Consider the following 53,922-nt stretch of genomic DNA (forward strand, 5'->3'; position numbering starts at 1 on the left):
GGTGAGGTAAAGGCAGGGCTGTAGAGTTTCTGGTGATTCCTAGAGCTGTGTGACATGACACCATGTATACCACTGGCAATTTATTTTCTCCCACCAGTGCTTGGAGCAGCGAAGGGAAGAAACGTTTGCCATCAATAGGTCTCCCTGTGATAGGAGACCTGGCGACCCTTGGTGACCAAGTCCCTGCCCAAAGATCCGGCCTCTTCTATTATCTTGCAGAATTTCCTCTACCTGCACAATCCAATGTAGCAGCTTCATTGTTCCCAACAAGGTCTGTTGTCCAGATCTCCTTATCTAAGATCCATTGAACAGCTGCCCCATGTGGAACAGTGTTGGATATATAGTTACAGGAAATGCAGAGTTTGCGCAAATAAAGAAGAAGAGTCAGTTGCTTTAAGGTTAATTACGTTTACTAACTATAAAAGGGAAGGGTAACTGGGGTTTAAAACAACAAATTACTTTCTAACTACCTAGCCACTTAAGCTAGCAACTTCTAGGTATCACATGGTATACTATAGGACTATGATCAGAGCATGATCAGGACTAGGACTAACAAACAAAAAGGCAGATTCACCTATATCACCTTTGTTGGACATGCAGTCCATCATTCAAGCCATGCTGGATATCACTGACCAATTGATTGGTCACTCACCTCCGTTAACTAATTGGCATGCATAACATTAACTCCTTCATTAGTGGATTGTGTGATTGGCACTTGCCAAATACCAACAAACAGCCTCCAGCAAGAGGACAGAAGGAAGATGATACTAAACAATGCAATTATTCCAGAAAACTGATTATTCCAGAAAACTAAATTTTAAAAAGACCAACTGAACCATTTGACTAAATCAACAGAAAGCACAAGATGACTTTAATAGGTTATGAGTGGAACAATCAGATTGTCTTGTTTCCTGACGGTTGTTTGTTCTGATAATTATCAGCAGGTTGGCATCAATTCAGCATGAACTGCTAACTGTAGATCAAGGAACAGCTACAGTGATGGGTTCAAGAATCGGCAGTCCTAACTGTCATCCTTCTACTTGTGGGTTGGAGCCGGACAAACTGAACCCGAGGGACTGTGGAATGCTCTAAGGAAGCTGGAGACTTTCCTTGCAGGTTTTTTTTTCATTGCTGCATGATAAAATGCACTTGTCACTTCTGTCTCCCAGTGTGATAAATGATTTAATTTGTACCCAATTACAGCTCCATAGTGAATTCAGCTCTTGGAGTGTTAAAGCGTCATTAGCTGAACACAGCTGCAGAAGCCCCAGTTAGGATCTACAAAGCAAGACCTCTGAGAAATATTGCAATGAAATATTATAAGTCAGACATCAGATCATTTGCCAGCAGAACAGACAGAGAGCTTATCTGGGTTAATGATTTTATTTAAAATAAAGCATAATTCTTTATATCAGGAAGGAACCTGACAAATATAAACAGGTGCAAATTACTCCTATATATCCAGAAAAATGCATACAGTAAAAATAAGATATCCTAATATTTCTTAAACTTACCATAGCTAGATAATCATTACAATTCCCTAAGATTATGGCAGATCAGGTTTTAAACTGATAGGCAGGATGTTGTGTAAAATGGGAAGCCCAGCTCACAAGATATGCATATCCAATGTAAAGTCTCCTTTTGCTAGAAGCCCCTATCAGAAAGGCAATTAGACTCTTATATGACATTTTTATACAGACAGTGACAATTAGGAACAGAGATAAATCTATTTAACTTTAACACATGTCTAACAATTGGTCTCTAAATGGATGATGCAAATTAGTAGTACCAGGAAAACTAGGATACCTCTTGACAACTCTCATTAAATTCTCAAAACAAAGTTATGATAAAAATACTAATGTTCATAGCAAGAGAACAATAAGTCTATTGTTTCTTCAGCTACAGTAATGAACTGGCTGAGACACAGCCCTGAACTTGGGGTACTTTGCCCAACCAGTCGCTCAATCTTACACAGGTCATAACACTCCATAAGAATCCACAGGTTAACGTATCTACATAAGATTAAAATCATGACTGAGATCAGGCTAGGAATGGGATTGCCATGTTGTTCTTCCAGTATTTGCTCTTTAGCCTTTAGCAGAATCTGACACACTGATTATTAGAAGACTAAGCTTTTCCTAGCATGGTGGGAACAGTAATGGGAGAAGGATACATGACAGGTACAGGAGTGAGGCTAGCAGAAAGAGTTGGTATCCGTGCGCACAGCAAGAGCAATTGGCTGCTGAGAATTACCCACTAGATGCCCTGCTCTGGAACTATCAAAAGGATGGATATACAAGTATATGCTTGAATTGAAGAAACTCTGCTTACATGGAATCTCTCTCCACTCAAGTACATAATTCAGCATCTGCAGCACAGAACAATTCCCAGGACTTCTACAGAGAGTTTTGGAAACCAGCAAGAGTTCACCAAATATCTCCAAGCTATTATCCTGTTTAACAATCCTCTCTTAATTCTAAAGAAAGAACCAGTATATCATATATCAATAAATGCAAATAAAACACTTCTTCAGCCTACTGCAGCAATTTGCAGACTTTGCTTATTTTCTCTGAGACCTACTTGGAAGCATTCTCCCTAGTATTTACCAGTGTCTCCAGCCCACTCTCTTCAACAAGCTCTCCTGTATTAATATGTGGGAGGCAGAACACTGGCCTCAATTTATGGGCACAAACACAAGGAAAGTGGTTGTGTTTTAATAGTAATAGCTTGTTTAATTGTTGATATTTAGAGGTTTGACCCATTAGGGAGACCATAGTGTGCTGCTGGACAGAATAGACTCGTTGATACTGAAAGGAAAAGACTGAATGGCCCAGTTGAGAGAATGAATAGAATTGTGTGTGTGCATGTCGCAGCCAACCCAGGGTGACCCCATAGGGTTTTCAAGGCAAGTGATTAAGCAGAGGCAATTTTCCACCAAAGTACCCTAAAATCCCACAGACCATTCTAGAATCCAGTAGGATTCATTAGTCCTGATAGCTTCTAGGAGCTTCATGTTTCAAACTCCCAGCACAACCTCAACAGGCTAATCATTTTGAATTCCAGAATGTCCCAGTGATTCTGGAATCCGATAGAATCTGAGTCCTTGTGAACCCTCTCCTATGGAATGTTACGACTACATTCATCCTTGTCTTGAATAGATATAGATGAGAGCATTGTACAGGGCAAACCTCTCTCCTCATAACCAAGAGTCCGTGCAAAAAATTAGGTCCAAAGTGTGACCTTTTTCATGTGTTGGGCCTGCCATGATTTGAAAGAGGCCCATAGCAGCCAAAGAGACCGGGGTAATATTGACTTTTTGCCATATAATGAACATCTGGCCTCCCATGGGTACAAGTAAGGGGGAGGGGTGTGGGCTGAAGCCAACTGTAAGTTATAATGGTTCTTATTAATCGGATATTGGTTTTGTTAATTGTTTTAATGGCTAATGTTGGACACCACCCTGAGCCCTTTGATTAAACAAACAAACAAACAAACAAACAAACAAACAAACAAACAAACAAACAAACAAACAAACAAACCCCGTAGGCCAGCCCTGGCAATGAATCCTTGGGTGTGAATGTTGAAATCCCACAGAACATTCAGTCTAGTTGTCTCCAGTAGCATCCATTAGCACAGCCATTTCAGACAGGGTGCTCACAATGGAATAAGGCAGTCAGTCGACCAGAAGAATGCCTAGTTTATCCTTAGACCCCAGTATGAAGTGTCAATGACACTGATAGCTTTCACCAGGAGACTGTCAAAGGGGACTCACAGAGGATGACAGTCACCTCCCAACCCTCCAATGAGGGATTGATGAAGGACTGCATAATCAGGCAGAGTTAACTGGGACTGACATGCCAGGTCACCTTCTGTTAACCAAGTAAGTTTCAGTTATGCAAGCCAGGTCAATGTTCTCTTCCTTAACATCACTGATTTGGAACTGCCCAATATTAAAAAGTTGAATAACAGGGGCCCTTGCCTTGAAATGCTACATAGATTAGATAAGCAGCAAGTATTCCATTTTAGAGAATTCTCATCCCCATATCTACAAGCTTCCATCTACACCCAAATATCACCTTCACCAAACATCCTGCACCAGGTAAAAAATTCAAATTGCCATTAGAACCACGAAGAAGCCACACATTTTTTCAGCATGCTACTTTCCACAGAGAAGCCATAAAGCAATTCCAGGCTAACTGCTTGATGCATTACAGTTAGTGCTGTTCAACAGGTGCCCTTTAGTGTTTATTTTTATTTAGTTATTGTTCATTTATTTATTTGATTATTTCATTGGCTTTGACATTGCTGTATAGTTTTGAACATTCCGAAAATGTGCAAGCAACCATTAAAATACAAAAACCCCAGGAAGCCTGTTGATCTACAGCGACTTGAAAACCCTCGAAAGCCATCTTTGATCGTCCCGCAGGAAATCTCCGCTTCTTTTTACCACAATTGTTCTGCAGAAACCCAAACCCAACGGTAGGGGGCGATACTGCCTGGCAAAGAGGCACCCTTTCGGCCAACTCCGTCCTCGTTCGTCAATTTCCGTAGAAATCGCGAATGCGGAAGGAGGGCGTTGCGCGGCAATCTGGTTCGCCTTTGACGCTTTCCGATAAAGAGGGTGTTCCCTGTCTTATTGCACCCCCTCCAACCATTTCCGCGATTTTTGGTGCCGGGGACTTCACCCTGTCTCTCCTCCCTCCCCCCGTTCCTCAATTTCCGTCAGCGCTCGCTCTTTCGCCCGAGCCCTGATTCGGAAGAACTCGGCAGGGTTCCGACCTTCCCCCAGAGCCGCTCGGTACTTTTCGGAACCGCTCGGAAGAGGCTCGGCTCGTTCCGCCGGCCCTTGTTGTGCTGGGCCTGCGAGGTCCCCTACAGCGGCCAGGCGCAGGCCCGGCTGGGCCTCGCCGTCTCTCCCCGCCTTCCCCGCCCCGTTCACCATGGCGGCCTTCGGCATCCTCAGCTACGAGCACCGGCCTCTCAAGCGGCCGCGCCTGGGTCCTCCTGACGTCTACCCGCAGGACCCCAAACAGAAGGAGGTGGGGCTGGGGGCCCGCGAGGGGGAGGGGAGGAAGAGCATGGTGCCCCCTGCTGCTGGGAGGAGGAAGGGCGCCCCCGCGGGTCAAAGGGTCGGCGCCCTTGTGGGTCTTGGCCATGGTGCTGGAGAGGTGGAGGAGGGGGCCGGCTTTCGCTGGCACGCCCCTAGCCCCCCAAGTTTCTTCTCCCCCACTCCATGGCACAACATCAGTGCCCTTCGTGGGTCAGCCCATATGGCTAGAGGGTTCTCTGGACCAGTTATGGTCAGCGATGTAGCAGTCAGCTCCTCAGCTATCCATACGAAGCTCCAGAATAGGTATCAGATTATGTATGGCCTTCCCTTGTCCTTCTCACTGAAACGTCAGATATATTGTCCCTGGACATGGAGGTTCCATTCCCAGGTCCCTTAGCAAGTAGTAAATGAAGAACTTGTGTTGTCATCAATAATTGAGTAATAGATTGTTTCTTATTCAGCAGTCTGGCAGATCTGCTGTGAGAGTCTTCCCCAACATATGCTGCCTTGAGTATTGTAATGGAAGAGAGGTGTAATATTAATATCGTGATTGTTTATGTTTTCATGTGCCTGAGTCCTTTATGTCAGATGCACAAACCTACATTCGATTAGAATTGGTAGACCCATCTTCTATAGATTAATCTTTTTTTTTTAAAGCCACATACAAAAATATAAGAATGAACTTATTTGGTTGTGTCCCTGTTAGTGGTTGACAACGTGCTCCAGCCTCCTTGGGATGGTCCCAAACAGGGTGCAGTGGAGACCGCCATCCTCTTCTGGTTTTTAGTAGCTTCTGATCTTGGGAATTTCTTCCCTTTTCTCCTGCAGGATGAGTTGACAGCTCTGAATGTGAAGCAGGGTTTCAACAACCAGCCGGCTGTCTCTGGGGATGAGCATGGTAGTGCCAAAAATGTCAACTTCAATCCTGCCAAGGTGAGGGCATTGACCGTTCTGCTGGTGCAGCTACCTCAAACTCACAAATGATTATTGTGTTGATAATTCTGAGTTCAGGGTTGTGTATCCTTTGCCCCCTGTATACATAGAAAACCAAATAACTTTGCAATGTTTAATCTTTATATGCTATTGCTATAGACATATTACTTAGAACATCCCTGTTCTCCTGGAGATATATTTGAATGGTATATCTGTTAAATGAAAACTCTCCAGTAGGTTACCATGACAAACACTTACCTTCTACTTTTTGTTCTCTTACACATACTGGTCTGGGGAGCCAGATTTCTCAGGGCCAAAGAGTGAGATATTTGCTGAAGAAACAAGGTGACGGCTAGCTGTCAGGGCTGAGGTGGGTGGGTGGCTGGCTGTCAGGGTTGAGGTGGGTGGGTAGATATATGGGTGCTAGCAGCTATTGATGACAATTTTTGGACAGTCTTTGAACAGATTCTTCCAGCTATGATGGCGCTCAGCTTTGCCTGATTGTGTAGCCTGTGTGTTTCTTGGTAAGGCAGAAGATCTTTCATATATGAGGAAAGCCTAGGAATAGTTTTCTACAGTGGGAGAGGGCACTGATTCTGGTATTGTCTGAATGAGTTTTGGCACTTAAATTGAAGGCAGTCTGCATGTGGTGACTGAGCTGAGGACATTGTGAAACAGGAGGTTTTGGTTTGGGTGATGGTACATAAGGGTATTTATGTACACCGCCCAGAGCCCTTCGGGGATGGGGCGGTATAAAAGTTTAAACAATAAACAATAAATAAATATTTCAGCAACTCTATCAATCTCTGCTTGTTAAGACAGTGTTCAAAGTTTTATAGTCTCTTCTTTGTCTCCAGATCAGTTCAAACTTCAGTAGTATTATTGCTGAGAAACTGCGCTGCAACACACTGCCTGACACAGGCCGTCGGAAACCCCAGGTGAACCAAAAGGATAGCTTCTGGCTGGTCACTGCACGCTCGCAGAGTGCTATCAACAATTGGTTCAATGATCTGGCTGGGACCAAGCCACTCACTCACCTTGCTAAAAAGGTAAGAGGCACATGAAGCAAAGAGAAAGGAGGGTGGAAGCTCTGATGTAGCAAGAGCTGAACTGAGGTCTGGAAGTAAAATGTTGCCCTTGAACTGTTCAGTCTGTTTTCAGCCATTCCTGTTTTTTGAAGTTTGGGAAACAAGTAGCTCAAAGTAGCTCCCCTCTGGTCTCCTGTCCACTTGGCTGTGGGTGCCCACATAGCTTTCAAGTTTAGCTCAATAGCCTTCTTTTTCACGCCTTCCTGCTCCGATATATCTATGACCACGAGAACTGAGGCTTTCTGAGTGCGTTTGTGTGGGTGTGCCTAAAGCAATCAACTGCCCACAGCAATTAGGCAAGCAGCTTTGCTATGTTAGGTTTTATAAAAGTTATAAGACCTTTGTTTTTAAGCAAGGTTTGAATCTCTAAAGGGAGTTCTTTGATGTTTGTATTCTTGAATTCCTGTGTGTGTGTTTTTTTAAAAAGTATTTGTTTACTTTTCTGTTTAGGATTTTAACCTTTTGATTTGTACTAGAATGGGGTTTTCATTGCAGTGTGAGCTGCCTTGTCTACAAGAAAAGTGGGGTACAAATCCATAAACCAGTAACATGCCCAAAGGAAAAGGAATGAACGGTTGGTTCCGCTGCCTCCTTCCTTTCCTCTGTCTGTGGACTTCCAAGGTTGGAAGGAATTAAGAACCACAGGCTGAGCTGGATAAGAAGCATCAGGCTAGGTGGGAGAAGGGTGAACAAGGACTCTTTGGAGCAGATTGGAAAAGCATCAACAACTTTGTAGAGCTGGTATGGTTAGGGGTGGGTATAGAAAAGATGAGGAGCTCAGAAAGTTTTGGGAAGGGCCTAGCGAGGGTGGTGGAAGCTGTGACTGTAAGCGGAAGAGCCACTAACTCTACAGAAGATGTGAGCTGAGTACTCTTTGGATTGCATCTGCCCACAAGCTGGCTCCAAGGGAAGCAAGTGGCTTGGGACAATCCCTGCCTCATGTTTCAACTCCCGCCTTTTTTCTCCATTCTGTGGCAGGTGCCCATCTTCAGCAAGAAGGAGGAGGTCTTTGGTTACCTGGCAAAGTATACTGTGCCTGTGATGAGAGCAGCCTGGCTGATCAAGATGACCTGCGCCTACTATGCGGCCATCACTGAAACCAAGGTGAAGAAACGGCACGTCATCGACCCATTCAGTGGTAAGAGCTTCTGCTCCCTCTTTGCAGCCTGCACAGAGTTTTACAGACAGGGCTGATTTGGCTTTCTTGAAGCTTTCTGCTTACAGTTGCTGCATCTCATCTGGCACTTGTTGGCATTTCCTCCCCCTTTTGCCAGGATGAGGCCAGCTTGTGCCTCTAGCGTTGCAGCTTGGTCCCTGAGTCCGCCGCTTGGCCTGGCATCCAGCACCTCACTTTCTTTACTCTTCCCACCATGCCTCAAGGGTCAGTGTGCTTGGCTCCCCACTTCTTCAGGTCCCACCCTTTCTCCTTCCCCCTTCCCCTCCTCTTCTTCTAATAGGCCTTTTTCCTTCCAGAGTGGACCCAGATCATCACCAAGTATCTGTGGGAGCAGCTGCAGAAGATTGCCGAGTTCTATCGGCAGTTGTTGGGGCAAGCCACTGGGTCTCCCTCTGGTCCTATGCCCCAGGAGGTAGAGCATGCTCTGAAGCAGTGGGACTACAATGAAAAGCTAGCTATGTTCATGTTCCAGGTGAGATGGGGAGGGAAGGGAAAGGAAGTCTGTTTTCTTTTAGTACGGATGAATTTAGTCTTCTCTCAAGTGGGAGATGAGGCAAAGAGGCGCCAGCACAAATTGCCTGCCTCCCCTCTGCTCATCCTCCCTTCTCCCCATCTGCTTCCAGGATGGGATGCTGGACCGGCATGAGTTCCTGACTTGGGTACTTGAATGCTTTGAGAAGATTCGACCAGGGGAGGATGAACTTTTAAAGCTTCTCTTGCCCCTGTTGCTGCAGGTGAGCCTGACCCTTCTGCTGTTGTGAGGACCTTCACTTGCTTTTATGTGGGTTTTTTTCAAGAAGGGAAGGTTTTTGCTCCATGGATGCTGTGGACAGCTCTGCCTGTGGTGCGTTGGTTTGGGCCAATAAAACGTCCTCACCTTGCACTGAACTAGTTTCTTTTCTCTCTTTCCAACAGTATTCTGGGGAATTTGTGCAGTCTGCTTACTTGTCCAGGCGCTTGGCCTACTTCTGCACCCGGCGTCTTGCCTTGCTGCTGGATGGCCCTGGGGGGCACCCTCCCCACCATCTCTCCACACAAGCGGGCAGTGCACTCCCTTCCACACCTACACCTCAACCTGCTGCGGGGAATCCACCCCCCAGCCCCTTCAGTGACTTGCTTCTGTGTCCCCAGCACCGCCCGGTGGTGTTTGGGCTCAGCTGCATCCTCCAGGCAAGTTTGGGTGAGGTGATGAACTGGGTTACGTGCAGGCACTTTGCAGATAGCCTTTAAGGAAAAGAAAGCTAGCCTGTATGCTGTCCTGGGAAGTTTAGACACAGGCAAAATGGGCTGTTATTAAGTAACTGCCACCTGAAGTTGGCTTTAGGGATGTTCCACAAGGATGTGTACTTTGTCTGGTATGATAATTTTAGCAGAGTGGAACTAGGACAAAGGCCACTTCCTACAGTGTGAGCTAGAATGGTGGATATGTCAGTTATGTTAACTGGCTCACTTTCCTTCCTATAGCAGTTGGGAAAGACTGGGAAATGGGTGTGAAATATGCATGTGGACTGGAAGGAGGGAGGGGGAAGGAAACTTAATGACCTTCTGGAAGTCAGACTTACGAGTGCTTGGTGCTTCTGTTTTGTCTGCAGAGTATTGTCCTGTGTTGTCCAAGTGCTCTGGTCTGGCATTACTCCCTCACTGACAGCAGGATCAAAACTGGTTCTCCACTCGACCACCTGCCTATTGCCCCTTCCAATCTGCCCATGCCTGGGGCCAATTCAGCTTTCATGCAGCAGGTAAACAGCAGGGATCAGAGTAGATCTGCAAGAGATTCCTGCCAACCTCACCCCCATTGCATTTCATCCCTTCTTGAGCATACTTGCCAAGACAGCACTCTTAAGGTACAGCCTCTCACACCATTTCTGTCATATTGTTTTTTTGCCAGGTTCGAGCCAAGCTCCGGGAGATTGAGCAACAGATAAAGGAGCGGGGCCAGGCAGTGGAGGTGCGCTGGTCCTTTGACAAATGCCAAGAAACCACTGCAGGTAGTACACAATAATGTTGCCTACACATCTTTACAAGGTTGTGTTCCTGTTGTCCCTGTGGCTGTGCATACAGCCTTGTCTCTCATTCTCCTTATCTCTGTTGTTGCAACAAGTACTTTATGCTTTTCAGGCAGCCTGGTTGTTTTCTCTTCTTTAAGGCAAATGCTCTACTCTTTATCACTGAATCCCATATTGTTTTCTTGTTCATTTCCAGGATTCACAATTGGCCGGGTGCTGCACACCTTGGAAGTCCTAGACAGTCATAGTTTTGAGAGATCAGACTTCAGCAACTCTTTGGATTCCTTGTACAACAGAATATTTGGCTTGGGACTGAACAAAGACAGCCATGAGGTAGGCAGGCATTGTCTATGGTTGATAGAAGAAAACAACTCAAGTTTTTTTCTTTTGGTGAGCAATAAAGTGGGCACCACAGAGATAGGAACTGACGATTTAATACAAGATGACCGTGCGTATGTGTGAGAAGAGGGGTTTGTCCCTTGTACTCTTGCCAGAGTTTTAGCGCTGGCCTCATCGTGTTACAGGGTGTCCATTCTGTGACTGAAGAAGAGCTCCAGCTCCAGAACATACATGTTGATTAAATGGTCTGGCTGAGCTCTTGCAGATTATTCGGGTTGGGGAGGGAGATATCATACCCAAGGAGAATAATGGAAGGGACACTTAGGGAACTTGGTCGCCACTCAACCTGTTTCCTGACAGATCACTCCTGATGACGATGCCGTGGTGGCCCTGTTGTGTGAGTGGGCTGTCAGTCACAAACGGTCTGGGCGCCACAGGGCCATGGTCGTGGCCAAGCTGCTGGAGAAGCGGCAGTCGGAGATCGAGGCAGAGGCAAGTGCTGCTCCGTGGATGTGGGATGCTTTCTGGAAGAGGGTGTATGGCAAGCTTGTGGTAGGGAGCCTGTTCAAGAATCCTAGTTTGCTGGCCAGTTCCCCAGAGCATCCTCCATTCTCTCTTTGGGGATTCTCCTGCCCTGCCTTCCAGGCTCAGAGTCCTTGTGAAGAAGGTGGTAAAAGGTGGATGGAGGAGCAGCTGTAAAGCACTAGGCAAGAGGGGCACTGCTGCTTCTGCTGGTCTTCTAAGACATTATGTGTTGTGGAGCAAAGGTTCTCTTTGTGACCATAGCAGGTTCTGTGTCTGTTCCAGGAGGGGCAGAGAGTGGGCGAAGGAGTTAACCCTCTTCCTTTCTCCTTCCTCTTCTCAGAGATGTGGTGACTCAGAAGTGGTGGATGAGAAGGGCTCCATCTCGTCAGGCTCCCTGTCAGCAGTCAGCGCTCCTGTCTTTCAAGATGTCCTAATGCAGTTCTTGGACACCCAGGCTCCCGTATTAAGTAGGGGTTCTGCTGCTCTACCTGTCAGGGTCTGGGCTATGTTGAGCCAAGAGAAAATGTGCCAGCCCCAGTTGCCTTTGGTTCTCTTGAGAGTAGCACTTGAGGCCACTGGGCAACGCGAGCTGTGCTCAGGAATGGACTGAGCTGGGCCCCTGTCTTGCTCACCTTTTTTCTCTTTGCCCTTCCTTGGCCAGGCGACCCCAGCAATGAGAACGAGAAGGTGGAATTCTTCAACCTGGTCTTGCTGTTCTGCGAACTCATCAGGCACGACGTCTTCTCGCACAACATGTACATGTGCACATTAATCTCCCGTGGGGACCTGGCCCTGGATGTTCACGGCCCCCGGCCCCCTTCGCCGTTCGATGACACCACTGAGGAACATGACAGGAAGGAGGGAGAAGGCAACAGCAGCATCAAACTAGAGGTGAGATGTCAAGAAAGGCAGGGTGCCAGACACTTGGGAACTCACATGTTGCTTGTGGTACTCATAGTGGTTGAATGGCTGTGTCATTTGTTGTCTCTCTTAGGATATGGGCCTGTCGGAGTGCCAGATGGACATTGACCAGAGCTCCAGTGTGATTTTTGATGATGTGGAGAAGACAGATTTCTCGGTACAACCTTGTTAGAGTCCCCTTGGTGGGACAATTCAAACTCCATATTTGTAATGCTTCAGAATACCTTGCAGTTTTTCTTGCAGTGTGTGCAGGAGTATTTAAGAGGGAGCCTCTGCTTTTGGTTTTCTGTCATCCCTAAAACGCTTTTATTTACACATCTGAGGAGATTGCTGAAGCCAAGAATGAAGGATGGAACTTGGCATTGGGCTTGGTGATTTGGAAAACTGAATCATGGAAAAACCAAAAAAGACACGTTGGCTTTTTTCAGGTTTTTCTTTTTCCGATAAAAAAGCCATGTGAATTGGAAAAGTCGAATACGCCCTCCCCTGCTGTCATTTCCTAAGCCCACATGAACTTGGAACCAACAGAGGGGGGAGGGAGATAAAGATCTCCATGCTGTGCTGAGTAAGCTCAGCATGGCATGGAGTATTTGTCCCTGCCAAATATGTCCCCAAGCCTTCCAGGGTTTGGAAAGCAGGGCCAGAGCAAGGGACAGTCAGATCCTTTATGTGACACTGAGCAAACTCACTGCCGCATGGAGAATATGTCTTCCTCCAATGCCGGTAGGGATATCTCTCTTCCCCCTGCCCCCCACAACGATTTTCCAAGCCCCCTAAGGCTTGGGAAATGAGTGAAGAAATGGGTTTTGGCAAGTGGGTGGAGAAATGGGGCTTGGGCAATGAGTGGGGGGAAAACTGAAAATTTTCAGGTGAGGTTTTTAAAACCTGTGTATTTTCAGTGTTAGCCAAATAAAGCCAATGGATATTGGCTTTATTCAGCTTTACCAAAAGAATTCTGGGTTAAAAAACAGAACCCAAAATTTACTGATAATTTTTATCATTGCTCAGGCCTATTTGGCAGGGCCAGTATGTGTCTTCTGGTGGTAGACAGAGAAGAAATGGTCAGGTATTCTTGATGGGTAGAAAAAGTCATTGAGATCTTGGCTGGCTTGCTCGTTCTCCTTAGGTGTCCCTGGGTTCTCAGCGGGCAGTGAAGGGAAGGCCTGTATTACTTGGGCACATTGACCTGGTTGATGATGTGTTAGACTCCTTCCTGAGCTGACTTGTTGGCAAAGCTCCTTCCCTGTCCCTTAACCAAGTGTTCTTGCTTGTCTCTTCCTAGATGTTTTCTCCTCCCATGCATTGCGAATCCAAGGCCAGCCCTTCCCCTGAGAAACTGGATTCCGAGAAGGAGAGCAAACCTCTTGCCCTTCTGAAAGACAGGATTGCAGATGGAATGCTGGCCTCACTCTACGAACAGCCACGCCACATCCAGTACTCCACACACTTCCCCATCCCTCAGGTAGGAGAGAATAGGCTTCTGGGCATGATAGTTCAAAGGAGTGAAACTGGTTGGCTTCCCTTCTCTGACTAGTGGATTTTGGGCTCAGCCTTCTCTGTGTTGGTCATTTCAGGCTTCTTCTAAAGGCTTGGTAAACCAATGTGGTTAAAAAAGAAGTCTGTTTGATTTCTTAATGTAATAGGAGCTCCTCTTCGCTCCTTGCATGGAGATGAGATTCTGACACTTTCCCACAGTCACCCCTTTCCTGTGGAGATGTTTGGCGTACAGATAACTTGCACTGACCATCTGGCTCCGTGACAGGGCTTGTGCCACTGGATTCCAGGAGAAATAGTGTGTCAAGAGAAATAAAATTTAAGACTGTTCTGTGTCCAAGTACTTATCTACAGAAGAAACTGCCTTCTGAATTTCTGCTATTCTGGTCTTACGTATCCCCAGGGGGGTGGGAGGAGGTTGTACTGCTGCATCTCTGCTCTGGGCATGGCAGTCCGTTTGATTTAGTGCCGTGATGGCGAACCTATGGCACTCCAGATGTTCATGGACTACAATTCCCATCAGCCTCTGCCAGCATGGCCAATTGGTAAAGTGTGTATTGTGTACCCAATTGGCCATGCTGGCAGGGGCTGATGGGAATTGTAGTCCATGAACATCTGGAGTGCCATAGGTTTGCCAGCACTGATCTAGTGGCTAGAGGATTGGAGTAGAGTCTGGAAAACCTGGTTTCAATTCTCCACTCTGCCACCAATTTCGCTGAAGGCCTTTGGACCAGTTGTCCTCTCACAGCCTAGCCTGTCCTCACACACTTTGTGAGGATAGCATGAGGAAAGCAGAACCATGCGTGCCATCCCAACCTCCTTGGAGGAAAGGCAGGGGGGAAAAGTGATTGCCTGTCTTAACTGCTCCTGGTGCAAAAGCACAGTAGAATCGCTTGCCATCAGAGGAAACTGCCTGTTGCACCTCTGAGTCACAGCATCGGGTTGCTTCCTTCTAGTGAAGAAGCAAATCCAGATCAGTGACATGCAGAAACATAGAAGTCGGGTATAAGTAATGATTTTTGGAAGTGACAGTAAATTGTCTAGTTCTCATTCAGGAATAAAAAGACTCACTATTGTCAGGTTTGGCAAACACTGCTCTGTTCCAGTGCATCACCAAGTGTAGCATTGCTAATAATTTTAAAAGAGTATGCTCACCCAAGTTAGGTCCTGCTGAATGCTTTACATACCCTGTCCTTGATGCTCTTTGAGCTCCTGAGGTAGGTGAAGGCACTTTGTTTCAGATACTGGGAAATCTCCCAGTGTGGCCGTGGCTGATCCTTGCCTCTCTTCATTTTTTCATTCACAGGAGGAATCAAGTAGTCATGAGTGTAATCAGCGGCTGGTGGTCCTCTATGGTGTTGGGAAGCAGCGTGACGAGGCTCGGCATGCCATCAAGAAGATTACCAAAGACATCCTGAAAGTGTTGAACAGGAAGAGCACAGCAGAGACAGGTCTGGGGAATGCCTGGCCAAATCCCAAATCCTGTACATAGACCCTTGAGATGATCTATGCTGGGAAGAGTTGGGAGGAGAGGGTGGTTTTTTTTTCTTTTGGGATAGGCCAAATATTAATGGCCTGTTGGACTTTGTATGGCTTGGTAGGGGGAGAGGAAGGTCAAAAGAGGAAGAGGAATAAGCCGGAAGCCTTCCCAACTGCAGAAGACATCTTTGCTAAATTCCAACACCTTTCTCACTTTGACCAGCACCTTGTCACCTCTCAGGTACATGACCTGTTCGCAACACATTGCCCGCTGCTGTGTGTGTCTTTGTTTATGTGTTCTGGCAGTTTACTGCCAGGTAGTTGTGAATCACGGTTGAATCGATGAATCCTTCCATGCAGGTATCTCGCAATGTCTTGGAGCAGATCACCAGCTTTGCCTTAGGGATGTCATACCACCTGCCTCTGGTGCAGCATGTCCAGTTCATCTTTGATCTGATGGAGTATTCACTCAACATCAGTGGGCTTATTGACTTTGCTATCCAGGTATTCATCTTGGGACTGGGCAGTGATATTAAAAAAGTCCTTCGTGCACCTAACTTGTGAGAAGATATAGTAAAAAGTCTCACTACTTCTGCCTTTGTGGTACTTGCTCTAACACAGACTTTGTGGTTAGATTTATTGTGGTGGACGGCTGCTTTTGTAAAACTAAAGGGTCACTTTATGTGGTCCCGTAGAGCTCATGTGTCAGGAAAGCCAAAAACAGAAGCAAAATATTCCACTAAATCGGATAGTATGCATTTATTTATTATTATTTATTTTTGAATTCATAGGCTGCCCTTCCCCATGGCGAACTCAGGGCAACATACAACAAACTATAAATTAAAAACACAGTTTAATCCTGGTGTGCCACCCCATGGCACTTAAACTAAATCTAACTGAGGGGCGGAAGAAAGGGGGAAGGAAGGAAGAAAAGGGGGAAGGAAAAGTGAAAAGGACAGGGAAAGGGGTAGGGGATGAGAACAGGAAGGCTAGCAAAAGAATCATAACAATATATTAATTAAATGTTTATATCACTCCTTTTTTGAAGACTCAATGTGTCTTATATATGCAAGCAAGCCCACGTTGTAGTAAAACAATAAGATCTTTTACAGTCAGTGCAGCAACATACACAGAAAGCCTAAAGTACGTAACAGCCTTCTATGAGCTATCTGCCAGTTCCCTCAACTTCTACCGAAGACTCTTTGGAACTCCACTCCTATGAAAAACAGGATGTGGTGATGTGCTCCACACCTGTTCAAGCAGATCGTTCTGTGGTGTCAATTGTGTAATCAAAAATGCCCTTGTCCAGGCTGAAGAGGAGTCAGTCAGGTGGTCAGATGGTAGAAACATGTATTCAAATAAAATTCATAAGCTGCTTGCACTTTCCAATGCTCTTGCAAGAAAACTATCACAAATTTCTCTCAAGATGGGTTTATGGGTCCCATTTGAGAGATGGTTGGCTTCCAGTAAGTTCAAAGCTAAGACAGGGATCAGATTTTGTGGCGGGAAAAGGCTCAGGTTTAGTGATTGAGAGCCACATTGCCTTTGCTCCGTAGCACTATCGTGGCAGATCCCCACCCTGCTGTCCCTTTTTATAGACAAGTTTCAGCTAGGAGGAGTGAACCAGCTGGTTCCATCACTTATAAGCCCCCCTTCCCATTTCTTCTGAATCTTCTCTGGTATTGGTCATAGTTACTGAATGAGCTGAGTGTGGTGGAGGCTGAGTTGCTGCTGAAATCCTCTGACCTGGTGGGAAGTTACACCACGAGTCTGTGCCTCTGCATTGTGGCTGTGTTGCGGCACTATCATTCCTGCCTTATTCTCAACCAGGACCAGATGGCCCAAGTCTTTGAAGGGTAAGCCATCTTTGCTGTTACCATTGCAGGGCCAATCATTCTTAGCCATGTCTGCCATTCTGGAGGCTACTGTTGTGAGCCAGCTTTGGACGAAGGGAGTCCTAATATGTCCTTGGGATTTCTCTGGGCTACAAAGCTTCTTTTGTCTGCATAGACTGAGGCTTTGCCTTTTTGAACTTGGAGTAGGGCTCTCCACCAGGGTTTAGACTGGGAGTGGAGTGGGCAGGTTGATTCTGCATTTACCCTCATTGCAATGTCTCTTTTCCCCATATAGGCTATGTGGGGTGGTTAAGCATGGCATGAACCGCTCGGATGGGTCTTCTGCAGAGCGCTGCATACTAGCTTACCTTTATGACCTGTACACGTCCTGCAGTCACCTCAAGAGTAAATTTGGAGAGCTCTTCAGGTGAGTACAGTTCTGGCTGTGGGGCTGAATCTTAAGGCAGTCTTACTCAAAAAGATGTTCTCAACTTAGAACTGTTAAGCTGAGTAGGTGATCTTTCCACTGCTTGGTAGTCAGAAAAGATACCTAATATTTTAAGTATTTCACTGACGGTACAAATTCTGTATGATGTAATTACATATCCAAGTATGTCTTCTTTGGAACACCATTGGTAATTGTTATTAATCTTTCCTTCCTTGCTTATTATCTGTTTTAGCTATATTCTTTATAATATGTGACCGTTAATAATAGTAATAATATCCATAAATATTGCTAATAGTGTTAAGAAACAGAAGGAACCCAAATACTGTAGGACTTTTAATCTTAAGCATTCTATACAGCAGCATAGCAAGGGGGGAAAATGCCGGTGCACTGGTGCGTCTTCCACCTCTGCCCTGCCTTAGAGCGCTCCCGCCCCGCCCCCAGAACGCCCCCCCCCCACAGGGATGTGTGCCCAGTGCATTTGCGCGCACACACACAACCGCCCCCTTGGAGCTGGCGCCTCTGATTCTATACATTCCCTTTCACTTGTGCACAAGTGTAGCTGATTAGAGGGCCATTCTAATCAGTAAGTAGCTGTCTTTGTGAAACAAGAGGCCTGATGGTTGACCATTATCTCTGGTCTTGCCCTGCTGGGGTCTTGGTATGACTATTTAGTTCAATCCAGTATTATTACAACCTCCTCTGATGGCCACCTTTCACAAAGAGCCTTGTGTTGCTGTTTTTAATGGGAGTTGACTACAGCTCTTGTATATTCTTTCAGAGCTCAAACTTCAACAATTCTTTCAGAGTTCAAACCTATAGTATCAATCAGCTTTTACCCGGACCCTGCAGAATCTATGAAGATTACCTTTTTTTTTGCAAGGTTCTAGGGACTAAGTATGGTTGAAGGATTTCACAACTAGAATCCATTGGGTTTTCCTGGCTGTGTGGCTGTGGTCTAGCAGTTTTAGCTCCTAATGTTTTGCTCGCTTCTGTAACTGGCATCTTTAGTGGCATGTCTCGGACAGAAACGCTTCTTACCGTGGCAAGCCTGTGAAGAATGCCAGCCATAGACGCGTGTGAAAGGAGCTAAAGCCACCAGGCTACAGCAACACACCTGGAAAACCCACAACAGCCATTTCTCATGACAAAGTTGCCAAGCACCCATTTTTAGTGCTGGCTTCCCAAAGGGAGTGTCTGGGAGCGAGCCACGGGGGCCAGCCATTGCTAGGTTACATCACTCAGACTGGAATGTGCCCAGAGGTTGCTATTGGGTATAGGGAGCCTGACAGTGACCATGTTTGCAGAAACCTCTTAACCATTGTCCTTCCATGCCAGTGACTTCTGCTCCAAGGTGAAGAATACAATCTACTGCAATGTGGAGCCATCCGACTCAAACATGCTGTGGGAGCCTTTGTTCATGATTGACACCATCGAGAACCCGTCGGCGCACAACTTCACGTACACCAACCTAGGCAAGAGCCTCACAGACAACCCAGCCAACCGCTACAGCTTCGTGTGCAATGCACTCATGCATGTATGTGTTGGGCACCATGACCCTGATCGGTGAGTGCCAGGATGAGCTGGGGTTAGTGGAGACCACTCAGGGGGCATGCTGTGGTCTGTAGGGTGCAACTGGCCCCAAGCCAGCGTCCAGGTGTGCCCACTATGCTTCTTTTTGTGTTCAGGGTCAATGACATTGCAATCCTGTGTGCCGAGCTGACGGGCTATTGCAAGTCACTCAGTGCCGAGTGGCTGGGTGTGCTGAAAGCTTTGTGCTGCTCCTCCAATAACGGGACCTGTGGCTTCAACGATCTCCTCTGCAATGTGGACGTAAGGGTCACCTGAGCCTCGTATTTTCTGAGGGATACGTGGAAGGGGAAAAGTGTGGAATACCATGCAGATGACAAAGTGACAAAGTTTGGAGAGGCGGCACTGGAAGCTAGGGGTTAGCTTGACCAGATGGGCAGCGTGCACCGCTAAAGTACAGGAACCCGGAGCAATATATTTGTTTGGAAAAGGTCCCATCTGAGGAATGGTTAATTGTGTTGAAACATTCCTTGCCTCAGCCAGAAATGCCAGTTTTTTCAGCCTTGTCTTCCAAGCATTTGGGCCTAAATCCTAGAGAAGTAGAATACAAAGCAAGGCTTTTGTGGGACCCAAGACGCAGTTTACTGGGGGACTCCCATTCCTTGCAGTCTCCCTGCTTACTAGGACTGGGAGTCTCCCAGTAAGCTGCATCTTGGGTCCCACAAAAGCCTTGCTTTGTATTCTACTTCCCTCCTCCTAGTAATTAATCTTAATGTCCAGAAAAGGCAGATGGTGATGAATGCAGATACTGGAGATTATCCTCAGAGGTCCCCCATCCCTAAAAAGATTTTAAAGGACTATAGATTATAAAAGGGGGAAACAAATTGAATCAGATGAGTCTCTTAAGAAAGTCCCTTTTCTAACCTGCTTTTCAGTGAGTAGTGGTTTGAAACAGGTGGGGGAGGCCCCTATCCTCATCTGTGTAGGGCCTGTCCCAATTGGCGTAAGGATCTGATGGCTTGGTGGGACCCAAAGGATGGTTGTTGTTTTGGGAATGTTTCCCTGCCAGAAGCTGTGCAGGATCCATGGACCACTGTTGGAAAATGCCACTTTCAGGTAAGTCACACTGTCTTTCTTTTAGCAGCTGTGCCTTTCTTCTTTCCCTCCTTTTGGCAGGTGAGTGATCTGTCTTTCCATGACTCCCTTGCCACATTTGTGGCCATCCTGATTGCTCGCCAGTGTCTTCTTCTCGAGGACCTGATCCGCTGTGCTGCCATCCCCTCGCTGCTCAATGCTGGTGAGTTCCAGCCTTGAGATGCTGGATCCTTGTAGGAGAAAACAGGGCAGAGGGTGTCATTCTGGTTCTGCATTCTGTCCTGTGGCAAGGGCCTGGCCCAGCCTGAAGCTGCAACATAACTCAGATCAGTTGCTGCCAGTGACTGTGCTTTTGCCTTTCTGCCTGCAGCCTGCAGCGAGCAGGACTCTGAGCCTGGAGCCCGTCTGACTTGCCGGATCCTGCTGCATCTTTTCAAGACGCCACAGCTGAACCCATGCCAGCAGGATAGCAGTAAGTGGCCCCTCTCTGCCAGCATGCTCCTCCGGGTCTGTCCTTGTACTGCTGGACCTGCTGATGTTTACTAAGGCTCTGTTGATTTGTAGATGTTCTATTACCAAGCTGACTTCTTCTCCCCCTGTCAGGGCAAAGAGTTCCTTATCAGCTCCATTCATCCTCTTTCCCAATCTTGGCATTTTTTATCTTCACACCCCACCAGTTAACACTTCTGTTCTAGCTCCTGTTATGGACAGAGTTCCAGCTGCTGGCACCCCTTTTATTCCATGATCAATTTCCCCAAACCGGTTGCAGCCTCTGGTTTTGCCAGTCTCTTCCCCTAGTGGAGGCACTGATGTGCTTTCTTTCCATATTTGTCATGTGGTGTTCCTTGACAACCACTCCATGTGCATTTAGCTGAATGGAATTCACAGCTGTATGATGTGGAGATGGCTGTTGAATTCAATGGCCTTTAGTTAACTCACATGCACAGAGATGTGCCACTGGCTCTGAGGCATGAAAGCTAAACCAAACCTATGTGGATGCCAGATGCAGAGAGGGAGAGAGCAAGGGATGGCCATTGCCTTCCTGTTCTGTGTGAGGCTTTTCCAGGGGCAGCTGGCTAGCCTCTGTTGGAGATCTGATGCCGGACTTGATGCAGGAGAGCTTTCTTGACCTCTCAGCTCTTGGCACCTTTGGGATGCTGAACACCACAACTGGGTCTGACCAACCTGTAGGCTGTTCCCTTGCTTCCCTTGCATTGCATTGCTACTGCATTGCTTACATTGTTTACCTTGCATTACTACTGGACACCTTTGTTGCTCGGGTCAGACCTTGTTGTAGTGCACAGTCCACAACTCCTGACTTCTTTTCTTCCTGATCTCCCTACAGGTAAGCCTTCGGTGGGCATTCGCTCTTCCTGTGATCGGCACTTGCTGGCCGCTTCCCAGAACCGGATCGTGGATGGTGCTGTGTTTGCTGTCTTGAAAGCTGTCTTCGTGCTGGGTATGTGCCTGGACAGGCTGACAAGTATGGGGAAGCCCTTGATAGTAATGGAAGTAGATGATTCTTAGCTATCTTTTCCTGCCTAGTCTAGTACAGGTGAATGTTGCTTTTAGATGTGGGTTTTTTTCCTGAGTGACCCTGAGTTCTGGTTGTAGGTGATGCTGAACTAAAGGGCTCAGGTTTTTCCCACCCGGGAGGGGTGGATGACCTCATGGAAGATGACAAGAAGCCCGCAAGCCGGATGGTTTCCATAGAGACAGCCAGCCTAGATGTTTACGCCAAGTATGTCTTAAGGAGCATCTGCCAGCAGGTGAGTGTGCTTGTCTTTGGGCCTCTCTCTTCCCATGCACTGGTACAGATGATAAGTCACAGCTGCATCTATGTTGGGCATCTCTGAAAATACGTATTATGTCTCTGGAAGTGAGTGGAGCAAGGGACTATTCTTAAGAACATAAGAACAAGCCAGCTGGATCAGACCAAAGTCCATCTAGTCCAGCTCTCTGCTACTCGCAGTGGCCCACCAGGTGCCTTTGGGAGCTCACATGTAGGATGTGAACGCAATGGCCTTCTGCGGCTGTTGCTCCCGATCACCTGGTCTGTTAAGGCATTTGCAATCTCAGATCAAAGAGGATCAAGATTGGTAGCCATAAACCGACTTCTCCTCCATAAATCTGTCCAAGCCCCTTTTAAAGCTATCCAGGTTAGTGGCCATCACCACCTCCTGTGGCAGCATATTCCAAACACCAATCACACGTTGCGTGAAGAAGTGTTTCCTTTTATTAGTCCTAATTCTTTCCCCCAGCATTTTCAATGAATGCCCCCTGGTTCTAGTATTGTGAGAAAGAGAGAAAAATTTCTCTCTGTCAACATTTTCTACCCCATGCATAATTTTATAGACTTCAATCATATCCCCCCTCAGCCACCTCCTCTCCAAACTAAAGAGTCCCAAACGCTGCAGCCTCTCCTCATAAGGAAGGTGCTCCAGTCCCTCAATCATCCTTGTTGCCCTTCTCTGCACTTTTTCTATCTCCTCAATATCCTTTTTGTTGAGATGCGTGACCAGAACTGGACACAGTACTCCAAGTGCGGTCGCATCTTCACTGCTTTATATAAGGGCATGACAATCTTTGCAGTTTTATTATCAATTCCTTTTCTAATGATCCCCAGCATAGAGTTTGCCTTTTTCACAGCTGCCATGCATTGAGTTGACATTCCCATGGAACTATCAACTAAGACGCCTAAATCCCTTTCCTGGTCTGTGACTGATAGCACTGACCCCTGTAGCGTGTATGTGAAGTTTGGATTTTTTGCCCCTATGTGCATCACTTTACATTTTGCTACATTGAACTGCATTTGCCATTTCTGAGCCCACTCACCTAATTTATCAAGGTCCGCTTGGAGCTCTTCGCAATCCTTTGTGGTTCTCACCACCCTACATAATTTGGTATCATCTGCAAACTTGGCCACCACGCTACCCAACCCTACTTCCAGGTCATTTATGAATAGGTTAAACAGCACTGGTCCCAAAACGGATCCTGGGGGACACCACTCCCGACATCTCTCCATTGTGAGCACTTTCCATTTACACCCACTCTTTGTTTCCTGTTTCTCAGCCAGTTTTTTAATCCATAGGAGGACTTCCCCTCTTATTCCTTCATTGCTGAGTTTTCTCAACAGTCTCTGGTGAGGAACTTTGTCAAAAGCCTTTTGGAAATCCAAGTAGACAATGTCCACCGGTTCACCCCTGTCCACATGCCTGCTTACACCCTCAAAGAACTCTAGTAAGTTTGTAAGACAGGATTTGCCTCTGCAAAAGCCATGCTGACTCTTTCTCAGCAGGTCTTGCTTTTCTACATGTTTTATAATTTTATCTTTAATGATAGATTCTACTAATTTACCAGGAACAGATGTCAAACTGACTGGCCTGTAATTTCCTCGGTCCCCTAGAGCCTTTCTTAAAGATTGGTGTGACATTGGCCATCTTCCAGTCTTCAGGGATGGAGCCTGATTTCAGGGATAAGTTGCATATTAAAGTGAGAAGATCAGCAATTTCATGCTTGAGCTCTTTAAGAACTCTTGGGTGAATGCAATCTGGGCCAGGGGATTTGGTAACATTTAGTTTATCAATGGCTGCCAGAACTTCTTCCTTGTCTACCACTATCTTCGCTAGTTCCTCGGATTCGCCTCCTAAGAAGCTTGGTTCAGGTGCAGGAATGTTCCTCACCTCCTCTTGGGTGAAGACAGATGCAAAGAATTCATTCAGCTTCTCTGCAATCTCCCTGCCATGTTTTAGCACACCCTTTGTTCCTTTGTCATCTAACGGGCCTACCGCTTCCCTAGCTGGCTTCCTGCTTTTGATGTACTTGAAGAACTGTTTGTTGCTGGTCTTGATGTTCATAGCCATGCGTTCCTCATAATCCTTTTTTGCCTCCCTTACAGCTAACTTGCTTCTCTTTTGCCACCATTTGTGTTCCCTCTCATATTCTTCATCAGCCAAACTGGACTTCCATTTTCTAAAAGACATTTTCTTTTTTCTGATAATTTCCTCAACCTCTCTTGTTAACCATGGTGGCTTTCTTTTGGACTGGGTGCTGCCTTTTCTAAGCTGTGGAACACATTCCAGCTGCGCTTTTATTACTGTGTTTTTAAATAACCTCCAAGCATCCTGGACAGTTTTGACTCTTTTGACTCTCTTCTCTCCCGCCTGCTTTTTGTTTTCATTGTTTTTGGAGTATAAACTCTTGCTCTAGGGCAGGGGTCCCCAAACTACGGCCCGGGGGCCAAATGTGGCCCCCTGAAGGCATTTATCTGGCCCGCCAGGCATGGCAGCGATGGCTCCATTCATGTGCAGAGGGGGCTCGAGGGAGAGGAGGAACCAGCCCCAATGGCTGTTGATTTCAATTACATGATGGCACCCCCAAATCTCCATGAATTTTCTGACCCAGAGTTGGAAACCTTACATGTGGCAACGCCTGCTCCGCCCTTCCCTCTCGGCTACTCCATGTGTTGCTCTCAGGCTTTCTGTTCCGCCTCACTCCCATTGGCATCAGCCAGGCTGGCAAATCGCTCGCTGGCTGTTAGGGAGGAAAGAACCCAGGAAGATACCTGATCCTGGGTTAGATGGAATGCTTCATTGGGAAAGTTCTGCTTTTTTTTTTTTTTACAGAGGAAGGTATTCCACAGCCTCCCCAACAATATTTGGAGCCCACCCTGTACTTGACATACTTTGGTCACTGTTCTAAAAATAGACCATGACAGAAAGGCTGAAAGGTGAAATCAAACATTTTACAATCATTTGTGCATAGGAATTTGTTCATAGTTTTTTTAGTCCGGCCCTCCAACAGTCTGAGGGACAGTGAACTGGCCCCCTGTTTAAAAAGTTTGGGGACCCCTGCTCTAGGGAATATGTCAACTTTATGGCTGTAGAGAGAGAGGCCAGTGGGAACTTAGGTCCTTTCTATCGTTAACCCAGCCAATGCAGTGGCTAGGCTAGGTGGAGCATGCTGCCAAGCTTCTGGCCACATGGGTTCTGGTAACCTGCTTTGATGCACCGATGTATGTTAGAAGAAGTTTGGATTTGTATCCTGCTTTTCTCAATTGTAAGGACTGTCAAGATGACTTACAAACTCTTTCCCTTCCTCTCCCCACAACAGACAGGCTTGTGAGGTAGGTGGGGCTGAGTAAGTTCTGAGAGAACTTTGACTAGCCCAAGGCCACCCAGCAGGAATGTAGGAGTGAGGAAACTATTCCAGTTCCCCAGATAAGAGTTTGCCACTCCTGGTTCTTCAGAGTAGAGTTCACCACTCTTAACCACCATACCACACTGGCTCTCTCTAGGGCAGGTTGATGCTTAAGCTACTGATGTAGTCCAAAGCTAGAGTGAGGCCTGACGTCTTTAAACAGACCTTCAAAGTACATTATCTTCCTACCCACAAGTGAGTCCCCAGAGAGTTCTGCTGTCCTCTTAACTTGTCTTGTTCCATGTGAAGCAGCAGCCAGTGGAGACTGCAGCAGAAAAGGTTGAGCAGGTTATAGGCTTTTCAGAGTGAACATCACAGACCCAGAGTCTTCCAGGCTGAACTAGGTACCATCATACCTGTATGCCGCCTTTGCCTGCAGGAGTGGGTAGGCGAGAGGTGCCTGAAATCTCTTTGTGAAGACAGCAATGACCTGCAGGATCCTGTTCTGAGCAGTACCCAGGCCCAAAGACTGATGCAGCTGATCTGTTACCCACACCGGTTGCTTGACAATGAGGAGGGCGAGAATCCCCAGCGGCAAAGGATCAAGCGCATTTTACAGGTTCTGGGTCACTGAAGCTTCCTTTTCAAATGTTGACTTGTGGGGAAGTTTGTTCTTGGGATAGGGGTTGTTTTTATGGGTGGATGTGTGTATTTTATATTGTGTGGTCACTCTGCTCTGGATTGACACTGAGTAAAGAATTTAACTTCTTGAGAGACTCTGTTATCACTGAAAGTTTCTGGTCCTCGGGGTTTTGAAGTTAGGTTTGAAAGTACTGGGAAATAAGTTACAGAAATGTCAAAAGCTGGAAAAGGCCCTGAACGGGAAATTGAGTGTGTGATGGTGGTGAGGGAAGTACAGCATTCCAGCACAGCTATCTTCCCCCAACAGAGGCAGAATAAATATGCAAAGTAATTAAACATATACATCTTTGCTTACTATGCAAGCTACAGAATTTAGCTTCAATTCAGCACAAAAACTTGAAAATTTACATTAAATCATAATAACCTTTTTGTATGAAAGGCATATGTTCTGCACTCTACCTGTTGTGGCGATTGATGGAGAAGATCAAAAGATAGATGGAAGAATGGGCCATGGGAGAGGGCTAGTTTGGTTTTGGTGAAACCTCGAGGGGCACCAGGAAATTTAGGTTCCCAGTCTGGTGGGCGGAAGAGAGACATAGATAGACGTGGTGCCTGCAGCAAGCAGGTGGGTGATGGCAGATTGTCTGTGCACATTGCAGAACCTGGACCAGTGGACCATGCGGCAGTCGCTTCTCGAGCTTCAGCTGATGATCAAGCAGACATCAAATAATGTAAGCAAAAATGCAGTGTTTGGGGCAGGACAAATCTGGGCTAAGATTTTTTTTATTTTTGGTAGGGCTACCTCTACGGTATGCCTGGAGACTGCTTTCCCCCAAAAGGGCAGGGGAAGGGCACTGACCCATGAAACAAACTGTTGGGCAGGGGGCAGGTGCTAAGTTTGGGCAAGTGAATCTGAATGTCCAAATCTGTGCTCCGCCCTTTTGTAGCAGGAAATGAACTCTCTGCTGGAAAATATTGCCAAGGCAACCATCGAGGTGTTCCAGCAGTCGGCAGAGACCAGCTCTGCCAGCAACGGCATTGTCAGCATTGCCAGCTCTACCAGTGTGGTGCCGCCCAGCACCAAGGCCAAGCCCATTCTCAGGTTGGCGCATGCAAAAGTGTGGCGTGGGGGTTGGAGAAGGGGGGTGTTTGCAGGGTCTTCAGGACAGCTTGACTCTTCTCTGTTATCTGCCGGCTCCCAGCTCCCTGGAGAGATCGGGCGTGTGGCTGGTGGCCCCTCTTATCGCCAAGCTCCCCACCTCCGTGCAAGGCTATGTGCTGAAAGCTGCAGGAGATGAGCTGGAGAAAGGGCAGCATCTGGGCTCTTCGTCTCGCAAAGAGCGAGACCGCCAGAAGCAGAAAAGGTGAGGATCAGGAAGAAGGCTGCGGGCAGAGAAAGGAGGGAGCGGGGGAGGCATCTGTTCTCAGTCGATGCCCAGTGCTGCTCCTAAACCTTCCCTTCCCACTTGCAGCATGTCCCTGCTGAGCCAGCAGCCTTTCCTGTCCCTGGTGCTGACATGCCTGAAAGGGCAGGATGAGCAGCGGGAAGGCCTCCTCACCTCTTTGTACAGCCAAGTCCAACAGGTAGGCGCACTGGTCATGTCGAAATTTAAGCAAATCTCTTTCCCTCTCCTTTAGGGAGGCTGGTCAGCTTGAAGGGGATGGTGGTAGGATGCTGGGAATATGACCTAGGGATCCTCCAAATGCTCAGTTGTGTATCGTGTGGCTGGTCCTATGGAGTGTTTACCTGGTTGTGTGGGAGAGAACGTCAGATGCATTCTCCCACGTTGTTAGGTCATCAGTCTTTGGGCATTATTTAAGCAGAATACAGGGCATGGATCCATGAAAATCTGTATTTTGCTTCCTGAATCCAACTGTAGGAATGTACAAAGGACACAGCATTAAAGTGACCCACTCTGGGCACAAGATCTGTATTTTGTGAGAGTACAGGGCTGAGTGTCCGTAAGGCATGAGCTCAGGCATGGAGTAGTCAGCATGCACGCCTCTGTATCTTCACTGTTGTCTAGATTGTGACCAACTGGCGAGAAGACCAGTACCAGGACGATTGCAAGGCCAAGCAGCTGATGCATGAAGCCCTGAAATTGCGACTTAATCTGGTGAGTAGTTGGCAAGCTGGAAGAGACGGGTTGTCAGTATCTCCTGCTTTGGAGTGCTGCCTCAAAGGGTACTGAGTTGACAAGGCCTTATGTTGGAGGACAGTTTCAGAAGGTAACTGTGTTGATCGCCTGTAGAATAGTAAAATTCCAGTCCCATAGCACATTGGAGATCAACAGGATTGTCGGGATATAAGCTTTCAAGAGTCTCTCTCTGTCCAGATTCCCTGCAGAGTTTGCACTCATTAAGCTGGCTCCAGCTGTTGCCTGTCCTTTCAGTGGTCTCTCCTCCCCTTTTACCAGGTGGGAGGCATGTTTGACACAGTGCAGCGCAGCACCCAGCAGACCACCGAGTGGGCTGTACTTCTCCTGGACATCATCAGCAGTGGCACTGTTGACATGCAGTCCAACAAGTAAGTGCTTGGGGAGAGGAGCCAACCCCCCTTTGGTCTCCCCACAAACAGTTACTCACACTTCTTAACAACAGTAAAGGAATGATCCTGCTTGGTGTGGTAACTCCCCAGGCATGCTAGGTATGGGAAATGTCTCATCCTGTAGGTTCATTTGGTTGCTATATAGCTGGCTCCCAGCTTTGTAAGCCCCTTTGAGCCTCCTTTCAGGAGAGAAAGGGGGGTATACATCTTCTTTCTCACCATCTCCACTGTCATATGTGAGAAAGAAGATGTATACCCCCCTTTCTCTCCTGAAAGGAGGCTCAAAGGGGCTTACAAACTCCTTTCCCTTCCTCTCCCCACAACAGACACCTTGTGAGGTAGGTGGGGCTGAGAGTTCCAAAGAATTGTGACAAGTCCCGGGTCACCCAGTAGGAATGCAGGAGTAGGGAAACAAAACCAGTTCACCAGATAAGACTACACTGCTTGTGTGGAGGAGTGGGGAAGCAAACCCGGTTCTCCAGATTAGAGTCTACCTGCTCTTAATCACTACACCATGCTGGCTCCTGTCCCTGTCAGGCCGGAGGGCTTGAGAAGAGTTGTGTGGAAAGAAGAGCTGTGTCGAAAGGACACATGAGCTGCTTGTTTCATTTACCTGGTGCTGAAGACGGAAGGGTTGAGGACTTGGTCCTTGGAGGGACTGCTGCACCCTTTGGGCATGTGCATTGGGGACACGATATGAATGGAGCGCAAGGAGAGGGCAGCTGGAAAACTGATCAGGGCTGAGGCACAGAGCCCTTTCGAGACTGACCTCCCACTCCCCCCTTCGCTTTTTTTCTTGCTCTAATCCTGCAGTGAGCTCTTCACCACAGTCTTGGACATGCTGAGTGTGCTCATCAATGGCACGCTGGCCGCAGACATGTCCAGCATCTCACAGGGTAGTATGGAGGAGAACAAGCGTGCCTACATGAACCTAGTTAAGAAGCTTCGGGTAAGGCAAACACCCCACCCCCGGGAAGGTGTTATAATCTGTTTTCATTGGCCACATTGAGATGCTTTGTGGACAGGCTAATTTTTTGTACCCTTATTCTTCTTCTGAAAGTCAGAGGAAGAGAAACTCATCCCCCCTTTTTGCTCAGAAGAGTGAAAGTGGGAATCCTTCCTTTTAGTTGGCTGTGGATTAAACGATTCTTTGGTCCCCTTTGTGTGCTGGCATATACAGGGAGGAGTGCTGGTTTTTAATATGAGGGGAAGCACCTTTCTCCCCCACGTCACCCCCCCCCAAAAACCCCCCTCTTTTCCTTTACAGAAGGAGCTGGGTGACCGTCAGTCTGACAGTCTAGAGAAGGTTCGCCAGCTGCTTCCCCTGCCCAAGCAAACTCGGGATGTGATCACCTGTGAGCCTCAGGGCTCCCTCATTGACACCAAAGGCAACAAGATCGCTGGCTTTGACTCCATTTTCAAGAAGGAGGCAAGTAGTCCCTTGCAGCCCCATACCCGAACTACTGCGTATGTTGTCCCATTTTTAGCTGCAGGAAGAATATTCTAGGGGTCTGGCTGGGTAGGGGTAGATGTCCTAGAAGTGAAAGTCCTTAGGACACTGAAGAAGGGTTAGTGATGATGCAGGGCGGTTTCCTGGGCCCAGGAAGCAAAGGATGGTGGTGAGGAGCAGGAAGGGTCAGGCTCTTGTTGTCTTTTCTGGATGTTGCTGACCTTTCTGTCTGCTTCCTTTTGCCATTCCCAGGGTTTGCAGGTATCCACCAAGCAGAAGATTTCTCCCTGGGACTTGTTTGAAGGCCTGAAGCATTCTGCCCCACTGTCTTGGGGCTGGTTTGGAACAGTGCGGGTGGATCGCAAGGTGTCCCGCTTTGAGGAGCAACAGAGGCTGCTTCTGTATCACACACACTTGAAGCCTAAACCCCGCAGCTATTACCTGGAGCCCCTCCCCCTGCCCCCTGAGGAGGAAGAGCCCCCCACGCCTGTGGCCCTGGAGCCCGAAAAGAAGGCGGTCGAGCCAGTCAAGGTGGAGAAAGCCAGCAACAACTCCTCCAGCTCCTCTGCAGAACCCAAGAAAAAGCCGAGCAAGAACAAGAAACGGGCCCAAACCGCCAGCAAGAATGAGGTGAGCTGGGCTGTCGTCATTCCCAGACCCCAACATTGCTGGCACCAGCAAGGCTCCTGTTGCTTGAACTGTTTCCTTCAGCAGCCATTTAAAAATGACCATGTTGTAGGCGCACACCTGCCTCCAACCCCTGCTTCTGCTTTGGCAGCTACTGTACTCAAAAACCCACTCCTGTTTTTGTAGCCCAAGCACCAAGATGCTTGAGCAGTGGGCCCAGGCACACACTCCTGGGTTCTTTGCAGGTGACTTGTGAGCACAGACGTCCTGCAAAACACACGTCCTTCTGCATATCAGAGGTAGCAATTTGAACACATCACACTGAGACCAGAGTGATGAGACTCAAAGGCCCCCGGTTACCCAGGGATTCAGTCCTTCTCTTTGAACTCATTTAAACTCAGTTTCAGTCTTTGGATTTTTAAAAATTAAGTCATCATTTTGGATTTGCTGCTCTAAACCAGCTTGCTCTCAGTCTTGAGGCATGCCCCTTTCTCGCTTGCCTACATGCTCGCTCGCTTGCCTGCCCTGTCTTCCGACCCATCTATCTGGCCCCTTTGGGCCCTTCTGCTGTTTATGCTGCTTCCTCACAGAGTCTTGTCCTTGCAGGACTATATGATGAGCACAAGTCGAGGAGTCTCTTACGCTGGCGGCATGCCCACGGAGCTTCTGCACCATCAGACTGGGAACTCCATGTCTCGGCTGGCCTTTGGGCAGTCGCCGGTGGGCCTCTACGCCCAGAACCAGCCTCTGCCAGCAGGTAAGTCAGAACTCCTGAGACCCTCTTTGATCCAGAGCCTGTCTCATCAGTGCTGCAGTTACAGTCATGCTTGGGCTCGTCCTTGGAAGCCGCACCAGGCTGTGTGCTTGATAAGGCAAGCAGGGGCTGAGGCTGTTCCACATCTGCTTTTAAGCAAGACAGAATCTGATGTGGAGCTCCAGATGGCGAGGGCTGTTTTGCATGTTGCATTTAAGATCTGTTGTGAACACTTACATTGTAACATCTGCATTCTGAACACCTGTGCAGTCTTGGTTGTTTTGCACACATGATATGCTACAATTCCTTGCTACATGGAGCATTCTGGGGAAATAAACATAAAACTTCCAAGTTTTAGTACTTTTAAAAAAAAAGAAAACCAAGTTTTGGGTCCTTGGAGATTTTTTTAGGTTGTGGTCATTTATTAGGTTCATGGACCATATGGGGCATGTGTTGGTTTTTGTGTTTTGCAGAGTTCAGCCTTTCACTTCCCTGGTTTCTTTTTTGATGTCCGCAGTCCCTTCATAGCTTGCCTGTTATTTCTACAGAATGTTTGATTCTTTCCAATGTTTATCTCTTATGACAGCTTGAGGTCATGATGGGGTAGTTTGCTCAAAAGGGGCAATCAATGAGTTTTGTCATCGTTTAAGAATTTGAACCTTGATTTCCTGTATCCAGTCCATTATTTCAGCCTCTTCTTCACTCTGCGTCCCTTCCTCTGCCTTCATCAGACTATTCCAGATGTTGCAAAAGTGCCCATTTTTTCAACAAGAATAAGTCATACAAATAAAGAAGTTGGGAAAATGGCAGTCTGATAGTGTGAGGAGCTGTCTGTCGAATGGAGCTCTTAAAAGCTTGTACAATGGAACCTCCGTTTTTGTTGGTAATCCATCTAAAAAGAATCGATGAAAACCGAAACCGATGAAAACCGAGGCAAACTTTTCCATAGGAATCTATGTAAATGCAATTAATCCATTCTAGGCACTCCAAAAAACATACCAAAAACATATTTTTTGGTGAATAAACATAGTATTTAATACTGAAAACAGTAACAAACGATAACACTAGGACCAGCTTCAGAGCCAGTGGACCAATGTCGCACCAGAAAGCTGTCCAAAGAGGTCTGTTTCTGATGTCTCTTTAAGATTTGTCTGAAATGGGGCAAGACATTGGCATTAAACAAGTTGCAGACATGGCCTGCAACAGCTTTGTCCGGGTGATTTTTCTCCACAAAACCCTGCACCTTACTGCAAATCGATGAAAACCGAGACAAATCGATGAAAACCGAGACAAATTTTTCACTGAAAAAATCGATGAAAACCGAAACAGATGAAAAACGAAGGCAATGAAAACAGAGGTTCCACTGTATGCCCCAAATCTTGTTGGTTTCTAAGGTGCTGTTGGGCTTGAATGTAACTCTTCTGCTTGTCTGATGTGCTTTGTGAGCTGAATTTGTGTTTGTGATACAAAAGTGGGTGCTTGGAGACAATAATAAGTTGGATGAAGTAAACTGTACCTCAATCAACCGGGGGTGTATTTAGACAGGGGAAAAGCCAGCTGAGCAATTCTATTTCCTGCTACTCCAGACAGAGTTGCAGCTTCTAGATCTGCATCTGCATGGGATACCCAAGTCTCATCTGTAATCTTAGGACCTTTTAATCAGTCTTATTTGGCTTGCCAGCTGTGGCCTTACTTTGAAAAGTTAGACTTAGCAATGGTTGTTCCTGTTCTGGTTTCATCCTGGCTAGAGGCTGCTGCTAGTTTGGGAACTTCAGATGCTTCCAGCGGATCCTGATTACACACATCCCATTTTACCAGTGCTTAAGGAACTTCACTAGTCTGCCACTTCACGTCTGCAGGCTTGATTCAGAGCACTGGTTCTCAGTGTTAAAATCCTGAAAGGTCTGGAACCAGGCTATCTAAAGCAACACTAGCTCTGATATGAACTTGCTTGAGTGTTAAGGTTTTCTTCTGAAGATTAGCTGCATGTGGCTGGCACCCTCTGAACAACCAGCGGGTAGCCACAAAAGTCAGGACCTCTTCTGTGGTGGCACCATGCCTGTGAAATGTCCTTTTCTTGGCACCAAACCTGTTGACTTTCTGGCACCAAGTAAAAACTTGAATATTCTCCTAAGTATTTGTGATTTCTCAAGATTATCATTAACTGAGTTACTTGATTTCTTGCTGGCCTTTGCTGTTATACTGCTTGATTTTATTCTGACATGCTTTTCATACACTTCTGTTCACCTCTGCTCTTTTGGTTTATTCTATGCTGGGTTGTTTTTTTGCTATTTCTTCATTTTTAACAAGATTTATCACATTCTCTGTTTTTACTGAAAACTTCCTTGTGCAAAATTGTCTTTGGAGAGAGTGTTATATAAGTTCTTGACTTGATGCTGCCATGCTTCCTGGCAGGCACATGCTCAGTCCTTGTCAGACTGTTTTGTTTTTATTCCTTTTTGATCAGTTTATGAGTTTGTATTTGTTTGCATACCATAAGTGTCTCGAAGGTAACTGGAGACTCCTTCCTTGTCTAGCGGCGGCCCTGTTGTGTGTCTTTTGTCATCCCCATAGAAGCCAGCCAGTTTGCGATTGGACACAGTGATTAGATAAACACATGAATCTGGATTTCTGGCTCCCAGCCTTGCCCGTAGGCTAATAGTACATGGGAGACATTCTTGATGTTCTCTTCCTCCTCTCGCAGGTGGTCCTCGGCTGGATACCTCTTACCGGCCTGTTCGCATGCCACTGGGCAAACTGGTTCCAAGCCGCCCACCCTACACTGGGGTCTTGCCATCAGGCATGGGTGGTATGATGGGAATTGATCCTCCGTACAAGCCAGGTGTCTACAGACAGCCGTCGCCTCAAGGGCAGCTCCTTCGTCAACAGCTGCAGGCCAAACTGGTAAGGGTTCCATTCTCTGTTCCCTGGTCACGTGCAGAAGAAGGAAGGGAACACTGTAGCTTCCTGTTCCTCTGATCTTGGGCTTGCTCTGCCATTAAGGCCAAGGGAGCTCATCATGTGGATCAGAGAGGTCCATGTGGATCAGAGAGTCCATCCTGGAGGGGAAATTCCTGCATCCTGAGAGGAATGCTTATAGCACAGAGATTCCTTCTCAGATGCAGCATGAGGTTGTTGATAAGGGACATTGGTCCTACTGCTTCCTCATGGTGGCAGGGATTGGAGACCAAAATGTTCCTGTTGTCTCTTATCAAGGCTTCTGGGAGATTTGGGGGATGGTTAAAGAGTTTTGGGGACAGAATAAGAGGTTCTGGGGGACCACTGTCACTTAGCTATACCTCTCTGCTGTTTTTCTGGCAGAGCCAGGGGATGCTGGGGCAGCCGCCCATACGCCAGATGGCTCCAGCCACAGCCTATGGAGCTGTGCAGCCGTCACAGGTAAGCTGAGGCAGGGGAGGGGCAAGCCCCAGAGCCTGTGAAGTTCGTTCCATACCACCTCCCCACCTGAAATGTTTACCCAGAGCCTTTGGCCTCTTCAGATCAGATTTCAGACATATTTCTCTGGGGAAACTGACCTGGGGTTGCCCAAATATTGAAAAAAGGAGCAGGCACCTTTTAGGATTCTTATCAGCCAACTCCATTCTTGCTTTACGTTTGGGTGGGTCATACAAACTTCATGCTGCCACAATGGTGCGTTCCTTGCTTACTTGACGAAGCCTTTCTCGGCATGTGACATGTTTGTCCTAGTTTCTAGTCCATAGTCTGTTTAATTGTCATAGCTCAAAGAAGCCTAAGAGGAGCTGGCTGCCTTTGAAGAACTCTCAGAATGCTTAGAAAACAGCAGTTCGCAGAGTTCTTTGGGGGAAGCCATGACAATTAAACTAATACAGGGAGGGGGTGACTCATTGATGATGTTTGGGGCTTTGGAGCAGAAAGTATGCTGAGAGAGGAGTCTGATTGACTTGATTCTGCCAGTATTAATGCTTGGCCTCCTTGGCTCTAATATCCCTTGTTTGCCTCCAGTCCCCACCCTCAGAAGTTGCTGGTCTTGCAGAAGGGATACAAGTCACAGTCTATCCTGCCCTTGTTCACATCCTTGCTGTGTGAACGTTCTGGACAAGGGCTTGTTCAAAGGCTTGGAATAAGTCACGAGTCTTTTTATTTTTTTCATACAGCTTTCCAATAGAATATAACCCCTCCTTCCCACTAGATAGCACAGACCTATTAAGGGTTTAAATTTGAATGTGGAGCCTCCGACATTTCTGTCTTTTTATGTATACAAACATATCACTGACTAGGAGTCCAGAGTATGAGTAGCATATCTACAGCCATAGCAGCAAAAATTCTTACAGCCAAGCACAGGGGAGTTGATGAGATTCTGTGCAGAGGAGAGAAGGGACAGAAAATTGCAAATAACTCGACTGGCTATTCACATGCAAAAGAAGAGAGAACCAATTTCCATTCCATTCTGTATTCCCTGTTCATTACTTTTTGGAATAACAAAGCCCTCTAGCTGCTGCTTGTGTTCAGAATAAGATGATCAAGATGATCACAAACAAGTCTTCCACATTACATATGCCTCTTTGTATACACACACACACAAACACACACACTTTATTATTGCCTTGAGTACCTTGTTGGAGAGTGGTGCATATGCCTGTAAATAAATACATTTGGTTGGCAGCTTAGATTGTGTGTTGTGGATGCAAAGATGCATGATTTGACACAGGATGTTACTTTCTTTCCTGCAGGGCTATACTCCTTATGTTTCCCACATTGGCCTCCAGCAGCACCCCTCCCAGTCCAGCACCATGGTCCCCCCAGCCTATTCAAGCCAGACCTATCAGAACACACATCCAACCTCAAATCCTGCCTTCATTGACCCCGCCAGGCCAATGCAGAGACCCAGTGGATATGTGCATCAGCAAGCCCCTGGGTACGGACACACCCTCAGCACAGCACAAAGGTACTGTCAGTGGTTGGAGGAAGATGCCTGGTTGAGATTGAGCCAAGGGAGGGAGGGGTGTACTCCAAGGCCCAGGTGCACATTCTGCCCTCTTGTCTCTGTGTGCAGGTTTCCTCACCAGTCACTGCAGCAAGCTCCCATGATGAGTGGGATAAACCACATGAGCTCACAGGGTGTCCCCTCAGGGATTCGGCCCAGCCAGCTCCTGCCAGATCAGCAGCAGCAACAGCAGCAATATCTGAGGCAGCAGCAGCAGCAGCAGATGCTGAGGGTGAGTTGGGCAGAGACAGCGGAGGCACAGCTTCTGTTTCTGAGCTTCCTGTGTTGGTGGGCCTTTTTCTTAACCTTGTTATGTATGTATTTATTTATTTATAAATCTGTCTCTCAGAAGTGGCTTACAAAATAAAAATCCTAAGAACAAAACATACTATCTGAAATCCAATATTAAAAACCCAGCCTGTCTAAAACCGTAAAAACAGACCACCGGCAGCTTCAAAGAACAGTTTCCAGACTCAGAAATAGTATTAAAAACTCAAGTTCTTAACTGGAAATCTTGGTGAACAGAAGTGTTTTGGCTGGGCACTTAAAAAGTAGCAACTTCTGTGCCACATTTTCACCATAGAAACTCCAGGAATCTGACTTGGGAACAAAGGTTAAAACAGTAGTGGTGGAAGCAGTTCTCCTTGTTTTGAGGGGTCAGAGGTTAGGGATTTTAAATGCCAAGTGTTCCTCCAGTTTCTTAGTCTTGCCAGAGAATTTTTATTTATTTATTTATTTATTTATTTGGCAGTGGAAAAAAAAATGATCCTAGGATTCACTTTTTGGGTGTTCTGAAGATGCAAATGGATCCTGAAGATGAAAGCCCCATGCTTAGGATCCATGGGGTAAATTTGCCCACTCAAGCTTTTGGTAACCCTTTTTAGGATGAAAGCTGCCATTTAATTTGTGGACCTTTAAATGTCCAAGCAAGCATTTTTATAGCCTGTCTTTTGGGAGTTGGTTCCCTGTTACTTTAACATATTTATTTGCCACTTTTCTCTCTGAAGGAACCCAAATCTACTTACCACAAAAACAAACAATTCAGTCAAAATTTAAAGATAAAAATGCAGTCAAAGAACCATTCAAATAAAATCAACAGATCCTCCTAGATGTTGGGCGGGTCCTTGATTGAGTGGGCCAGCTTGTGCATACCATGGTAAGAACCCAGAGTCCTCTGGTTCTTGCCCTTCTGTGCATGTCAAGGGGCTATACTTAAATTTGTATCTGGAGACATGAGGACTGAAAAAGAAAGCATAGCTTAGATTTTACAGCAGGCAGCCATGTCTCCCCCAGTTTTTTTTACTTTCCTGGAATTCAAATGCAAAATTCTTTATGTAGAATCGTTCATCTAGGTCCATGCAACACTGCATTTGGATCTGGCTTCTGTGCTTAGTTGCTACAATAATGTTCTTCCCATCCCTACACAGTTATCTTTTCCTGGTTATTGAACAGACTTTAATGTGTAGCTGAGCTTTCTCTCTCTTTCTCGTGAGGTTTTGTGTCTTGATTCCTTTTTATTTATTGACTTCTTCCATGCCTGGAAAAAAGAAATAGATGTAATGGTTAAAAATAGAAGTGGGTCAACAGGATATCTGACCATTATTCGTGCTGTGCGGACTCTGTCTACAGATTCTGGTTCTCTTCAGAGAGAGAACATTAACCTGTGTGTTTTTCTCACCTTTTCTTTTGAATAAACCGTTGGCTGGCTGTCCTATTTGTATGAGGTCTTGGGAAGTAATGGGAGCTAGTTTTGGCAGAAGAAATACGCACACGTGAACTGAACATAGGCTGAGAGGCTGCTGCCTGAAATGTAATCTGGGTCTTGATGCAGTCTGGCCACAGTGGAGCTGAGCTATTAACCCCTAATCCACCTACCTGCCTCCTGCCCTACTTAATCTTCTTCTTTCTATGAAGACTGGCATGGGAGGAGGAAAGGGGCTGAAGTGGAAGGAAGCATCGTTTTCTCTTGGCTTCAAGTAGCAATGATCTAGCCTTGCTAGATCTAATCAAAATCCAGTCCCTCTAAGCCGGTGTCCTGTTTCTGGTGATAGATGTGCGGATGCCTATGGAAGCTTTCAAGCCAGGCCTGAAAGCAGTGGCCCCGGCCCTAGTTTTTTTCATCCCTGCCATTTGGTACTTAGAGATACAACACCTTTGTAGATGTAGGTTCCATTCAGCCACCTGAGCTAATAACAAGCAGCCATTATCACATATAGTTGGCTAAGGCACAACATAGAAATCTGGGATGGTCCCGGGGATTGCTACCTCTCCTGCAATTCCTCACAGGTAGGATTTCCTGGATCCTATCAATCAGTGTGAAGCTTGGCCTTTGCAGCCTTGCTGATTCTGTCCTCTTGCCTTGTTTGAAGCAGCAGCAACAGCAGCAGCAGCAGCAGCAGCAGCAACCACAACAGCAGCCATCACAGCCTCCACCACAGCAACCCCAGCAGCAGCCACAGGTGCCTGCCGTCCCTCAGCCACAAGCACAGGGCCAGCCTCCTGGGCTGGGGATGCAGGCACTCGCTCCTCAGCAGCCTATGGTAGGTTTGGGCGCTTGTTTCCTCCTGATCAAGCTGACACCCTCCCTTCCTTGCTGCCCAAGATTTCCCCTAATGGCTCTTCTCCCTTTTCTGCACAGTTCCAGCGGCAGGGCCTCCAGCAGACACAACAGCAGCAGCAGACAGCTGCCTTGGTCCGGCAGCTCCAGCAGCAGCTTTCCAGTAAGGACCAAGTCCCTTCTCCCTCAACACCCTGGGTGCAAAGCCCTTTTGCGCATTCATGGTGAACAGGGCAGCGGGAAGGAGCTGGACCTCTGATGGGTTTCTTTGCAGACACAGGAACTGAGCTGCCAGAGGGAGGGAAAGGGGACAATGAAAGCCGGAGCTGCTTTCAAAGATTCAAAGCACTGTCCCCAGTGGGGCCTCTCAACCCCCCCCCCCCCCGGTTCATGGGTTTGAAAGCAGGACCCAGACCTTGGTCAGCCCTAGCTTTTTCTGCACAAATGGTCAGTTGTGGACACACAATGTGTTTGTCTCACAAGCACAAGACAGGCGGAGATGCACAAGAAGACCTCCCTGGCACCAAACATGCAAGTGTGTCAAATTCTAACCCAGAAAGGGTTTTATGGAGTATTTTCAGCTTGTGGTCCGTATCCTCCTTTCCTAAAGCACAGCCTTAGGAGAGCCAGTGTGGTATAGTGATTAAGAGCAGGTGGATTTTAATCTGGAGAACCAGGTTTGATTCCCCTCTCCTCCACATGAGTGGCAGAGTCTTATATGGTAAACTGGATTTGTTTCCTCACTGTTACATTCCTGCTGGGTGGTCTTGGGCTAGTCATCGTTCTCTCGTGGCGTAGCGCCAACGGGACGGGGTTGTGCCACACCCCAGGCAGATCCATGGCGGGGGCGTTTCTGGGGCGATCCAGGGCGGGGGCGGGTGGTGCCGCAACAGGGGCATAGGCCATGCGCATGCCCCGGGCACAGTTCCCCCTCACTCCACCCCTGCAGTTCTCTCAGAACTCTCTCAATCCCACCTACCTCACAAGGTGTCTGTTGTGGGGAGAGGAAGGGAAAGGAGTTTGTGAGCTGCCTTGAGTCCTTCCAGGAAATAAAGGCAGGGTATAAATCCAAACTCTTCTTCTTAGGGTAGTTTGAGTCTAAACTGCCTGGGAAAGAGTCTTCTGTGAGCTGGCAGAGTAGGCTTGAGAAAGGGAAGCAGGCCTGAGCTGCTACTTCAGCTACTGAGATGCAGATGATATCTGTAGGGAAAAAATCTGGTTTCTGCAGGTTAGTAAGGAGAGCAGAGCATGACTATCCTGCAGATGCTGACTGAGTCCATATCATGGAGCAGCCCAGTTATTGGATCTGCCCTTGCAAAAATGAACCTTGGGACAGAGGCATGAGGGAAGGAGGGGTGCTGGCGTGCTATCCAATCTGTTTCAGGATTACTGCCTCCCGACCCAGAACCTGCTGAGTTAGTGTAAACCCATGTTTATTTGCTTAATGTACTGCCTGCCTTTCTCATTGAGGCTCAAGGCAGATTACAATTCATATATTTATATCCAGAAATCATTTGTGAAGTTGTCTTGTTTTGGAGAAAAATAGCCTTTTGATTGGCAACACCCTTTGTAGCATCTTGCAGTTCTTTGATGAATTTCCTCAACTGATCCGTAGAAAAGCCTTGACGTTAGCTGAAAGGCATACCGTTCTACATACTGATGGATGTGGGGTAACTTCTGCACCACCCTCTTCCCCACTGCATGCCGGACAAAGGGCCATGTGTTTCGGGGACCTGAGTATTACTGACTAGACTGGAGAATGGGAAAGAATGGGTGATTACTGTTTCCTGCCTCCCCAAGCCGGCAGTCCTTTCCTAGAGGGGTATTTGTGTTCTTCTGTAGCTGTTTCCTAGGATGGCAGCCCCAAGTGCTTCACCTTGTTGCCCTTTGGCGGAACCTCCCTGTACATGCAGCAAACGTACCGGTATCTGTTTGTGTGCACGTCAGAAATCTGGCATTCATTCCAGGAATTTGTCTGGCATTAGGGAGTGTTTTACAATAATATATTTTTAAAAAACCCAAAGTTACAACCGTGTGAAATTGCAGTTCTCTATATTAAGTGGGAGCGTCCAAATACAATATTATAAAAATACAAAAATCCAATATACAAAAATCCATTCACAATGTAACAATATCCAGCAGTACAACAGAGTGCATTATTTGGCACTTAAGGCTGTGCACAATGTCACACCAGACTGCAAAGGCACAATTTTAATGTCCTTCGGAGCAAATGCAGAATAATTTGTTTGAAGATCAGATCAGCATTTAGAGCATCTACAGAGAACCAGTGTACTGGCTTTTTGTGCTAATTTCGTCAGAAGACTTCCTACACCTACTCAGAAACTTTTAGCTTTAATTAAAGCAAAACACATCCCATAATGTCTGCTGAAGAAGAGACTCCTGTATTCTTTATTTCTTTTGCACAGCAACTCTATGTGAAACTGAGCATTGCGATCTTGGAATTATTTTTAACTGTTGTATGCTTTTCATAACCCCACCTTCTTTAGTTGTATGTTCCAAGGAGTGTTCACCTGCCCATTCCCACTGCCTTCCCCAAAATGAGTTGAGTTTTTCTCTGACTATTGGCAGCTGGTGCTGTGGAGCAGCATACATGCCCTGTCATATCTAGTCCAGGTTTCTGTACTGTTCTCAGATTCTAACTCTGTGTTTGGTCTAAACAGATACACAGCCCCAGCAGAACAGCAACCCCTTCGGACGATACTGATGCCCAGCAAGGAGAGAGGTTTTGGTGTGGACTTGAGATGGTCTCTGCCCAGCTGCGGTCAGCCCACCCTCCCTGGGGCACTTGCGCCACAGCAGTGCCCCGGCAACGGGTGTGTGTGTACATGGGGGGTGTTATCGCGCCGAATGAGTGTTTTTAATCTCCATTTTCTACCAGTGTTTCCAAAATCCGTGTGATTGCTAGAGTCTCCCTGCCCACTTTGATTTCAGGTTTTAATAAGTTTTTAGTATTTTTGTTAAAATAATGACAAAACAAATTGTAAGATTTTATACTTTATTTATACTGGATGAAACCCTGTACCACAGATGTCCTGAGACAAATACAGAGAGCATACTTTCCAGAAGGTTTTGTGTCTGAAGTGTTGTGGCTGGCAGGGACAATTCCCTCCAGCCCTGTTTCCTAGACATGTGCCTACAAACTGATGTGGCTCAGTGCTGATGCTGGACAAGATCTATCCTTCCCTCCGCCTTTTGGTCCCATCACCTTGTCAAAGCATGCTAAGGCTGCCACAAAGTTTCTGCCTTCTGGGAGGATATTAGAAAATCAGAGTAACGCATACAGTGGTCGTCATAGGGATGACCAAATGGAACCTTTCCAGTTTCTTTTTTCTACTTTTGAAGCACTTGTTTGGGGGTTGGCAGGAGCATTGGTAGCAAGAGTTGCATTCTTGTCTCGCATCCTCTGGCATTCTTCGTCATTTTTAAGAGCCCTACAAGTGCCTTGAGAGTCAGCGTGGTGTAGTGGTTAAGAATGGTGGACTCTAATCTGGAGAACCGGCTTCAGTTCCCCACTCTCCCACGTGAAGCTTGCTGGGTGATCCTGGGCCAGTCACAGTTCTCTCATAACTCTCTCAGCACATACTGAGGCAGGCAATGGCAAACCGCCTCCAAACATCTCTGCCTTGAAAAGCCTGTGGGGTTGCCATATGTCAACTGTGACTTCACAGCACTTCCCACCACCACTTAAGTGCCTTTTAAACTGAGAAGGCACCCATCCTTTTTCTTAGTGTGGAAGGAATTACTGCTGTGTTCAAACAATAATCTGCCAACGACTATTAAGACTTTGGAACTGAAGCACACAAATGTTGGGTACCCAAGACTGAGGACCCACCTGCCCCGTGTCTGTCCCTTGAGATAGTGGTGTGACAGCAAACAAAAATAGAGAAGAGACTAAGGCTGAACTTGGCAAAATGTTGTGTGAGCAAACTGAGCCCCAGTGATGCTGCCAGTGCTTCCAGATCTCACCTTGGTTGACTGGGAGAGAAGAAAAAGAGTTTGATTTATATCCCCCCTTTCTCTCCTGTAAGGAGACTCAAAGGGGCGTACAAACTCCTTTCCCTTCTCCCCTCCCCCACAACAAACATCCTGTGAGGTAGGTGGGGCTGAGAGAGCTCCAAAAAGCTGTCACTAGCCCAAGGTCACCCAGCTGCTGTCTGTTGGAGTGTACAGGCTAATCTGAATTCCCCAGATGAGTCTCCACAGCTCAGGCAGCAGAGCGGGGAATCAAATCTGGTTCCTTCAGATTAGAGTACACCTGCTGTTAACCACTATGCCACTGCTGCTCCTGAGAGGAGATGACCAATCCTTCTATTCCTACCAGAATGGTCTTTCATGCCCTGTTTAATATGCATGCTGGGGGTTTCTTATTCCTGCCTTGGAGAGGGCTGCTTCATACCCCTGTAGCTCTGCCATTCTTTCAACTGCTTCCATTGGGCTTAAAATACAGTAACGATACCTGTTCAGGTAGGCTCTTCTGTGACTTCCAACCGAGTTTTCCTGAGCCTTGGGAAATTAGTGTCCAAACAAAGGGAAGATTATGAAATCATCAGTTGCAGCAAAGCCTGTTCCCCACTTCCAGGAGGCATTCTCCAGCATGTGGAGGGAAATGTGGGCTCAGAGGAACCTGGCCCAAGTGGATGCATGATGAATGTGCAGCCTGTTCTTGAAGTCACTTTCTTGGTGAATGCAGCAGTTTCTTGCCCTTCTCTGGAAATTCCTCAGCTATTTCCTTGAGCTGGAGAGATGGTTATCCCTCAACCTGCTCTATCTCGGCAGGTCTTGGTCTGTGTCCTATCATCCTTTTAAGGGCAGGTGAATATAAGTCAGAAGTTTGCTTAACAACTGGAAGAAAGAAATAACAAATCTGAAGTCATAACTTTCAAAACAAATGACTTGGCAGTAACCAGAAGTTTTAATACAAAGGGAAATGTTCAAGAAAACAAAACAGTCATTCTGGATGGCTTTTTAACGTGCAGATAAATGAGACACAAACATACCCATCTCTGTACCAGACCCAAAATCACATCAGTGTCTCTATCTTACAGCTGCCTAAAACTATCTGAGCTTTGATGGGCCGCCTTTCTCATCAAAAATACATCCCAAACTTTTTTTTCCCTTTCCACAGCCTTTCATTAGCACCCCAGCTTTCAGGCCAGGGTGGCTTTTGCTGAGCTAACACATAGCAAATGGCTGTATGTCCAGATGCAAATAAACATTTTCAGAATTATTTAGCAAAAATAACTTGGAGGTCTTCTGGAAAAAGCTAAACCCCAGTTTAATTGATTCCATTCAAAATTAGATGCCCAAAGGCTTGCACTTTTCACACTTCCATCATAAAATGAAAATAAGTAGCTCTTCTTTGCAGATCTATGCATTGTCTTGTTAGATCTAATGGCTTTGAGGCTAAGAACATAAGCAAAGCCCTGCTGGACCAGACTTGGATGCAGGGCATAAGGTAACCTTCTTGATGCCCAGGTTATCCCTAGAATCAGCTGAATGGCTGTTATAATTAGTATGCAGGTGTGAAGCAATTAGCTCAAGGGAATGGATTTTCTCAGCACAATCCAGTTGTCATTTAACTCCCGCAGCCACCCTAGCCCCAAGTACGCTTAAGCTTTTGAGTTCAGGTACATTCTTTCAATGAAAAATGTGAAGTCTAGCTGGGCCCATAAACCCGATTAGAACTGATAGAGATTTATTCCGCCACTAATGAGAGGAGACAGCTGTGTGCTGGGCTGTATCCTATGGATATCCCACCCGTCATTTTCAATCACCTTCTGGGCCCAAGAGCTTCCTTCTCTGCTGGGATCCACTGAACTGTCCTTGTCTTCTAGAGCCTTTCTGATTGCTCATTCCCTTTGTCAAGAGGCCAGTGCCAATCAAAATGGGAGGAGGGGCTCTTTAGGGGAGCAGGATGCCTGGAAGTTTCATAAGAATCTCCTAAGTGCTTTTCAGTTCCTGCTGGCTCCTTCCAGGGCTCAGCAGAAGTCGTTGCCAAGCAGACATGAGAAGGAAGGGTGTCTACCTTTCAACTCTGACAGAAGAGTGGAGTATTTTCTGGTCGCTCTTCCCAGAACAATGGAAATTCAGGGCATCTTATTTTAGGTGAGTTGTCCTTGGAGAAATAGCACAGGAGACGTAATGGTATCTTGATAAATATATTAATGTACAAATGGATCGGTTGAGCAGAGTTTACGAGGGCACAGAAATCAAGTGCACCGGCAAGTTTTTCTAGTCCAGAGCATCCAATTAGTTTTCAGCCACACTTAAAACTGGCCTGTTCAAAGAGACCTACATTCCAGCAAGCATCTCTGAACAGCCCAGCTGCTATCAGTCTCTGTGGTTGCTCAAGTGCACTGGGTCGGGGGTGGGGGTGGGGAGCGGGGTGTGCTTCCTGATACTAGTGGAGTATAAAGTTGAATGACATAAAATCCAGGAGCTGACCTTAGTCAGATGAGCAGGTGAAGATCAGTCATGCCAGAAAAAGCCCAGCCACAAGGGAGTCCCAGGAGTGATGGTGCTTAATACCCTTCAGCTGAGATGAACCTCACCTCCTCCAAAGCTGTCTCCTTTCAGTCGCTTACTTGATCCCACAAGGTGTTTCTGTTGCAGCAGAACTAGTTCTTCTTTGTTTTCTCTGGAGGAGCGATCGCAACAGGCCAGATCTGAACATGTGTGCAGGGGCCATATTACTTGCCCCATGCCAGCCTGCTTACCTGAACAAGCCATATGAGGGAATGGTCACACTCAGAACCCAGCCTTTCCTGGTTGCCGTTTGGACCATTTTTCATTCATATCTCTGGTATATCTACAAAAAGCTTAAATCAGGACTAGCTCACCCGCCGGAGTTAATCCACCTTTTAGTAGCCCTCATGAACTACGCAGGATTCAACTCACCTGTAAAAGCTAATCTGGGCTAACTGTTGCCTGCTGGTTGAGCCAGACTGCCTAAAAGCTGCCTCCTGAGTTGGTTGGATCCCAGCTATCAAAATCTCACCGTCCAGCCAAAGGGGATGCAGTATGCCTGTGTCCTGATCTGTCATGCTGTGGTAGTTGCCTGGGGAGGATTATCTAGTAATCAAGCAAGTCAGGATCTGGGTACAATGTGGATCATTCAGATATCTCTCTCTGCAGGTAAATGGTTCTCAGCTGCTCTCCTTTCCTCTACTGCAAGATGTCATGCTATTACTGCCCACCATCTCTCCATAGAACCTAGTGGCCCGCACAATTAGGCCTTTTAAGAAATGCCCTACTTATCCCGTTCCCTGCCTCCAGCAGAATTCTTAGCCCGGAATTTATGCCAAGGCGCATCCAAACAATACTGAGCAGTTCTATCCCCTGCCTGGGTTGACACGAAAAGGCCTAGCTCTGGCAATTCAGCTGTCCATGCAGGCTGGTACCTTGCCTGTTAGCACCAGCCAGCTACTGCATTAATCCAGACTGACAGATCCCAGCCTCTCCTTCTTGACTCCTGACTCCTCCAAGTCGCTGCTAAATGCTACTTGTGCCAGAGCCTGAGGGGATGAACAATCTCGTTTCCTGCCGCTTTCAAAGCCATCTCCTTGCCCTTCCAGTGCCTGTGCGTCCCAGCAGCTGCTCTCAGTAATAGGCAAGGGCTTTTGAGCTCTTGGAAGGGATACTGTTGTGATCCTGCTAGTTGAGGCTTGTGAACTTTCAGGAGGGGCCAGGAGGAGGACTGTGGATGTCAGGCTGCTATGAAAGAGGGCAAGAAGAGGGATTTTCAGGAGCTCTGCCCAGAGGTGTCTGGGGGTAGAAGAAGCAGTTTCCACCTGCTTATCTGGGGGACTCAGATTCAGCATGTTGTTGTTTTTAAATTGACCTCCAATTTGGGTTTTAAGATGTGTCTGGATCTCTGTTATTTTATAATGAAGGTACACCAGAGAGCTCATTGATTATATCAAGGTCAGCAAGCATCTGGATGCAAAGGGGAACACTCAGACTTCCATCCCACTCTGCTGATGTTCAGACTCGGCTGCCAAGAAAAATGGATGTGAAGAGCACATGAGCAGCACTTAAATCTGAGTTGCTCTCAGAATCTGTGAGCTCAGCTTCAGAGCCCATGGCCCATGCCAGCAGCCCTGGGCCTGGATACACCAAGCAAATACGAAAGGTCTTCTGGCTACGTATGAATAAATGTGTGGCACCAGAAAAGAAGACAAAGGCAAAGCTTAATAAGGGGTAAATACAAATTAGTTTTTAATCTAAAAATTATTTGTGGTCATAAACAAGTAATACAAAGCCCTGATGGAGCCCCAAGGGAATTTTTGCCAACAGACACAAGGGGCTTTGCTTAGTAAGAAAGATGACACAAACACATCAAGATTTTTATTCCCCCTCCCGTTTTTTTACTACAACAGGATTTTGGGATTAAAAATAATTTTTAAAAAACATCTCATTTAACTTTCTTTTTTCTTCCTCTGGTGCTTGGTGCAACATCTTTTTCCTTTGGTAACCACAGAACACAACTGTGCCCTGCAGATTTGTGACAAACGCTTTCCTACCACAGAGGAAGGCACCTTTGTTTGCTGAAGTTCACAAGTATTTTTTTTACTGAAGAGAAACCACATGAACTGCACAAGCCACACTGAAAGAGCGGGTGGGTATCTCTTCCCAGCCCGCACCTGCTTAGGCTTCAAGGTGCTTCCCTGTTGATAGTTTGTCCACCAGCTGCAGTTCTGTCAGAACATAACATTGCAGCAGAAAAACCTGTCTGGGCTATTCGGGCAGCAGATGCTGGTTGAAGTGAGAATTGCAGATGTCTACTTGTCTTGATAATAAATCCTTCAATCCACTTGCTGAATGAACAGGATCAAAAATGGACTGGATCAAAAATGGACTGGGGTCCTCTGACCCAAGTCTTTTTTATGATATAAAAGATAAGATTGTAAGGCAGATGAGCTGACAGAAAACCCCACACAGCACTGCATATGTTTTTTTCTAATAATTGTTACATCTGGCAATTGCAAGCATGCAATATATGGGCAGCCCCATTTTAAACCCCTCTTGCTAGCCGGCCTTGCCACTGACATATCTCCAGATACACTAGTATTTCCAAGAATACACTGACATAGAGCTTAGTCACCAACGCAAGCCCTTTCAGACCAGTGCTTAAAATAGGATTCCCAATTTAACTAACGGTTTCTAATAAGGTAGGTATCCCCCATGCTTCAGTCAAGCTACAGATCTTCAACAGTATGAGCTTCACCACACTGGCAAATACATCACAAAGCTGGCTGAAACTTCAGGCTCACCTGGAGACAGATGACCGGCTCAAGGCAAACTCAACAATATGAGTCCCTCTTTCATACTGACACGGCTTTTTGTGTCTTTGTGATTTGATATTTATACGGTTCCTGACATTTGAATCACATTAGCCAATCATCCTGGAATGTCTTGCTTGCTTCTGTACAAAATCTGCCTTTAGTTGAATGCAGATTTCAGAAAGGAGAAAACCTTGGATTCAAGGTAATGGGTGAATTTGATAATGTATCTTCCAAATTGAATATAACGATACCCCAAAAAAGACAAATGTGATTCACTGCTTGGTTTTGCCACAATGGGCAAAGTTCAGTTAATAACATTTTGACCTCTCAGTTTCTGTTTCGTGTATCAGCAGCCGGACTATTAATAGTGTACTGTGGATTTTCTCACATGTTGCCTGTGTCACTCTAGGCTTTATGTTCAAATCTGCCAGCAAATTAGTGCAACCTAGATGTTTTATAGTCCCTTGTCCAAAGTCCCTATTCCTTGTCAAGGATTATTTTGCAGTTTTTCTCAAAAGATCAAATGTTTTTGGTAGTATAGAAAAACCAGTAATTCCAAGGAATTGGACTCTTGCATAGAGATAATCAACTAGCCATAAATGCATTCAGGCCATTGACCGGTAAACCACAGGATTGATTCTAAATCTAACATCACCTGATCTTTGCTTCTGTTCTCTTTTGCTCTCCCCTCCTGTCAACCTTTGTAATGCTCCTTTCCAGGAGGAACGTCTGGCATCATCTCTTCCAGTGGTCAGTAAAAAAAACTCTTCTCCCAGAAAATCCTTGAGGATTTTAAAGATACAAGTCGATCCACCTTGGATTTAAGTGTTCTGTTATTACTTTGTCAGCACGTTGTACTGGTTAGAGCAGCACTCTCCAGTAGGTAGCTTGTGAGCTACCAGTACTTCATGGGCTGCTGCAGAGTAATCTGTGCAAACCCTAAAGACCCAGGAAAAGACAGCGAAAAGATCTGTCCCAGGTTTTTTCTTTGTGCCACTTAGCTGACTCTTTTTGGTCGTCTTCCTTGTCCGTGATGTGTTTCTAGGGCAGAACAAAACCTGGTAACCTCTGTGTGTGTGGGAGGGGGGGAGTAGCTTGGAATACATTTTGCGATGCTTTCTTGCTGTCCGGTAGGTGGCCTGGAGAGGCTGAGCACATGATCGTTTTAAAGCCTTGATGTCAGAATGAATGGGCTTTGTGAGCAGTGGATTTGCAACCCTGAATTGCTCTTGTGAATCATTCAATTAAACCCATTTTGGAAGAATTTTCAGGATGCAATGCACTGTCAAGATCCAGACAGAGTATTGAGCACTTCAAAAACACGGCTCACTGCTGCCCATACTGATCAAGCAAATTCAATTGGTATTGCAGACAACACAGTAAGATATGGTTATGTGATGTGACCCACATGAAAAGTGCACAGAAGTGGGAAGTCCCCCAGATTCCTTCCTGCTGCAAACCAGCACATCTTCCTACATCTGACAGTTGGGCTACAGGCTTGCCTTCTGTTACAGATAAGAATCGCTTTTCAACAGGAATGGGAACAGGGCATCTTTCTGTGCCTCGGGGGGGGGGGGGGGAACCACCCTTGGCCTGCCCACTGCCCTCCCAGTGGAGCAGTGAAAATAGACAATGAGCCAATTCCCTCCACTGCCACTCACACCTGTCTCAGCTGAGGTTCAATCTGCCCACTTGCAGAGACAACTACTCACAACTGCCCCACCTGGGGCTTGAGTAGCTAGCTTTCGAGGCTGACTCTCACTCACCTCACGCAGAGTGAGGGCTGACCCTTGCAGGGGAAGCTAGCAGGGAGTGGCTGTAGCGTTGCCAGATCCACGTTGGGATCGTGGAGATTTAGGAATGAAGCCCAGGAGACCTCAGTGGGGTACAGCAGTGCCCTTCAAAGCAGGTGGAATCCATCTATTTTCTCCAGGGGAACTAAACTGTGTAGTCTGGAGATAAGCTGCAATTCCAGAGGATCTCCAGGTTCCACCTGGAGGCTGGCATCCTAGGTGGCTGAGATTCTGGGGCCCTGTCCTGGACTTTTCAGAACTGGTGGCATTTCAGAATGTTTTTTCCCTGGACTTTTCCTTCTCAGAATGGGTGTAGGTTCATGTAGGCAGCTCCGTGAAAGGTCATTCAAAAATGTAACTTCTCACTCTTCTGTGTATCAGGCTCTGGCGCCTTGCTTGGAATTTGACCAGAGGCGTAACAAGGGGGGAAAGCACCCGGTGCACCTGTGCATCATCTGCCCCTGCCCCGGCAAGGAACGCCCCCACCCCGCAACGCCCCCACCACACCCCTGGAATGTCCTCACCACACACCCCACTGGGTCGTGTGCCCAGTGTGTCGCGCACCTTCCCCCCCCCCCCCGCTCTCTTGGAGCTACGCCTCTGAATTTGACCCCCTCTTCCTGATAAGTCATCAAGGTCTGTAGGTTCTGTTCATTGAAAATGCTGATCAAGAAGGAATGCTTCATGGCTGCTTCACGTCCACCCTTCCAGGAACTTAGCTCAGAAGCTTCTACTCACAGTAGTATCTGTGGGACTTTCTGAAATGCAGCACAAGTTGTAATGTGGGGTTTTTTTAAATTTCAGTAAGCAAGTTTACTGCTTGGTTGAACTTTAGACTTGTGTTTTAATATATTTAAATTTAGGCTTTTATTGTTTGTTGCCAGATTTTATTGCATTTCTTTGAAATGTTGCAGTTGCATCCCATTCAAAACTTGAGAACAGCCCCTGGATTGCACAGCAGCCCAGAATGGCCACCGTGGACTAGCCACATCACCAGTTGCGCTGTCTGCCGAATGCTTCCCTGTTTGGAATTTCCCTGTTTTGGAACTTCCCTGGCGCTGTGTAGAATTTCCCCATTCTGCTTCAGGAAGAGAAGCGAAGAAGGAGAAGAGCATGGGGACCAGATACGTGCGGAGGTTCTGAGCGCTCAGAATAATTATGTAACAATTATCCCTTCAAATAGCTGCCGCTAATCAGGATGAATTGCTCTAGCTCGGCTGGGGCAGCCTCCCCAGGGTTCAGGCTGGAGCATGAGCCCACCTGCATGCAGAAACTGCCTCTTCTATGAGTTTGCAGCTCCTCTTCCCTCAATGCCAGTTCAGATTCTCACACGGGGCAGGAAACACCAAGCAGAATATGATTTTCAGGGCCATCCCCAAACAAATCGGATCACAAAAACAACTATGCTAGGTCTCAATAGGATCGTGTGTACAGGGTCCTGCTGTGGATACATGGGAAATTGGGGGGTGGGGGTGGCGGCTGGTGTAGCCTAGATTGCCTTAATTGGATGGCCCAGACTAGCCTGATTTTGTCAGATCTCATAAGCTAAGCAGAGTCAGCCCTGGTTAGTATTTGAATGGAAGACCACCAAGGAAGTCCAGGACTGCTGCACAGAGGCAGGGAGTAGGAAGCTACCTACATTTGCCTCTTGCCTTGAAAATCCTGCAGGGTTGCCATAAATCAACTGCAACTTGATGGCATTTTCCGCTACCAATCTAGGTTGTTTCTCAGTCAAAGCTTCATAAACAATGAAGGCAGCTAATAAACAAAGTTATAAAACAGCCAGTTTGATTATCACCCTTAAAAGTACCAAAATTGAGACAAAATTTGGACAATAGTAGGAGAAAAATCCCTGCAGAGCCCCATTCCCCATTTCTCCTATTCTGAGGCTTCTACTCACAGTATCTGTGGGACTCTCCAGGTCTCTCAGGGTAGTAGCTTCTGGAACTCTTCACCAAGAGAAGTGCCCATTAGTTTTCTGAAATGCAGCACAAGCTGTAACATGGTTTGCTTAAAATTTCAGTAGGCAAGTTTACTGCTTGGTTGAACTTTAGACTTGTGTTTTAATATGTTTAAATTTAGGCTTTTATTGTTTGTTGCCAGATTTTATGGCATTTCTTTGAAATGTTACAGTTGCATTCAACTCAGAGCTTGAGAACAGCTCCTGGATTGAATAAATAAGTTAAAAAGCAGGGAAATGTATCCCATTTCAAATTAGTGTTGTTTGCAGCCTTGCAGGGGCGCCCCACACAACCTCTGCACCAGTCCTAAGATAATACTGGTGCAAAACATTGCTGGATTTTTTGTGTGGTCTGGAGTGGACTCTCCGTTATTTGAAACATAAAATAACAATGCTATTCTATTCAGTTACCACCCATTGAAGTTCATTGATTTACATGAATTTATTCATTCATATCCTGGTTTTCTCCCCAAAAGCATCCCAAAACTGACTTAAAACATCATTTGTCCCTCCTCCATTTTCTCAGAACAGCTGCCCTGTAAGGTAGGATAGGTTATTATGTGATAAATCCAAGGTCACCCAGTTTCCATGGTACAGGAAGGAATTTGAACCAAAGTCTCCCAAGATCTTAATCCAACTCTCTCCGCTATTGCATGCTGATTCTCAGGGGACTTAGAAGGGTGTAATTCTGCTGTATGTGAGTTAGATGATGCTGGATGGGATGACAAATCAAATACCAAAAGATGGGGGGAGGGAAACCCCCTGCAAGAAGAGGGCTCAGAAATAATGCAGTGAAAAGCACGACTGCCTTGCCTGCCTTGCCCAGAAACATAAATCACTAAGATCTGGCATCATTCTTTTTCCTGTCCTTTTGAGCTTCATGGAGTCTTTGTTTTGATAGAGAATAATGAAGAACAGAATAAAACCCATCACATCTGAGAAGCACAGAAGAAGCAAAGTGGCTCTTTTTATTATACAGGCTCTGGTCATTTTAAACATTCTGCAAAACTTTCAAGCAGCGTGTCATTTTTTCTCATCAGACCCAGAGCCAAATGTAAAAATCATGATCAGAGCAAATTGTAAAAACACATCGCACTTTGTCTGCCTGATTCCTATTGATTGCGTTCTTTGCTCTGATTGCCTTTGCTTTTGAAAAACCGGTGAGTGCCTCCAAAGCTTTCAGGATCCTTTTCTTTATTCCACCCAACCACTAGAGAAGATCCAGTAAAAAGGCATCTCCTTTGCTCGTTCAGTGTATCTCATTCTTCTGGGCCAACGCAGCAGTCTCTTTAATCCGCACTCAGATCAAACCAAATGGGCAAAACATGCTTGCTAGAAAGCCAGCTCAGTCTTACATTTCTAGTGGTTACAATGGGACAATGTAAGAACAGTTGTCAGAGGAGATATCTGTGCCTGCATTTGGGTTTAAGAAGAGCAGTGAAGGGCAACCACAGCATTCGTCAAACGAAACCGAAGCACCCACTTCTGAGAGCAGTGTAGTATGGAAACAGCAGTTAACAAGTGCTAAATTTATCTAGAGGTGCATTTCTGTGATGGTATCCCCTGAGTAACAAGGCGCAGCACAGCATCCTAACCCTGGAAAGGTTTACTGAAAAATAGGTCTCTTGGATCCAGTGGAATCTACTCCTGAGTATGTGTGTGTATCCACATGGCTTCTGCCCACACTCTTCGTTGCTTTTGAGCGAAAGGTGCCAGATCATTCTCACCAGGCACCAATTGGGAAGGAAAGGGTTAATGGGGAGCACCTTGAGCGAAAGTGAAAGAAGGATGCTCAGAACTTTGGACAGCACCAGGGACAGGTGTGGAATCTGACAGCTTTGACTTCGAATCAGTTTCTTGCAGTTGGAACGTTTCCTTCAACATTCAACCTCATCTGGTTTGTTATTTTGGGAGGGGGTTTAGTCGGTACACAGATGGTCTTACTTCATTTTTCTTTTTAATTGTTTTTAGAGAAGCTGGCATAGTGTAGAGGCTTTGGGAAATCCCTGGTCTTAAGGTTGCCTCTGCTATGAAGTCACTTATAAAAACACTTAACCATTAACTTCATGGACAAATACATGAAGTCTTCATATAGTAACATCTTTTTCTGAACTTGCAAGGCATGAAGTTAATGGTTAGGCTTTTTTAGGTTAGGCTCCCTTTTCTCCAACCACAGTATGGGGATACTAATTCTAGGCAACCTTACAGGGTTGTGGTAAGGATTACAAGATAATGTGTCTAAAGTGCTTTGATCGCTGAAAGTA

General features: G+C 46.5%; 1 protein-coding gene across 3 annotated transcripts; it reads left to right on the plus strand.

Annotated features, from left to right (window-relative positions):
- Positions 1 to 4,611: 4,611 nt before the first annotated feature.
- On the plus strand, positions 4,612 to 41,686 carry MED12 (mediator complex subunit 12). Of its 3 annotated transcripts, none has more exons than XM_048514453.1 (44): positions 4,612 to 5,039; positions 5,879 to 5,983; positions 6,841 to 7,032; positions 8,050 to 8,209; positions 8,545 to 8,720; positions 8,872 to 8,982; positions 9,164 to 9,418; positions 9,841 to 9,987; positions 10,137 to 10,236; positions 10,451 to 10,587; positions 10,954 to 11,085; positions 11,459 to 11,585; positions 11,780 to 12,009; positions 12,113 to 12,196; positions 13,322 to 13,501; positions 14,840 to 14,984; positions 15,135 to 15,253; positions 15,373 to 15,516; positions 16,705 to 16,868; positions 17,143 to 17,274; positions 18,631 to 18,858; positions 18,981 to 19,125; positions 19,999 to 20,119; positions 20,288 to 20,389; positions 21,263 to 21,376; positions 21,532 to 21,686; positions 25,496 to 25,675; positions 26,358 to 26,429; positions 26,646 to 26,800; positions 26,901 to 27,062; positions 27,171 to 27,282; positions 27,726 to 27,815; positions 28,116 to 28,225; positions 29,060 to 29,195; positions 29,514 to 29,675; positions 29,949 to 30,326; positions 30,930 to 31,080; positions 33,782 to 33,981; positions 34,399 to 34,476; positions 35,790 to 36,004; positions 36,113 to 36,275; positions 38,413 to 38,583; positions 38,682 to 38,763; positions 41,282 to 41,686. In XM_048514453.1, the coding sequence occupies exons 1-44, from the start codon at positions 4,941 to 4,943 to the stop codon at positions 41,323 to 41,325; spliced, it is 6,465 nt and encodes a 2,154-aa protein (XP_048370410.1). In that variant the 5' UTR covers positions 4,612 to 4,940; the 3' UTR covers positions 41,326 to 41,686. The 3 variants fall into 3 exon arrangements, with proteins under 3 accessions (XP_048370410.1, XP_048370411.1, XP_048370412.1); XM_048514454.1 differs by having other exon boundaries at positions 38,416 to 38,583; XM_048514455.1 differs by lacking the exons at positions 4,612 to 5,039; positions 5,879 to 5,983; positions 6,841 to 7,032 and adding an exon at positions 8,346 to 8,452 and having other exon boundaries at positions 8,104 to 8,209.
- Positions 41,687 to 53,922: the final 12,236 nt, after the last annotated feature.

The sequence above is a fragment of the Sphaerodactylus townsendi genome, linkage group LG13, assembly GCF_021028975.2.
Source record: "Sphaerodactylus townsendi isolate TG3544 linkage group LG13, MPM_Stown_v2.3, whole genome shotgun sequence".
NCBI lineage: Eukaryota > Metazoa > Chordata > Lepidosauria > Squamata > Sphaerodactylidae > Sphaerodactylus > Sphaerodactylus townsendi.

Bases quoted from the DNA above. Each gene is read 5' to 3' on its own strand.
- MED12 (XM_048514453.1), top strand. From the start codon at position 4,941: ATGGCGGCCTTCGGCATCCTCAGCTACGAGCACCGGCCTCTCAAGCGG. The intron at 20,390-21,262 runs GTAAGTGGCCCC...ATCTCCCTACAG, and splicing joins CCCATGCCAGCAGGATAGCA to GTAAGCCTTCGGTGGGCATT. The intron at 29,676-29,948 runs GCAAGTAGTCCC...TGCCATTCCCAG, and splicing joins ACTCCATTTTCAAGAAGGAG to GGTTTGCAGGTATCCACCAA.